Here is a 71,230-nt window from a genome sequence, read left to right on the forward strand (position 1 = left end):
GTCCATTTGGGGAGTGAACCAGTGGATGGAAGACCTCTCTCTCTGCTTCTGCCTCTCTGTAACTCTACCTTTCAAATAAATAAATAAAATCTTTAAAAAAAAATAGAGTAGGTGGGCTTGGCTGGGCAGAGCGAGGATGGGGTGTGTCAGCCAACTGCAGGGGCAGTGAGGTCACAGGCGAAGGGGAGCGAGCGTGGGGGAAGGGACCAGGACAGGAGGAAGCCAGACCAGGGGAGGGGGAAGGGGGCTGGGCGGGACAGGGGTCAGAAGGCTCTCCCGGGGGCCCCACCACTTCCTGCCTGCCTCTGCCCTCTCCCCGCCGCCCCCACACTCTGCTCCAGCCAGCGCATCTCCTCCCACGCCTCAAGCACACCCCACCCCTGCTGTTTGCACTTGCCCTTCCCAGAATGCTCTCCCCGATGCGTGATGCGTTCCTGCCCTTTCCCCTCAGTCTCTGCCCTGATGGCATCACCTGCGCAAACGACCTGGCCACTCCCTCGGCCTCCTCTGCGCTAACACTTGGCTATCTCCAGCTCATGGCCCTCTGGTAGTTTAGCCTTTTGTGAATAGAAAGGAAACATCTTTCCCTCCCTTCCTGATCCTTCCACAATTTGGAAGTTCCCACTCAGTATTCCTTATTTTAATGACAATATAGTGATTTGTATAAGTTCAGTAACAATGTGTCTTCCTTGTAGCAGGAAACAAATGGAAAAAATTGATTACATATAACCATAGTTTTGTCTGGAATGTCAGATTTCAGGATGGTTCATAGACTCAAATATAACCAGTTTTAAGGAACTACGGTTGACTGTATGGAGCCAGTGTTTATAAAGCCCTTTTGGGAAAAGTGGCTTGGTGCCTGACTCATGGGTTCCCACTGAGAAAGAGAGGTCATTTCCTTAGGAAATAAGAAGAGGGGAATTCAGTTAAATCTGCAGGTACTGTGGGTGAAGTCTGGTGGTGAGATTGTAGAGGAAATACGGCCGCAACCAGAGACAAAGAAAGAAGAGTGGACCCCCCCCCCCACAACACACACACACACACATTGAAAAGTTCGTGCTCAAAATTAACTAGTGAAACAGCTGCCCACTGTGATCTTGTCTAGGGAGGGAAGATGTCCTAGCTTCTGCTTCTGGAACTCCAGGCATAAATCTGTCCTACAAATCCACTCCAGGTATCTCTTTTACAAACACACCAGACCCACTGTCCATTGGAAGTGTGGTCCTAAGTTACGTAGGCTGCAATTTAAATCCACGAATTCTGTAACAGCTCAGGTGTGATGCTGATCAACCTATAAATACTGTAAGAAACTCGGGATTGTCGCTCAGTTCTCAGGAAATGATTCCAGCTGAGCCCGCTGGCGTTCATAAACTGCCTTGGTCCTCCACCATCTCTGGTACCTGTTTGAAGAAGGGAGTTTTCCCACCCCAGGTTTCTGCAACGAGATGAGATCTTTTGGCTTGGCTTCCTGGCCTTGAGAGGCTTTTACAAGTACAATGTCACACTGCTTATGAAACTTCAAGCAAAGCAAACTTGAAAAGACCTGTGTAGTCAATTTTCATTCTTGATGGCCCCATGTAAAGAATCAGGCCAAAGCTAATAAGACAAATTTCATAAAAAAAAAGAATCATCTTACTTTGTAAGGAAGAAAGACCACAGCGAGATGTTTTATGTTTCAGCAGACTCGAATAGCGCGGGGCTGGACATCTGGCGTAGTGGTGAAGACACGGTTTGGGATGCCTGCCTCGCTGTCTCTGTGCCTGGGTTTGAGTCCTGCCTCTGCTCTAAGCTCCAACAGCTTGCTAGCGTGCACCCTGGGAGGCACTTGGTGATAACTCAGCTAGGTGGGTCCCTGCCACCTACACCTTTGAAACAACATGAGAATTGAAACAACATGAAAACACCATGAGGATTTCAAGGCTGAGCTGAGCAGTAAAACTGCACTGGAAGAGGCAAGTGGGGAGACTGGCCAATGTGACTGGACATCTGTGTCTGCTAAATGGAGTTTCTCAAAGGCAGGATCTGCCCTCCCGCAGAGACTGGGAGAGAGGAGCCCTATCTTTCTTCACTGTTACATTTTAAAGACTGCTTGGTGTCCCATAAAAATATACAGCTTCTATGGGTCAGTTAAAAATAAATTTTTTTAAAAAAAAAATATGTGTTTCTCAGGGACCTAAGGCCCAACCCTTTGAAAATGTAATTGCTCACTGAAGCATTTTTATGATAAGTGATGAAAATAATTGTCAAAGAATACTAAATATCTATTGATGCGGCATGGATTTGTCAATTCATTGTTTTCCTGGTCTTTGGGTGGCTGAGTAATTTTCAATTACATGCTGAATTGTTTGATATCTGTAAATGCTTACAGCAACAGATGTAAAATAAATTAACAACCTAATTTTGCACCTTATAAGACAGCGCTGGCCCTGAAAATAGATGTTTATAAAATAATTCCTCAAAAAGTTAAAAATAGATCTAATGTACGATCCAGCAAAATGTAGCTACTTCAGTGGGTACACCCAAAGAATGGAGAGTGGGGGCTCAAGCAGGCACTCATGTACCCACGTTCACAGCAGCCAAGGGGTAGAAACCACCCAGTGTCCACCTGTGGATGAGGGGGAGGCCAAATGCACAAGAAGCATACATGGAATATCATTTTCCTTTAAAAGGAAGGGAACTGAGACGCACAGCACAACATGGGTGCACCTTGACGACATTACGCTAAGTGCCATCGGCTACTTAGAGGAGATACTGGAAGAGTCAAATTCCTAGAAATCAAGTGGAGCGCTGGTTGCCGGGAGCTGGTGGGAGGGTGGGGTGAGGAGTTAATGCAGAGAGGGTGCAGACGGAGGAGTCCTGGAGGTGGGTGGCAGTGTCGGCAGGCATGAAAGCACTAAGTGACCCTGAAATGCACACTGAAGACTGACAGAGACAGTAAATGTACGTAACATCTACGTGACCACATTTTTAAAAACCCAGACACTTGGGGCAGAACTTGTTGAACCTCCTGTTGGAACTGGCTTTGGGGGGGGAGAAGAGGGTGCTGCCTGCCTCCTACCTGGGAGCTGCAGTGACAGGCTCCAGCGTCTCCAGTAGGTCAGGCATAAAATGGAGAAGTGAGACGGCTAGATGGAGGCGGGGTTGGGTTCCTCAGGCAGGTGAATCAGAGAAAATAACGAGTGTGCCCTGTGTTGTTAACCAGCAACTGCTTCCAGGCCAGACAAAGAAAGAATGAAGTCAAGATGGCTAGGGGCTAGGTGCTGGCAGTGCTCGGGAACAATGGTGGGTCAGAGCTGCCAAGGGTGCTTGATGGGGTGGAGAAGAGGCTGGGGGGAGGGTTGAGGGCGTGACACAGTAGGAACTGCAGGAAGTTGTGGCCAGGCAGGGAGATGTTAAGGTTCAAGGTTTCTTGGTAAGGCAGATTCGGCAGGTGGCAAGGTTTGCGGTGTAGGTGGCTGAAGGGTGGGGAAAGCAAAGGACTGGAGGTCAAGAAACTCAGGGGAGGAAGCTGAAGCCGCTTGTCCAAGTTCACTCAGTGAGCCATGGGAGAGACTGGAATCGAAGCCGACTCCGAATCCAGAAAGGAGCTGGATGACATGGGGCACCAAGAGGGATGTTGGAGAGGGACTGGCACGGCAGCTGCCAGGATCGCCCAGAGAGGGGTGCTTTACAAACAGGGCTTGCAAAGGAATCCGGGGTGCGAGAAGGGTGCCGACCTTGCAGCTACGTGATTCACTCCCTGTTTTTTTTTTTTTTTTTTTTTTTCTTTTGACAGGCAGAGTTAGAGAGAGAGACAGAAAGAAAGGTCTTCCTTCCGTTGGTTCACCCCCCAAATGGCCACCATGGTTGGCGTGCTACGCCGATCTGAAGCCAGGAGCCAGGCACTTCCTTCTGGTCTCCATTTTGGGTGCAGGGCTCAAGCACTTGGGCCATCCTCCACTGCACTCCCGGGCCACAGCAGACAGCTGGACAGGAAGAAGAGCAACCGGGACTAGAACCCGGGGTGCCGGCGCCACAGGCGGAGGATTAGCCTAGTGAGCCACACTGGCCCACGCCCTGGCTTTTATGGGCATCTCTGTGCATTGCCCCTGCTGCTGGGGATGTTGACAGAGAAGAAGCAGGTGCTGCCCACAAACTCACAGTGCAGTGGGGAGGCAGGCCCAGGAGCAGCCGCAAAGCAGAGTGAGAGCCACTGTTGGGATGTGCAGCCCTGGAGCGGCCCTGGGCAGCGGTGGTGAGGTGAGGGGCGTGGCTAAGGTCCCCTGAGTGATGTTCAGCAGGTGGATTGGATGACAGCCCAGACAGGGGGTGAAAGGACACCGCGGAGGGCCTGGTGTTCTCAGGGCCCTTTGCAGGGCTGGGGAGGGGGGCAGCGCAGGGACCATGGGTCAAAGGCAAGGCTCCCGCCAGGTTGCTTCTGCACGTTAGCCTGAGTGTCATCCATGGGAGGCAGGGACAGAGAGTGATCTGCTTTCCAGAAAATGTGGAAAAGCAAATGACAAGGACCCAGTGACTACAGCTCTGGAAGGCGCAGCGCTGGCCTGGCACTCACACAAACAGGCTCAGCAAGGAGGTTGTGTTCCTGTTCTTTTTCAGGAAGTTTTCTAGATCATGACCAGCACATCACTGCTACATGAAAATGTGGTTACCGAGAAACGGGAACAAGCTTAGGGCCCCCAGCGTCACATTTTCCTGGCTGGAAAGAAGTCACAAGAAAACAATGGGGCCAGTCGCACCGTTTGTGCTCAGGGGACTTCCTGACACGGAGAGCTGCATGTGCCAGGGAGGACAAGGGGACCACACAGGCCAACAGACTCTCCGGGAAGCAGCAGGTGCGGCCACAGCCACACCCAGGCCTGCCTGAGAGAGGGCCAGAGACTCAGGGAGGCTGAAGGCTGGTGAGGACAGGACCCAAGGAAAAGCTCAGTTTGGGTCTGGGTAATGAGATGACAGGGAAACACGTGAATGCGTACAGACTTTGGCTGGAACATTGGAGCACTGACGTTTGTTGTATTCCTGGTTTTGATCACTGATCCACTGTCCTTGTTCTTAGAAAATACACACAGTGGCAGGTGGCAAGGTGTTAAGGGTTGGCATCTGCAACTTTTAAATGCTTCAGGAGAACAGTAATATGCACATCTAAATTTTTGCTTGTTTACATTATTTGAGACACCCATGGGTGGGAGTACCCAATCACTTTAGCCATCACCTGACGCCCCCCAGGGTCTACAATAGCAGGAAGCAAGAATTGGGGGCAGAGTCAGGATGTGAACCCAAGGACTCTGATATGAGATGTGTCTTAGCCAACAGATCAAACTCCAGCACCACCTGCAGCAGAACCACCACTGGGTCCATCCAGAGTCGTCAGTTAGAACATTTTTGGGCTATTTGAAGCCTTTAAGTTTTAGGGAGATTTCTAAAAAGCAGTGTTTCAATTGATAATCAAAACATACCCTAAACTGATCAGGATAAAGAAGCCTAATTAACCAGGCCCTGTAGCAGCTATTTAATGTTTGGCTTTTATTCCCCCCACCAAGAGTCAGGATGCCTCTGATCACTGTTCCCTTGTCTACAGCTTCCTTGCTGGGGGCCCAGGACCCCAGGGAGACCCCTTAGCCCCATGGCTTCATATCCCAAATGGAGGAACTGAGGCTCAAAGAAGGAAAATTACCTGCCCAGGTCGCAAAGCTTGAGCTAGAGCTGGAGGAGTTCCACCCTTCTGAAATCAGTCTTTCCCCTTTGCACTGTTCTGGTTAGAAATCTCAGCCTTTGCGGGTGGCTTCCTGTGTACAGGGCTTGCCCTGTGCATTCCTTCTTTGAAAGCAGCCTCTCTTGGTCAGGCCCATAGTCAAGGTCTCCCTTCCAAGTGCTGGGGGAGGGGAAGCCGGGCTGTGAGAAGGTGACGTGGGGGCCTAAGGCCATACAGCAAAGTGGAGCTGGCACTGGAGTTTAAGGCCAAACAAGAGGAACCTGGTGTTAACGATGCCCTCCCCTGCCTTGCTCTACGTTACAGGATTGGCCTCAGAATTCCAGATTGCGTTTTACCCTCATGGTACGCCTGTGGATAAGTGAGTCTACTGTTTTGAGATCAAACAGGAAAACAGACTCATTACCGATTGTCAGCACATACAAGCACACTGGTTAGAAAGATGAGGTACAGTGTAGAAGTTTAACTGATGACTCAAGTTTAATATCATTCGCTCCCAAGTGAGAGCCTAAGAAAAGGATTCTTCCTACTTGTGAGTTGGACACAGAGCACATTTCAAAGAGAGAGAGCGAATCTCTCCCACTCTGCTGGAGGTATTGAAACAGGCCAAAGGGCAGATCTAGCGAATAGATTGGAGTCCCACCCTTGGCCAAGAGTGGATACACACTCAGAGTGGCCAGTCTGCTTCTACAGAAAAGCCAGAAATTTGGATTTAAAAACAACATTTATCTTAAAAGCAGAGAGAGAGAGAGAGAGAGAGAGAGAGAGAGAGAGAGATCTTCCATCCCTGGTTCACTACCCAAATGCTTGCAATGACTAGGGCTGGGCCAGGCTGACACCAGGACCGAGGAACTTGATCAGGGTCCCCCATGTGCATGGCAGGACCCACCTACTTGAGCCATCATTTGTTGCCTTCCAGGATGTACATGAGTAAGAGGCTGGAATCGAGGGCAGAGCTGGGACTTGAACCCAGGCCCCCCTATATGGGGTGCGAGCATCCCAAGCAGCCTCGTAGCTGCTGGGCCAGACACCCAGGGAGTCTGGTTTTGTTTGAAACCTCTTGGTTACTACACGCTCACACTTAAGAGAATCTTCAAGGAGCCCTGAGCTGCTCTCAGACACCAGAAACACTGTATATCCAGAGCCCAACTGACTGCTACACCCCTACACCCAAGTTGGGCTCACAGTCTCAGCAGATGACAATGACCTCATCTAAACTGTCAGCATCAGGCACCCGGGAGTGATTGCTCACACCCATCTAATGGCACAGTCTTGCTAACTCTCCCTCCTGGGTACTGTCCCCCTGACTTTGTCTTCAATGCCACTTCTCTGAGTGGGTCACTATCATGCAGGACCACAACCCCCTCCTAACATAAACAGCCCCCCCCATCTTTTATCTAAACCTCTCCTAATCTTTTCTTCTTCCAGAATGATCTCTCCAGAATTCCAAACTAGGGGCAATCATTTAGCCTACAGCTGCGATGCCCCCATCCCGCACTGGGGGGCTTGGGTTGGAGTCCTGGCTCTGGCTCCCTCTTCCAGCCTCCTGTTCATGCAGATCCTGGGAGGCAGTCGTGATGGCTGCAGTAACTGAGCTCTTGTCACCCACGTCAGGGACCTGGATTGAGCTCCTAGCTCTGGGCTCCGGCCCTGGCTATTGTGGGCATTCGAGGAGTGAACCAATGGACGGCAGTGTTCTCTCTTTCTCTGCCTCTCAGGTAAATACAAAATAACAGTGGATTAAATTCAAAGACGATCGTGCTGTCCTCCGGTTTGACTTGTTTGCTGGTTGAGTTGGGGCCAAGTGCTCAGTGTGGTTTGAAAGCTTCCAGAGGTCTGGTGCCTGCTGATGGCTCCGGTCTCCTCCAGCTCCCTGCTCGGCACCCACCCTGTGCCGTGCCCCCATCTCTGTGGGCTCCTCTCAGTTCCTGAAACCAGCCAAGTGCTCTCTCACTTCCAGCTCTGTGCATCTTCTCCTCCTTCTGCCTGACATGCCCTCCCCCCGCCCCATTCACTGCCCCCTCTCTCTGTGCCTCGTGGTAGAGTTCACCTGTCTAAGAGGCCTTCACCAGGGTCCCCAACACCTGCCAGCCAGTGTCTCATCCCTTTTGAAAGAAAAGACAACAGCCACATTGATACATAATTCCAATATCATGTCATTCCCCCACCTAGAATGCAAAATGCAAAGGTTGCTAGTGTATTGAGTTGTGTCATCATGACCATAATTTTAGAACATTCTCATCACCCCAGAAACGAGCCCCTTGCACGTTTACAGTCACTCCCCATTTTCCAGCAGTCGCCCTCCACTGTGACCCCGGCACTGGGCAGCCCCTGATTCCCTTTCTGGCCCTTTAGCTTGGCTTATTCTGGACGTGAACACGGATGGCATCGTGAAATGTGTGGTCCTCACGACTGGCTTCTTTCACTTAGTATTTCCGAGGTTCCTCCACGTTGTGGCACATCTCAGGACTTCATTCATTTTTTTAGCTGCCGAATAATATTCTATCCGATAGCAACACCACATTGTGTCTATTCATTCATCAGTTGATGGGTATTTGGTTACTTCCATTTTTTTGGTTATTGTGAATGATGCGGGTATGAATTCTTATGACAATATTTTTGTGAGGACATGCATTTTCGCTTCTCTTGGGCATATATGCAGAAATAAAATTGCTAAGTCATACGTTAACTCCCTGCTCAAGCTTTTGAGGAACTGCCGGATTGGTTTCCAAAGTGGCTGCACCATTTCACATTCTTAAAAGCAGTAGAGGAGGGCGCCAATGTCTTCCTATTCTTTCCAAAACTTGTGATGGTCATTTAAAAACTTTAAGATTTATTTTTTTTTAAGTCAGATGGAGAGGGAGAGGGAGAGGGAGAGGGAGAGAGGGAGAGAGGGAGAGAGAGAATATCTTCCATCCACTGGTTCATTCACCAGATGGTTGCAAGGGCTAGTGCTGGGCCAGGCCAAAGCCAGGAGCCAGGAGCTTCTTCTGTGTCTCCCAAGTGGGTGCAGGGGCCCAAGTACCTGAGCCACCTTCTGCTGATTTTCCCAGGTGCATTAGTAGAGAGCTGGGTCAGAAGTGGAGCAGCTGGCACACAAACCGATGCCCACATGGGATGCTGGTGGCGCAGACAGCAGTTTTACCCACTACACCACAAAGTCAGCCCCTGTGACGGCCTCTTTAAAAGTATCTTTTTATTTGAGAGGCAGAGAGACACAGGGAGAGAGAGTCAGACAGATTAAGAGACAGAGCTCCCATCTACTGGTTCATCCCCCCAAACACTTGAAATGGCTGCGGCTGGGTCAGTTTGAAGCTAGGAGCCAGGTCTCCCACAGAGATGGTAGGGATCCAGTCACTTGAGCATCAGCTGCTGCCTCTTGGGGTGGACATTAGTAATAAGTTGGAATCAGGAGCCATCAGGGCTGGAACCCAGGTATTCTTACATGAGACGTCGGCATCCCAAGTGGCATCTTAACTCTAGGCTTTCTAGCTCTGATTATAGCCATCCTAGGGGTGTGAGGTTGTGCCTTGTTGTGGTTTTGATTTGTATTTCCTTGCTGGCTAAGCATCTTTTCATCTATATATGTTCTTTAGAAAAATATTTAGTCAGACCATTTATTTATTTTCAAATTGGGAAGATCATCTTTCAAAAAAATTTTTAAAAACACTTTATTTATGGAAGAGAGAGAAAGAGAGCAAGCGAGCGAGCGAGCGAGCTTTTTGCTGGCTCCACTTGCCAAAAGTACACAATGTCTTGGGCTGCGATGGGTGGCAGGAACCCAAGTACTGGGGCCATCGCCGCTGCCTCCCAGGGTCTGCGTTAGCAGGAAGCTGGAGTCAGGAGCCGGAGCTCCGCATGAAATTCAGGTGCTCTGATACGGGATGCAGACGTCTCACTCTGTGTCCTGGCTGCTAGGCTAAGTGCCTGCCTCAGTTTATCTTTTCCTTCTGACTTGTAACAGTTCTTCATACAGTCTAGCTAGGAGTCTTCTATCAGACATGCTATGTGATTGTCTTGTCGGTTGTACCATGGGATCCTTTGATGCCTAAATGTTTTTAATATGGAAAAAAATTCAATTTTTCTACTCTATTCTTTTATGGGGCAGCATTTTTTAAAGATTTTTTTAATTTATTTGATAGGTAGAGTTATGGACAGTGAGAGAGAGACAGAGAGAAAGGTCTTCCATCCATTGGTTCACCCCCCCAAATGGCTGCATCGGCCAGCGCTGTGCCGATGCAAAGCCTGGAGCCAGGTGCCTCTTCCTGGTCTCCCATGTGGACACAGGGGCCCAAGAACCTGGGCCATCCTCCACTGCTTTCCCGGGCCACAGCAGAGAGCTGGACTGGAAGAGGAGCAACCAGGACCAGAACCAGTGCCCATATGGGATGCTGGCGTCGCAGGTGGAGGATCAACCTAGTGAGTCAAGGCGCCGGCCCCTATGGCTTGCATTTTTTATGTCACATATTAGAAGCTTAGGCAAGCCAAGCCTTTTGGGGCTGTAATTTCATTTACTTCTTAAAAACAAAGATGGCCAGCACATCAGGTCGGTATAGGTTACTGTAAGGGTCAAATGGGGCTGTGGCTTTCAGCGTTGTCTTCCACTTACTGAGCACGCTGCATGGTGGGTCCCTGGGAAGGGAGAGCAGCTGGTGTGCAGAGCACGACCACCTGTGTTTCCCCAGGTCACCCCCTCCCTTGCTGCTGCACAGGGGCATCTGCAGACCCTTCCCCGGAGCTGGTCCCAGCACTAATACCTGCTGGGCTGTTTCTCTGCTGAATGGTGGAGGGGCACCAGGGCCTCCTGGGGAGTGGCTGCTGACCCTCCCCCTTGTCATGAACCACAGACTCAGCACACACCAGCCCCCAAGAACTCGGCCAGATACCTTGAAGGACAAAGGCAGCAAGAAACTGCGGTTCCTGCAAGCACTGGGCTTCGAGGAGGAGACAAAGTGTGTATACAAGCACATAAACTCACATATATCCTTTTGATGTGTGCTAACGCATCAGCATACACGCCACAGAATCATACACATGGGAGCTGGTTACATGGGGTTAAGCTGTCTGTTGTGACGCCAGCATCCCATATCAAGTGCCAGTTCAAGTCCTGACTGCTCCGCTTCTGATCCAGCTTCCTGTTAATGTGCCTGGGAAGGCAGCAGATGATGGTGCAAGTTCTTGGCCCTGCCACCTATGTTGGAGACCTGGAGAGAGTTGCAGACTTCTGGCTTCACCCTGGCCCAGCCCCAGCCCCAGCTGTTGCAGCCATTTGGGGAGTGAACAAGTGAATGGAAGGTCTCTCTTTTTCTCTCTCTCTCTCTTCCTTTCTCCCCTAGTCTCTCGCCTTTCAAATAAATATATAAATCTTTTAAAAACCATGCACAAATATACATCATATATGCACAGATAGTGATACAAAAGCGCACTCACACACTTTCACACGTGCATTGACACTCACATACAAGTACATACTTAGAAACACTCATCACACAACTATGCAGACACACATTCACACCACACACTCACTCACACAAAAATACACACTCATCTGTATACTCACTCACACAAAATGCTACACAACCATACAAGAACTTCCACTCATTCACTCACATGAACACCTACTCACACAAAACATACACCTGTACACACCTCCATGTACTCTCATACACACATACTAGGCGATATGTGTTAATGGGTACAAATATCTGAGGAAGATAAAAATATTTGGTGATTCTTCAGTCCAGAAAATCGATGTTAATGTTTTAATTATATTTTTAAAGATTTATTTATTTATTTTTTGAGAGGTAGAGTCACAGCACAGGGAGAGGGAGAGACAAAGAGGAAGGTCTTCCATCCCTTGGTTCACTCCCCAAATGGCCATAATGGCCAGAGTTGGGCTAATCCGAAGCCAGGAGCTTCTTCCAGGTCTCCCATGAGGGTGCAGGGCCTCAAGGACTTGGGCCATCCTCCACTGCTTTCCCAGGTCATGGAAGATAGCTGGATCAGAAGTGGAGCAGCCAGGACATGAACCTCTGCCCATATGGGAGGCCAGCACAGCAGGCAGAGGCTTAGCCTACTAGCCCACAGTGCAGGCCCCTGTTTTAATTCTTAAAACAATCTTACTGATGCTACTGTGGGACAAAGGGCAGCCGCCTTTATAATGGGGAAACCTGAGACTGAGAGTGGCTAACTCACTGTGAGGGTGTGAACCAGCCTGCCTGGCTGTGCCTTCCGTGTCTGCCAGGTCTGGGGCAGGCGCCCATAAGGGCTTGGGGAGAATACAAGCTGTTGCACTGGGGAATGGGGAAGAAAATAACGCTTCTACTCATATTTATTTAATAGAATACTTTTATCTTCATTTTGCTATCTTATCCTACCCATCAGGGCCTTACACAGAACGGATGTGCAACAATGAACAAATCGTCCTGTACAGGAGGCGCCCACTGAGAACTGCTGCTGACAGCGGCATGCAAGCCAGAGCACGGGGGACCTGTACCCTCTGCTGGGGGCGTGGCCTCTGCCCTCTCCACTGCTTTGGATTTTGCCCACACGAGCTTTTACTGCCTCGACTTCCTCTTTATGGAGGCCCTTCAGGATCTGAGAATGCAAACCCTCTTCCAAGGAAGAGCACACTTGGAAACACAGGGGAACAGAGAGCAGACAACAAAAGTAGGTGTTAGGAAGTCGTTCCAGATACCGCAGAGCATGCTGGGCTTGCTCTGAATGCCGATAGTGCCCTGGCTGCCCAGGAGAGCGCCTGCTTTCTATCTTTCTGAACAAGCCCTCCGCTGTTCCCTCTCTTGCACACCTGAGCACATGTATGAGGAGAATTCCAAAGCTTCATGGAAAATGGAAGGAAGAGAGAAGTCTATATTCAAGTCAAAAATTGAAGTCCATGCAGATGAGGGATCTTCAACAAGTTCATATAAATGTTTATGATGAAAAATCTACACTTGGATTTCAAGAAACTTACCATTTAATTCCATTTTCCATAAATGTTCTGAAGCCCCCTCATGTGGGAGCACACCCCGGGTTGCATGACCCACAATGCACCTCTGTGCCTACCACTTCTAAGCAGTGGTGCCTTGTGAACTTCGTGCTACTCTGACCTCTACAGCATTGATCATTGGCTTCCTCATGGAAGAGGAAATAGAGTTCATTTGCAACATATTTTCTAGCAAGTGTCACAGAATTGGTTCTTATTGACCTAGCTGTAAAATAGGTCATCTCCACTTATGAGCAGGTCACAGACCAGTGGTTTCCCCTGAGCTGCTACACAGCACAGCTTTTGCCAGCTGGCTCTCGAGACCGACTCCTGTTTTTTAGTATCAGTGTGTGAATTTACCTCGTTTCTTCTTAAATTTCTACTTGTTCATTCTTGTTCATTGACCCTGTCTGCTGTGACGCGTTTGTGCCTTCTCTTTTCTCGTTTACCTTGGCATTAGCACACCTAACCTATGTTTTCTTCCTCAAACTTGGCCGGCAGGCAATGCTACGTGGGGCATTATTTTGTCAACTATTATAGCTTAACTGCTTTAAGAGAACTGAAAATTAGACAGGCATTGTCTGGGCTTAGCAAACAAATGAACTCTACTTCCTTACCCTCTACCCCAAGCTTTGGAAGAATCAAAGTGATATTATGAATGAATTACCTCTGGATTAAGTTAACAGCCAGTTTTGGCATCTATACGATGATTAGCACACGGTGACTCCTGTAGCCCCTTGGCACACAGTAGCTGTTCAACTCTTTTAGATGCTAGGGGTTAGAAATAAAGGCTTGGCTTTGACCCTGGTCTTTTCCCAGATGCCCTTCTGTCTGTGGTATCTGTTGTCCAGTTAAGTCAGAGGTGGGATGCGCCAGAATGAAGGGTACATTGTCCTTCTGAATTCACGGAAAAAAGCAAGTTCTCAGTTGCTAGAGGAACCCAAAAAGGGCTGGATGCATTTTTTTGTTGGCCTGATTCAGAGGGAGTTCCTGCCCTGGGAATGACCTTCCACCAAATCTTTCAGCTTCCAAAGAGATCAAATGTGGAACTGAAAAATGATACGCAACCTGTTCTTGCAACATCTGTCTCAAGAGTTGTCAAGAAATTCTTGAAATAAATTTTAAAATATTAAAAATATTGCATATCATGGGGATGCCTTGGGTTCAAGTACCCAGGGAGAAAAGGGAGAAGTAGCAGCTTCTAACTTATGGATGACCAGCTGAGGACAGAAAGGTGACCACGCTGCGCATGTTAGTTCCCTGTGACTGTTCTAACAAATCAACCCCAGCCCAGTGGTTTACAACAACACACATTTATTCTCTTGTAGTTATGGAAGACGAAAGTCAAAAGAAACCTGAGGCAGCTAAAACAGAGGTGCTGGAGATCTGGCTCCTTCTGGAGATCCCAGTGGCAAAGCTGTTCTTGTTTTTTTCAATTGCTCTTGGTTGCCAGCAGTCCTTGGATTGTGGCTGTGTCCCTGTAATGTCTGCTTTTCTTGTCCCATCGCCTTTTCCTTTTCGGTGGCCACATCTCCCTCTCCCTTCCCCTAGATCCTTGTGATTGCATTTAAGGCCCCAGGATAACATCTCCTTCTCAGGGTTCTTGATTTCATCATACCTGAACACTCTCTCAGGCTATGTGAGCTAACAGGTTCCAGTGACAAGCACCTGGGTATTTGGGGGGAAACCATGACTCAGCCTACCACAAGGCCTTCACTTGGGCAGAAAACGAGTTCTTGTGGTTGCCTGTCTTCAGGCAGAGGGCAAGACCAGTTAGCACAGCAGTTGTGCCCTCAAGAGTCTACCACAGGGGCCAGGCGGGTCATACACATGGTTACAGACAACAGAGAGAGATGGGCCTCTGGCAATGCAGGGAGCGCAGCCTGCCCAAGTATAATGGTATTAACATTAAAACAACTCACAGCACCACTGGCCATCGACACATCAGCACACCAGCATCTCACGCTGCTTACTTCACACTTATTTGCTTTGTAGTTTTTACTGTTTTCACAGCTAGTCTACTGAATCACCCCAAAGGATCCAGGAGAGGAACTCCTCCAGAACCATCAGGCTGTGTTCCTTTTCATCGGGCGAGGACAGGGCTCCAAACAACACACAACTGTATACCCAGATGAAAGTAGAACTCTAATTCTAAATACAGCAAACAAGGTTTTCCTCTGAAAATACCTTAAATAATCATCCCTTCACTTGGTCACCCCAGTGAGTTCGTTATTTATCAGCCATAAATAACTCGAGTCTTGTTTGGCCAAGGTCGTATCAGACCATCTGCGAGGGAGTTCACCTGTCACAAAGCAAGTTCTGTGATGAGGTCCACAGGAAGAGGGAGCCGTGCCCTCATCTAAGACATGCACTAGTCCAAGAAGATATGCTGTTAAACACGAATACGTGTACATGCAACCCTGGCGTTTCAGTCCCTACCACCTGGCGGGAACAAATGTGCCCTGTGGACGTTCGAGTCCTCCGTGGGGCGACTCTGAGCCCCCGCCTGCTTCACAAAGAAGAACTAAGTCTTTTTCCAAGACTCATTTCCCGGGAGTTCTGGGACTTCCCAAGGAGGCTCCAAGCATCCCTCCCTCAGGGCCAGCTTTATGACATGTGCTCTCCCCGGAGCCCGGCGATGGTGGAAATTTGCAGGCCCCAGCGGTGTAAAAAGAACCCTGGTTTCTCAAGTGGAGCAGGTGGGGAGCTGGGGGTTGGGCATGAAAGTCGGCTTACTCATTCAACCGCTACTAGGTGGTATCCTTGACCCTTTCTGGGGTCACGGTTAAAAAAGAAAGCCAATGAACCCAAACTGCTCATTATAATTTGAATAAATTCTACAGACCTAAAGTACAATGCGGTGTTGATTGTTAATAATAACTGTGTGTTGTATTCTTGAAATTTCTAAGAGAGCAAATCTGCAGTATTCATCCTGGATACAGAAAACAAACCCGAGAAAAAGCAAAGAAATCTGAAGGAAATGTGGCTCTAGTTAATAATCACGTAGTTAATACTGCCTTATTAATTGTGACAAATGTACAGCGTTACTATTAGGTATGGGACCTCTTAGCACTAGCTTTGCAAGTTTTCTGTAAATCTGAAACTATTCTAGAAATCATTTAGAAAATTAAAGAAAGTCAGATCCCAGCGCGGGAGTGGTGTGTGTGCACTTTCCCAGGGGTATTTTCAGATGCAAGATCAACTGAATGATCCGTTTAGGTCACTGAGGCTGCTGTGCGGGTGGCACTTGGGTGGTTGCTTTGTCTGGCCACCAGCTGTGTAGGAGCCTGGAGGCAGGGGCGGTGCTCAGAAAGGCCAGGGCCATAGATCCTGGAAAAGAGGAAACCGAGAACTGAGCACCGGTGGCCAGCCCCAGTGGGGGACCAAGAGTCTGCAGCTTGATTCCTCGGGTCCTGCAGCCCGGCCTTTCTCCTGAAACACTTGCTCCACTCCCGGTATCCTTCAGAGCTCAACTTACAGGGCGCTTCCTCCAGGAAGCCCCCATCCCTTTCCTATCACAGCACTTAGCCCCTCACACTCTAATGGGCTGTTTGTCTGCTGCCCAGCTACCTCATGGAGGGCTACGCCTGGCTCACGGCTGTGTTCTCCAGTGTTAGTGCTTGGCACACTGCTATGTCCTCCATAGACAGACCCTCTTGGTTATGCTGCAATGATTCAACTTCTAGGAGGGGACCTCAAAAACAAAGTGCATGGGAAAATGGAATTGCAACATGCTTATTTTGGTGCGGATTTTGATATCTATGCACAATTTTTTCATCTTAGCAGGCTTTCATAAGGATATTTCTTGCCCACACTGTCTCACCAAGTTTCCTGGTGCCCTTTTAATCATTTAAAAAATTCATATGAGAGGCAGAGAGACAGACAGACCAAAGTTCCATTTGCTGGTTCACTCCCTATATGTTGTGGAGGCCAGGAACTTGATCCAGGTCTCCCACGTGGGTGACAGTGACCCAGTCACTTGAGCCATCGCTGCAGCCTCCCAAGGGCTGTCTCACCAGAGGCTGGAGTCAGGAGCCAGAGTGACACTGAATGGTGGGAGTTACTGTTTTGAGTCTTATTTATGATAGCCATTCTAGTAGATGGGAAATGGCATCTTATTGCACTTTTAATTTATAATTCCATCTCCCTAATGAGTAATGACATTGAGCATATTTTCCTACTTTGCTAGTCATTAATCTGTCTTCTTTGGTGAAACGTTTGTGTGCTTTTTGCCTATTTTGATTGAGTTGTTTTAATACTACTGAATTGTATGAATTCTGTAAATTCTCAATCCAAGTCTTTTATGACATTATGTGTTTTACAAATATTTTCTTCCATTCTATTTCTTGTCATTTCATTTTTTAATTGTGGCTTTTTTCCCAAAGATTTGAAAGGTAGAGTTACAGGGGGTAGGTTAGAGAGAGAGAAAGAGGGAGGAGGGGAGGGAGGGAGGGAGGGAGGGAGGGAGAGAGGGAGAGAGGGAGAGAGGGAGAGGGAGAGAGAGAGAGAGAGAGAGAGAGAGAGGGAGAGGGAGATAGAGATCTTTTATTTGCTGGTTCACTCCCCAAATGGCTGCAATAGCCAGGGCTGGGCTGAGCCAAAGCAGGGAGCCCAGAACTCCATCAAGGTCTCCCACATGGGTGCTGGGCCCATACAGGTGGCCATCCTCTGCTGCTTTCCCAGGCGCATTAGTGAGGAGCTGGATTGGAAAATGGAGCAGCCGGGACACAAGCTGCCACCCATGTGGGGTGCCAGCATCCTGGGCACTTAACCTGCTATACCACAACGCCCGCCCTAATGGTGCTTTCTGAAGGGTAAAGTTTTGAGTTTTGATGAGGTGCATTTTATCAATTTCTTAAATTTATGAACGATGCTTTTGGTGTTGTATAGAAGAAATCTTTGTCTACCTAAGTCCTGAAAGTTTACTAATGTAAAGATTTCTTCTAAAAGTGTGTGTCAGCTCTTGTATGAATCTATGACTCATTCCAAGTTCATTTTTGTGTATGGTGTGAGCGAGGGTCTGGCTGCACCTTTCTGATGTGCACAGATTATGAACTGTTCCTCTGTAATATTAATATTGCACTTATTGAGCATGCCCTGAACAGTAGGTCCTACAGAGTGTTTACCAACCTCTAACATAAGCCCTAATTTGTGGGGTCCCCCCCAACTTTCCTGTTATAAATATGCCAACCAGGTCTAATTTCAAGGAGCCAAGTTAATGCAACTTTTTACTGCGTTAGGAAGAGATCGCACACTCAGTATTTGTGAGAACTGCTACAAGCTGACTCTGGCAATCACTCAATCTCTTTAATCCTTTGGGGATTACTTTATTTTTCTGCTTGTTCCTCTTCTTTGCTCTCAATATACAAAAGATATGCACACACACACACACATAAATACAGGAACAGACCGTCTATTTTATTCACTGCCGTCAAAGCCTGCCGGTCCCTGGGGAGTCTCTTGCTCTCCTGGCACACAGCTGCTGGCAACATCCTTGCAGCCCATCACGCTGACTTGTGGGTCACCTCCCCTCCCTGCTTCCTGCTGAGGATGGAGAAAAGCAAATTTTGACAAAGAGGAGAAGTTCAAAGCTGTTTGCACTTCTGCAATTTCGCAAAGACACATATTCAAAAATTACTTCCCCCTCTTTTTTTTTTTTTTCTTCACCCTCTCAGGAATCAAGAACTCCTTCAGTGAATGCTAAGGGGGGGCAAAACCGCCGACTTGTCACGCACCACGGTGATGTCAAGTGTGAAAGGCCACAGCGTGTCTGCTTCCTGAAGGTGCCTTGGGCAGAGGGGTCATGCAAAGAAATAGCTAGAGTATGGCACTGATGCAAATAAAGGCGCCCCATCGTTCTTTTCAGAAAAATTCTGTGATCAAATCAAATCACATTTGGGGATGGCCTTGGAGCAGATGCTTTAAAAGTTTCATTTTATTTGAAAGGGAGAGATAGACAGAGACATAGACGAGATAGACATAAACATGACATAGAGATAGACGTAGTCATAGACATAGTCATAGAGCTAGAGGAAGAGATTCCACTCACTGGTTCACTCCCCTAATGCCCACAAAAGCCAGAGCTAGGACAGGCCAAAGCCAGGAGCCAGGATCTCCATCTGGGCCTCCGAAGTGGATGGCAGGGACCCATCACCACTCTCGCACAGGGTGCACATTGCTGGGAAGCTGGATTGGAAGCAGAGCAGCCAGGGGACCTGAACCAGGCACTCTGATACGGGCGGCAGGTGTTAACCCCCAGATCCAGAGGCTTGCAAGAAGTGTTATTCAGGCCTTGTTGGGAGCCCTGTGGCATCCACACAGCTTTCTCCATACTGCTACAGGTGGGAAGCGGCAGAGGCCTGGGGTTTTTGTGACCACCAGGGCGCTCAGGCGTCCACACATGGGCACCATGTCCATGGCGACAGCTGTCGCTGCTTGACAAGACCTTCAGTCCTGGTCTTCACTGCCCTCCTTATCTGAAGTACCCTATCATAGCAGCAGGAAAAGTGGGGCTTGGAGAGATGCAGAAGCGTTACCATGGCTCCCCGCTCGTAAACACCTCCAACGCCTGTGCTCCATGCCCTTGGGCGTCACCTCCTGAGCAGGAAACCCAAACTCTGCCTCTCTCAGGCCTCCCGCTCCAGCGCCAGGTCCCAGCCCCTGTGCCAGCACTCTGGCTCCCATGCACACTAACTTATATTCTCACCCAAAATGCATGACAGTGGCTTATTGTCACATCCTTAGCCACACTGGCTGTTTCAATGAATAAAATAAAATCTCTTGATCATTTTTAATAGGCAGAAGAAGTATTTTGACATTCCTTTGTTTACTATTATGATGTTTTTATGTTAATGGCTGTTGCATTTATTCTGTGACCTGTTTACATCTTTGTTTATTTTGTAAGATAATTGAGTACAGAGGGGTTTTACTGGTTTTCCCCCGACTTGTAGATTGATTCACATGTTAGGAGAGTTGACCCTTCAGCATCTTTGTCTTCATCTTTATTTTTGGTTGCGTGTTTATTTTTTGGTATGACATCCTTATAGTTCATGATTCCTAATGTGTTAGTATCAAAGCAGGTAGAATTCTCAGCCATTACAGTGTTTTCCGTTTTGGCAATTTGCTTAAAATGTCTCATCTGATTGATCGTCAAATAAATTTGAGATTTCTTCAATTAAGTGCCAAGAAAAAAATGCTTTGGGGATTGAACAAAAGGCATATGGTGATTTTGGGTTGGCCCACACCTCCCCCCCCCCCCCCCCCATTAAAGAGAACCAACCAACAGGACCAGCACTGTGATGTAGTAGTTAAGCCTCTGCCTGCGGCACCCACATTCCATATGGGCACCAGTTTGAGTCCTGGCTGCTCCACTTCTGATCCAGCTCCCTGCTAATGGTCTGGGAAAGCAATGAAAAATGGCCCAAGTGCTTGTGCCCCTGCACCCACGTAGGAGACCTGGATCGGCGCAGCTACGGCTGTTTTGCCACTTGGAGTGTGAATCAGCAGATGAAAACCCTCTCTCTGTCTTGCCTTCTCTGGATCTCTGCATTTCAAATATATAAATAAACCAAAAAAAAAAAAAAAAAGAATAAACTGATGAGTGTGACAGAGACAAAGGGACATCCCAAATAGCTTAACAGGCCTGACTGAATAGCACTAAGGACTTCTTAAAGGACAGTTGTAATCCAGACTAACTACCATGTACCATCCATAACACTTAGCATGCAGTCAAAAATAATTTACATGAAAAACTGGACAGGCCAGCGCCGTGGCTCAACAGGCTAATCCTCTGCCTAGTGGCGCCGGCACACCGGGTTCTAGTCCCGGTCGGGTTGCCGGATTCTATCCCGGTTGCCCCTCTTCCAGGCCAGCTCTCTGCTATGGCCCGGGAGTGCAGTGGAGGATGGCCCCAGTGCTTGGGCCCTGCACCCCATGGGAGACCAGAAAAAGCTCCTGGCTCCTGGCTTCGGATCGGCACAGCTCCAGCTGTCGCAGCCAACTGTAGAGTGAACCAGCGGATGGAAGACCTCTTTGCCTTTCCTTCTCTCTGTGTGAAACTCTGACTTTCAAATAAATAAACAAATCTTTTAAAAAAAATTCAGTAAGTTTCATGAACCTCAGGAATAAACACAAATAAAGGTGAAGGTGCTAAAAATGAAGGATAAAACAATATTGTAGGCAGCCAGAGGGAAAAAGTTACACATCTGGTAGGGAGTAAATGACACAAGTGACTGCTAACCTATCAGAAACAGCGGCACCGAGATGGCAGAATGACATCATGACGGGGGTGAAAGAATGTATGGTCAGCTCAGAATGCTCCGATTTGTTTTTTAAAAAGGTCTTTAAAGATGAGGGCTAAAATAAAGATATCTTCAAATAAATGAAATTGAATACTTTTTTTTGGCAACAGGCTGATATTCAAGATATACTAAAAGAAGCTGTTTGGGCTAAAACAAATTGACACCAGATAAAAGCTTGGGTGAATATCAAAGATGATCTTTTTTGCTTCTCTTAATGTCTTTGTTCAGAATTGTCTATTAAAAACAAAAATAATAACAAGATTGTCTTATGGGAGTTTCTATAATGTAGATAAAAATAGATTAAAAAGCAGTAATATCAGGCCGGCGCCGCGGCTCACTAGGCTAATCCTCCGCCTTGCGGCACCGGCACACAGGGTTCTAGTCCCGGTCGGGGCACCGATCCTGTCCCGGTTGCTCCTCTTCCAGGCCAGCTCTCTGCTGTGGCCAGGGAGTGCAGTGGAGGATGGCCCAAGTGCTTGGGCCCTGCACCCCATGGGGAGACCAGGAGAAGCACCTGGCTCCTGCCATCAGATCAGTGCGGTGCGCCAGCTGCAGCGCGCTACCGTGGCGGCCATTGGAGGGTGAACCAACTGCAAAAAGGAAGACCTTTCTCTCTGTCTCTCTCTCTCACTGTCCACTCTGCCTGTCAAAAATTTAAAAAAATAAAAAAATAAAAAAAGCAGTAATATCAGCATGAGAGGAAGTGCTTACATTTATATGAAATGGTAGGATATCCCTAGAGAAACTATGAAATAATAATAATTTAAAGAGGAAAAGCAAAAAGTCCATATGTGGACTGAAGTGGAATATTAGATATGCTTTGAATAACCAAAAGAAGTCAAGGAAAGAGTCAGAGAAAATAAAATACAAATAAGACAAATAGAAAACAAATTACAAGGCAGTATATAACCATTAACACCAATATTATATCAAATGTTAATGGACTAAATCAATTAATCAAAAGGCTCCAGCCCCCACCCAGGCCCAGGCTCCCGAGACACCGCATACCTCTCTGTCTTACTGAGCTGAGCACTCTACAAGAACATTCCCCATGCATCAGTGTCCCCAGGGCTCAAAGAGCCACTTGGACTGAGCAGATCTTTAGTCACCATGGCTGGGTTGAGCCGTGCAAGCAATGAAGGCGAAGTGGGTAGAGCCTGTGAGGGTGCATCCTGGCCACAGACTTTAGCACAGCCATCAAAATCAATGCTTTTGAATAATTTATTTTTGACTTGGGAAAATGATCAACAACACGCTAATTAAAAACAACACAACTATGAGTACAGTGGAGGTCCATCTTTGTTACAACTATAAATATGCACAGGATTAAAACGGACTCAAAGACGACACGTGCAGTAATGGACGGCGCCTGTAGGTGGAGGGATTATGGACGATGCTGGTCACTGAGGTGTTTTGCTTTGTGCTTTAAAGCTTTGTTAGAAACAATTGTTGTTGTTGGAAAAATTATTTTTAAAGACATACATGTGTGAGGGAAGGAGAAACAAAGATGGGATAAAGAAAGGTCGAGGACCTTGGGGAAAACAGCGACCTGAAAGTAAGGGTCCTCTCCACCTCAACGCCAAGATAGACAGCTCCCCCACTCCTGCAAGGACAGGTGTGTTCCTATAGACGGTCCCCCCACCCCAACCCCAAACACCACCGGCCTATGTAGCAGGCCACAGCTGGCTGACAGGGTCAAGGCAGCAGAGATCTGATCTTCAAAACGACAGGTTCCTCCCCTCCACAGTTATCCCAAGAGGCACAGCGGGTTATTCGGATGGTGTGTATCAGTCCACTACCTACACTGACTTCAGGGGACATAAAAATTCTCCCCTGGTGTTTAGTTCCACCACCAATAGCAGTTCCATGATACTATTTCCCATTCCACGCCAACTTCTTCCACACTGAGCTCTAAGCTCCCAGGGTTCCCAAGAGTCAAACAGTCGGGGTGAAGTGAGGGTGGGAGGAGACAGTTGTGGGCTACTGATCGGCTCCAGGACCCAGAGCGGCGTCAACTGCAGAAATCACTATTTCAAGTTCAAGGGTGGTAGAGGTAGGAGATGGGAATAGGAGCTCCAGTGGCTTGGTTCACAAATGCCAACACTCACCAATCGGAATCCCTGTTTGGGGCCAAGCCCTTTTGTCCCAGTCTCTGTAATGTGCTGCTTTGCTCACTCAAATCCTTGCCACCAGCGAGAAGTTCACAGAAAAGCTGAAGCCCCAAAGGCAATTCCGCTGAGGACACGTTGAAGCCCCTTTGGCTGCAGAGGGCTGCGGTTAGATCCCATGCCAGGCCTCAGGATCTACTGGGAGAACCCTTCTGCCTCCCCTCTCTGCCCATCACAGCGCGCCTGGCAGCTCATGGGTGCTGGGGCCTGGATCTGCCTCCAGGGGTCCGAGTCAGAACCCAGCAGACAGCTCGTGCTCCGCTGTGGAGGGAGATACGGAGCTGGCCCTCTCCAGCCTCTCCGTGGAGAGGAAGGGGAGCCATTTAGCCAGGTACGTGTGGAAGAGCTGGCGCAGGTACTTCTGGAACCTCTCCCCAACAAAGACGTAGATCACGGGGTTGACGCAGCAGTGAGTATAGGCGATCACCTCCGTCACTTGTATGGCCAGGTCCAGCTGCTTGCTCTGCTCACACTGATTGGTGAACAGGGAGTCTTGGAAAGCAGAGACCAACAGCGTCAGGTTATAGGGGGTCCAAAAGAGAAAGAAGATGAGCATGATGACAAAGATCAGCCGCACGGCCCTGGACTTCTTCTCATTCGGCCGTCTGAGCAGGATCCGGATAATTCCCGTGTAGCAGACCACCATGACCAGCAGGGGCAGAAGCAGCCCCAGGATGTTCAGTTTCAGAGCCTGGAACTGCTTCCACTGTCTCAGGCTTTCGTGCGGGAAGTGAAGGCTGCAGGTGTAATGCGTGAACTCCCACTGCGTCTTGGAAAAGCGGAAGCCCGGGATGGCAGCCAGGATGGTGAGGGCCCAGGTGACGATGCTGGTGATGATGCTGAAGCTGACGGTCCGGGCACGCAGGGCGAACACAGCGTGCACGATGGCCAGGTACCTGTCGATCGTGAGCAGGATGATGAAGAAGACCTCACTGTACAAGCCGACGTAATAAAGCCCGGAGAGGAGCTTGCACAGGACATCGCCGAAGACCCAGTCATCCTTTAGCCGGTAGTCGATCCAGAAGGGCAGCGTGAAGAGGAACAGCAGGTCGGAAATGGCCAGGTTGAGGAGGTAGATGCTGGTCATGCTCCGCAGCCTCTTGTATTTCATGAGTACCAAGACCACCAGGACGTTGCCAACCAGGCCAATGACAAACACCAGGGAGTACAAAGGGGGCAAGAGTTGGGCCCCAAAGGCCCTCACAGCCACCTTCTGGCATGGGGTCGTGTCCTCATAGTCATATTCTGTGGTCATATCATAGTCCGTGGTGGTGGCTGGCGTCTGCATCCTGGCCTCTCCTATGAGCAAAGGAAAACAGTGTCTGTGTTTACTTTGCTGGTAAAGGCAGTGGGTTCTTGGGGCTGCCGCCTGCAGTGCCGGCATCCCATATGGGCGCCGGTTTGAGTCCTGACTGCTCCTCTTCTGATCCAGCTCTCTGCTAATGGCATGGAAAGGCAGTAGATGGCCCAACTCCTTGGGTCCCTGCACCAGTGTGGGAGACCCAGAAGAAGCTCCTGGCTTTGGATTAGTCCAGCTCCAGCTTCCGGCTGTTGTGGCCATTTGGGGAGTGAACCAGCAGATGGAAGACTTCTCTCTCTCTCTGCCTCTCTGCCTCTCTGTAACTCTGCCTTTCAAATAAATCAATCTTTTTTTTTTTTTTTTTTTTTTTTTTAAGGCAGTGGGTTCTTGACAACACAGGTTACATCTTGTCAACCCCTTGACAAAGCTGAGTGCCTACTGTGGGCCAGGCCCTGGAGATGGAGTGGTGAGCGAGGGACACCCAGGTCCTCTCAGTCCCCATGGAAGCTACAGCCTAACAGGAGGGCCACGATAAACAACTGAGTGTACACAGCATTCATTCAGTCACTCGGGCACTGGTGTGGTTCAGGGGGTGGGAGAGCCCAGACAGGGTAGACCTTACCCAGCAATTCATAACCAAAGCACCTCCCCACGGCCAGGCCTCTTAGTGCATATGGAGGGTGTATGACTGTTCCCATTTTACAGGTAGTTCCACAGAGGTCTGGAGATGGTAGGAAATGCTCCTGAAGACACACACATGATGAGAGCAAGGGCTGGAGCTCAAACCTAGGTATGCCCAGCCCTGAAGCCACTCTGCTTTCCTGCTCCTAATCACAGAGCCATGGCTTTGCCCTGCGGAGCCCACAGGAGGTCTCCAGGAAGGAAAACAGTCCTGGCTGAGTAAGAACCCCCTACTACAGCCAGACCTCCATAGCTTTTAGGTTGAAAAAGGTCGTAGCCAGGGGAGACCCTGGGAGCACTGGGAAGTATGTGGGCATTTGGGGAGCAGCTGTCACAAGATCTGGGCCAAGGATGTCCCACAATGCAGAAATGAGTCTGTCCCAAGGCCAGTTGGGCCGCCACAGGGAGATCCTCAGAGGCCAACCCCATCGCTTGGTCAATGGGAACCTGGAAGGCACTGGAATGAATGGGCTCAGCCCTGCCCACTCCTCCAGGCACAGATAGGTCTCTGGGCGACTTTGCAGACCTCCCGGGAGAACCCGAAGACTTCAGAGGGCAGTGTGGGCCAGGAGAAGAGCGGTGACTTGGTGAGAAAGAGAAACCTGGAACTCAGGGGAGGGAGGACTCAGAACAGCCCTGCGCAGTGCTGTCTCACGGTCACCAGAGGAAAGCTAGATTTCTCCGAAATAAGCTCTTGGGTATTTTTACCCAGAACTGCCTGGAAACAAAACCAAAACCAAAGAGAACCACTGACACATTGCGATGTAGTGCAGCTTTGGAATCCATTCTAATGGCCTCCTAAGATGCCTCTCCCAAAGCAGGCACGGGCGTTGGTGTAGCCCAGCAGCTGTGTGAGCTCCGACGCTGGGCCTCCATCCCTCCTCTGCTGTGAGGCTCCCTGTGAGAACAGCGCTCCCCCTACCTGCACCCTGGCACTCACTGGGCCCTGAGTGAGTGTTGAGGGGCCTCCTACTCCACAATGGCCTGTCTCTGAGGCCTGGCATCGCCAACGTGTTCTAGACTACAATTCTACCCTAGTGATTGTCCCCATCTACCCCCGCACTGCCCTCGCTAGGTCTCCTTATAGATCATCTAGACCTGGTGGACAGTGACAATCCCTTCCTTGTGAAGGACATTTTGAATGGTTGGTCACAAGTTGACCTCCCGGAAGTAGAGTGTATAGGGGTGGTTAGCAGAGCCTAGGGAGGGTGTAGGGGAAGGGAGGGTGGAGAGAGGCTCTTGGCAGGTGCAGAGGTGCAGCTGGTTAGAATAACTTGCAGTGTCATTTAGCACAGTAGGATCATGATTGACAAGAATTAATGGAATGTATCAAAAACCTAGTAGGGAAGATTTTGAATGCTCCTAACACAAAGTAACAGTTGTTACATGTGAGGTGATGGTAATGCCCATTGCATCGATCTGACCATTACATCTGTATTGGAATGTCACACTGACCTTATAAATATGTAAGTTATTATGTGTCAATTAAAAAGATATTTAAAATAAATAAAAAGATAACTTCAATGAAGTTTTTGGTATGTTGTTACCCATCTGAATTGATTTGACCCAAATACCAATCAGTAAGGGAGGTGGCGCCTGCTTCCTAATTCCTGTCTTGAGCCTGAGTCTCCGCTGCTCTTCCTTCTACTCTTGAACTAACAAATGCTCACAGCTCCCAAAGTTCACATTTCTCCATGTCTTGGAAACTGAGGCCCATGGGAGGGGTTGGGCACCCTGGCTGGGAGGGGAGATGTTCTGGCTGGGTGGGAGGGGGCTCTCACATGTCCACCAACTCCATCCCTGCCGACTCGCTCCTCCATCTCGGGACTGGCCGCAGCCCGATCAGCCTGTGTGCGGAGAAACTCGGGCTGGCAGAAGCTGTGGTGCGAGCGAGGACGGGCTGCTCAGATCAGCGGTCAGCGCTTCTCGGTCAGCGCATAGCGAGGGAAGCACAAAGCACAGCAGGTGCAAAGCCAGAATGATGGCCAAGGCGCATGCGGGTGGAATCTACGTTGCCAGGGGCAACTCCTCTGTAGTGCCTCAGCTCCAGCTCCATCTGCTATTTGCCGAACTTGTCAGGCGCCATGCAATGAATGTCTCCAGGCTAAGTTGCTCCTAAAGGGAGATGCCCTGGTGTGGAGCCTTGGGAGAAAAATCAAGGGGCCATGTTGCCAACTGATCTGCCAGCTCTGCTGTCGTCTCCTGTGGAGGTCTGCCCCAAGGTCACCACACAGTGCTCAGCAGTAGCCCTGGATCCTGGCAGCACTAGTGTCTTCCAGCCAGGGTCTCGGGGCAGCCTGTGATGGCAGAAGACCGTGGCCAGTGGTATGCTGGCTTGCCCCTCTGGTTGGGAAGAGCCAGTTGTGTGCGTTTCTTCCCTGTTGCCCGTTCATCACGTTGCTAGCTTGAAATCAAATGCAGCGGAAGAATCTATACTACGGAAATGGGCCAATGTTGCAAACCAGGCATCTTTTCTCAGGCTAGCCCATTGTCACTCATTTACCAGCATGTCCCTGCCCAGGCCCCACAGCCCGAGTGCCCAGAGCTGTACTGCTACTTGGTATTGAACAAAAGGGTCTATGAATGGCACCTAGCCTGGTGGCAAACTTCTACAGGGTTTCCAGTTCTTCTTCAAACACCTGGACCCTCTGACACTCCCAGAGGAGGAGCTGCTGTAGGAAATATCTACAAGCGGCTGCCATGCCCACGCGGCCCCTCCCCACCTTCATAACCCAAGTCTGCCCTACGTCTTTGTTTTCGGGGAGTAGAACAGGTGCACTGGCTCGCTGCCTGGGACACCCACCTCCTCTAAAGACCACAGGAAGTTCTGATTACGAGGATCCCTGATTCTAATCTCCTTCACTGGTTCAGTATCAAATCATCCCGGCATCTGCCATGCCCTTTCTTATCACCGGTTCTGTCTTGACACAATTATTTCGTATGCCACACTTGGTCATTTGCCAAATAATTTCCACTTAACTAACTTGCACCAAAAGTGCCTCTCGTCTCTTCATATTGATTCTCATAATCAGTCAACAACAATCATTCAAGAGAATGTCCTGTTTAGCAAAAAACCACTTTACATCTGAGCCCCAGCCTTCCAAAGGTACCCATTCTCCATATTGCTAGACAATCAAATGGCCTTGCAGGTGCATCAGTGGGCTCCTTAGACATTTGCCTGATCCCCAAAGAATTTTCTCTCCCCTTTTAGGACCTCCCAACTGATTGCACGTCTTTAAACCAGATGGCCCTCAACAGTAAACGACAAGACAGAAAAGACAAGTGTCACTTACTCTAGTTCCAAAGGATTTTGTCCACAAAGTCTTTGTTTCTGGGGCTTTTTAGAGTCTTTAGGCATTCAGAGTTCAAGGTCCTGACCCAGTAGGAAATATTCAGCTTCCTGTTTGATAGTGGAGATTGACTCCGACTTTATAGTCTTTCAGAAAGACAAGAAGAGACGAAGTTCTTCTTTTTGTAGGGTTGGGTGCCCATGAATGGCCACAACGCCCACCAGTGGCCAGTTCCTGGAGGGCAAGTTCACGGCAAGGTTTTCTCTGCTTACTCTGCTTCGAGAACTTCGAGTGTTCTCCCTAGGGGCTCTGCCTTAAGGGAATCGGGGAGGGTGGGGCTGGGTGGAGTTGAGTGGGGTGAGGTGAGTGATGATGAGTGTTCCCAGCACTTGTGGAGCAATTCAAGGCCAGCCTGTGTCTGTGTGGGGTGGAGGCAGGGCATTTCTTGTGGTCAGTGAGTAGCTTTTTTTTTTTTTTTTAAGATTGCAGATGAAGCAATCTAAAGCAGAACGCTGAGTTTTGTTCCTCAAAACTGTGGGGCTGATCGTGGCCTGAGCAAGGCGGTAGCTTCACGTTGCTGTCCTCTACCTCCGCCAGCTCCAGCTGTTCACTGCTCTTGCCTCTGCTCCCCAGCCCCCTACAGGATGGTTTCCCCTCCAGGAACCACCAGCACGAATGGAACACGGGACTATGCGGTGGGTTTTGGCCCTTCTGTCTCATCCCCTGCTCCTATTTTATGCAATGGCCAAACATGAGCCAAGTTCCCATCTCAGATCTCCACTATGGCATAGGCGGATCATCCCACCCCACTGAGTCTTAGTTCCCACGCTGTCAAAGGAGAACACTGAGCCTTGGGCATCAGAGCGGGAGTATGAAGCCAACTTGTGAAAAAGCTCGGGTGCCTGGCACAAGGAAAGTTGCCCAATAAGTGATGCTGACCATGACTCTCCCCACCTACTCTGCCCCGGAACTGTGTCCTCTGTCAGCTGGGGACACTCCTGACCTCCCTCACAGGGTCACAGAACGCACAATGGAAATAGGCTTCGGAGATCTCACTCGTCCCTTCCCTTCATGGTTTGCTCATCTACAAAATGAAGATTTTAGACCAGGTTGCTCAGTAGGCAACTGCTGTCCCCAAATAAGTAAGTGGGGAGATGACACGGACCTGGCTACTTTGCTGGAAGATCAGTTTCCAGAGAGCAGAGGCTGTGGGGCCTGCCAATTCCTTGGCATGTCTCGGGGGGAGACATGGTCAGCATCTCTAATTCTTGACCAGCCTTCCAGCTGCGCCCTGGGTTTCTGTGGTACCCACATTGCAGAGCGCACCTGCCAAGCAATAGACTTGTTCTTCTAACAAACATCTGTTGAACATTCACCATGTGGTAGGCAGTGCAATAGGCACTGACCCAAAGAGGCAGACACCATTCTGGGAGAGCTCACAGCTTTGCAAGGCTTGTACGCAATTCGGCAGGCACCGTCATAAGGAACAATTTTTATAGTGGTCTGGGAAGGACACTGGGCCAAAGGAAGGTGCACCTGGGGTGGGCGGGTGTGCTCTGGAGTGCTAGAGTACTCTCAGAGCAGCGATTTTCAAAGGGAGGTTCCCACCTCAGCGACATCAGCTTTCCCAGGTGCTGCCAGTGATGCCAATTCCTGGGTCCATCCCAGACCTAGCAACTCAGAAATTCCAGCGATGAGGCCTAATCGTCCTTGTTTCAACAAGACCCCAGCGTGCTTATGTTGAGGAAACAGACTGAGCTTTTCTCTGGACCTCTGACCAAGTCCCAGGTGATCTTTGTGCAGGAGAAGGGAGTTGGACCAGATGTGAGCTAGGAAGACTTGTTGAGCTTGAGGCCTTAAGAGGCTACTGAGGCAGCTCTGTCTCTCCTCCCTAAACCCAGACTCAGGGGGAGGTAACCCCCAGGCACGCACACACAAGTACACACACATGCAGACACACTCCTCCACCTGAACACAGCACACGTGCACAGTGGAAAAGGAACAGAGAGATGAGAGAGAAACCGTTCATTTCTCCTATGATCCCTCGGCTCCTATCACCAAAGGAATCAACGGTTCACTCAAAGCTGCCATTTTGTCCTTGACCCAGACAGTGGCTCTCTTCCTTGGAGAGAAGGGGACGATGTGGGAAGTTCTGATTGCCCCCAAGAAGCTGCAATGGAAACCTCACACTTGGCTGGGCCCTGTCCTGGGACAGCCTCCCACCTCTGCCCTGGTGTCAATGCCAGGAGATCCTGCCAGAGGCGACTTTGGTGGACTGTCTTCAACACCTGCAGAGTCCATTGTCCCTGGCTGTCATTTGGACCAACCTCATCCACATCAACAGCGGAACTTCACCTTTTGGCCATAAATTCTCCTCAAATCAACAAAGTTGGGGATTTTGGGGCCAGTGGCTATTGGGAAAGAATTTTTTTTTAATTTTACTTATTTAATTAACTTATTTGAAAGACACAGAGACAGAAATTGAGAGAAATATCCTAACTATGGGTTCACTCCTCAGATTCCTGCAACAGCTGGGACTGGGCCAGGATGAAGCCGAGAGCTTGGAGCTCAATCCGAGTCTCCCGCATGGGTGGCAGGGACCCAGCTGCTGCAGCCCTCAGCACTGCCTCTCAAGGAGCATGTTAGTAGGAAGCCGCAATCAGGAGAGGAGCAGGGACTGGACGGTTGGCACTCCAATGTGGGATGTGCCTGTCCCAAGCAGTGGCTTAGCCACTGCACCAAAAGCCCATCCCAGAAAACTATTAATCAAGCCAATCAAGTAGAACAGTCTCCAGCCCGTCACTGTCACTCTACAAGGGTGAGCAAGGTCTGAGGCCGAGAAGGGGAGGATCCCAGAGTGGGAAGGAGATAGCCTCTGAGAAAGCTGCTTCCGCATGCCTCATGTCAAGATCCCCGGGGATCCTGCCACCTGCACCCCAACCCAGACATTCTGATTTGCTGGTCTGGGGTGCAGCCTAGAACTTTAATATGCAAAAAGCTTTGAGGAAGTAAAACCACCGGCCCAGAGCAGTGGTTCTCAACCTTGAGTATGCTCCCAGTCTACAGAGGGTATTTACGACCAGACCTCTGGGACTTGTCTCCCAAGATGTGTACTGAGGATGAGACCTAAGGATTTGCATTTCTAATAAGTCTTGAGAACACTGATCTACAGGACTCCCTGAGATGTAATTCGTTCCCTTTTTTAAGTTCACAAAACCCAAAGTGAAAAGTTAAGCCCACTTATCCCTAGCCCTATTCCCAGTTTCCCTCTCAAGAAACAAAAACAGATAGCTGACTCTTGTGTCTCTTTAAAAACACACATGCAATTTTTTAAACACAAATGAGCACATTTGAGAAAAATCACCTTCCACATTGCTTTCATAAAAGTGTTGGCCTCATTTGAAAAAAACCACTCTGTGCTGTTTATCCGAGAGGCCGAGAGCTCTCTCCCACTGGTCCACTCCTCAAACTCCTGCAACAGCTGGGCTGGGCCATGTGGAAGCTGGCAGTAGGGAATTCAATCCCATCTCCTGCATGGGTGGCAGGGCACCAACAACTGAACCTGTCACCAACCAGCCCCCAGGGTGAGCATTAGCAGGAAACTGGAGGCTGGGGCTGGGCCCCAGGAACTCCAATACGGGACAGGAGCACCCTAACCAGTGTCTTCACTGTAGGCTAAATGCCCGCTCTCCATTGCTTTTGACACTGGATGTTACAGCCAAGAGATTTTTCTCAACCAGCACACAGGAATGGGCTTTTCGGTGGTGGCTGCAGCCTCCTGACGTCGTATGAATACACAGACTCCTCCTCGTCTCCTCACTGCCCCTCCACCTTACCCCCTTGCCCCATTCCTCCTACCTTGTCTAATGTCCTTCCACAGCCTGTCTTTCTACCACCCCCCTCACTCTATTTCTTCTTTCCTCGTCATCAGCTCTCTTTTTCTCCTTAATCTCTGCCTCTCCTTGCCTGTCTGCCCCCCAGGCTCTCCAACACTCCCCAGCATTCTACAGATTCCAAGCTAACCCACCAAAGGGGCTAGAACACAACAGTTCTTGGTCCCTTCTCTATTCTCTGCTGCTCAATTGTCCCACTGTGCTGGAGGCACTTCCTCTCAGATTCCTCTCATCCTCCATGCATCATCTAAGAGGCCACTTCCTCTCTGAAGCCTGGCAAGCAACCCACACCTCTCTCTCATTGCTCAAAACTGAGGGGCTTAAAATCATGACATCAGGGCACTGGATTCTGTCCCGGTTGCTCCTCTTCCAGTCCAACTCTCTGCTGTGGCCCAGGAAGGCAGTGGAGGATGGCCCAAGTGCTTGGGCCCTGCACCCCATGGGAGACCAGGAGGAACCACCTGGCTCCTGGCTTCAGGTCGGCGCAGCGTGCCGGCCATGGCGGTCATTTGGGGAGTGAACCAACGGAAGGAAGACCTTTCTCTCTGTCTAAACTCTGCCTGTCAAAAAAATAAATGACATCATTTCTACAATTCTGTGGTTAGCTGCATGGTCTGAGCTGGTTGTATTCCCATGTCTGGCGTTGTCCCAGGTTCACCTCTGCCACTCATGCCCCAACCGGCCAGACAGGCAACACTACACGGTGGTCTCAGGCCGATGTTCCAAGAGTAACAAGTAGAAGCTACAAAGCATCTTAGGTCATAACCTTGGAAGTCACACAATGTCACTTCGGCCTCATTTTGTTACTTGAAGCAAATCACAAAGCAAACAAGGCAGGAAATAGAAACTGCCCTTTGAGGAGGAGCTACAAGGGCATGATGGGACAGGCTTGTGTGCTAGGATAGGAAGAGTGTGGGGCCATATCCGACGTCTGCCACAGTGCGGATTTCCGCCAGGTCCACGGTGAGGGAATTCCTTGAATTCTTTTCCTCTGCTCCTGTGCAGTCCTCCACCCTCAGTGTCTCACTTCTAGGACGGTAACTCCTGGCCGTGTCACCAACGTCTGTAGCTCCTCAGCTCCATTCCCAGCATCCCAGCCACTGAGCACCTGCTGCCTTTACTGCTCCAGGAGGCAGCCATGACGGCTCAAGCAGTTAAATCCCTGTCTTCCATGTGGCAGACGTAGATTGAGTTCCTTGCTCCCGACTTCAGCCCCAGCCCAGATGTTAGGGCATTAGGAGAGACAGAAGACGCACTCTCTCGCGTACTCTCTCTCTCTCTACCCCCACCCCTCAGATGAATAATTATTTTTCAATCTATGGACCATCATGACAGCCCCTCTCTTACATGCACCCTCAGCTCTTTTCCTCTTTTGCAATCTTGTCATGGCCACTTACCGAAATCCCAATCCTGGTTAGATCTAGTTCTTCCTCTACACCCACGCAGTTGAAGATGGCTGGATCGTAGCTGGATCCTAGGAGTACATCCCATACTCCGTTCACCATCTCCACTGGGGATTCCACAAGACCCCTCCAGATCCTGCCCTTTCCCCAGCTCCCACTGTGGCCCTATTCATCCTCTCTGTGAGGTGATTGGCAGGCCCATCCTTCCCACGGCTTCCACGGAGCCCTGGAGGAAGGCTTGCCACAACCCTTTTGAGCCTGGCACATAACCTGCTTGCAAAACCTCTCATCTCTGTCTCCCCGAAATGCAATATAGGAAGAATTGAGTTCCTTCTCACTACATCCACCTGAGCCCCAGCCACCCAAGACCTGCTCATCCAAGACCACAGCCTATTTCAACACAGCAGCCACAGTGACTCTGAGAGGAATTTCAGCCAGGCTGCCTCCCGCCAGACCCTTCCATGGCCTCCAAGGTGGCTCACCCCCTCCTCCTCATTCCTTTTCTGACTGCCTCTCCTGAAATCTCCCGTTTGCCCACTCTGCTCCAGCCAAACTGGCCTCCAAGCTGGCCGTGAACACAGCAGGTGCACTTCCACCACAGGGCCTTTGCATTCTTTCTGCCTAGATGCCCCTCCCCACCTTCTTCCTTTCTGCATGTACTTATCCCTTATTTAAAAGAACATCTGTAACCACCTTGCCCACTTTACTTAGCATCACCTGATATAGTATCTGTTTTACATAGTCATTTCCCTACTGTTTTCTCCTGCAAGGCAGTGGCAGCTCCCTAAGGGCTGGAGCATTCTCTCTTCTGTTCACTGCTGCACCCCCATGTAGCAGGTGCTCCATAGCATCTTTGAGTGAATACATATCACGGGAAGTTCAGAGGTGGCATGGCTGCCAACCAGGTCCATTTGGCAACTCAGCAGCTGCAGCCCAGGCCCAGGTTCTTTGCATTTTTGGCTCTGACTTGCTCAGACCAACTTGGCTCAGGGCCACGAGAGGGCTGATGGTGTCACACCCTGGCATGATGACATCTACCAGAATAAAAGGGCCTCCTCCTCCTCTGGCCCATTTGTAAGGATACAGAAGCCTTGACTTTGTGTGTGAAGACAGCCACTTGGGAGGTGCTTCCTCTGCCCTAAGACCAGGGACACAGGCCAAGGGAGACAGAGTCTGGGTGACTTGGGGGAGCTTCTCTTTGCATGTGTGTGCCATGGGGAGGTGCTTGGCAGGAAGCAGACACTGGGGGGCAGGATTTGAGAAGCTATGAATGACAGAAGAACACTTGGTCCCCTCCCTCTCCAGCCTCCCCACCTCTCCAGTACGCCCACCTCTAGGGTATTTTCTCCTGGCTGAGAGCCCCAGGCACGGCCACCGAGGCTCCCAGGCTGGTGCCAAGGCTGTTCACTAGACCATTGTAGTTCTGTAAACCCAGCACCCCCAAGAACTGAGCAGGGCTCATCGTCGCGTGAACTTGGTGGGGAGGCAGACAGAAATGGAGAAAGTGATAATCATCCTTTGTGCCCACAAGCAGGCGGCAGGCAGTCAAGGGTGCATCCCCGCCCTCTCTCATAGGCAGTCTGAAAGCTTTAAGTGACACAGAGGCTCCCGCTGCCCTGGGAGGGTCCCCTTCTGCACCCCTCACGCAGCTCTCAGGTGCGTGTTCTGTCCAGCACCAGGCGGGTCGTGTTCATCAGGGAGCCCGCTGTGGGCACTCAGCATCAGGGTCGCTCCTAAGTCCCACTCCCAGGCCTATCAAGCCAGAGGGGCTGGAGCCAGAGTCTGCACTTTAACAAGCCCTCCAGGTGCTCCTAGTTGGTGCCAGAGTTGGAAAAATCATTGCCAGATCCTGGCAGGACCAGAAATGCAGACGCCCAGGCGCCCCTCCCTACACACACACCCGCTTACTGAATGGAAATCTGCATTTGCAAGAGGTCCCAGGGGCCTTATTTGCACCCTGCCTGGCCTAGAGCATCATGGTCTAGTGGGACAGAGGGTTCAAGAGACACACAGGGGACAGGGATTGGAGACAGAGCACCTGGCAAAGGCACCCACGCCCTATCAAGGACCAGCAAGGGGAGGGGCCTCTGCCAGAGGACTGCAGGGCTGGAGCCTGGTGGGTGGTGGGGCAGAACCCACTGCCCAGCACAGCCCAGCCCCTTTCAGGAATCCCTGTTGATTGGCTGGGGGATGTCCAAACTCCCCAGGGGCCACTTCTGCGATCTGAGGCTGGGTGGGGACATCCAGGGTCCTGGAGTCACACACCTGGCTTCAGCTCTGGTTCGGATGCAGAGTCGGGGAGGCCGTCCATGGTGGCCACACCTACCGACTGCTGGTGGTGGTGGAAACCGGAAGTCTGCCCACGGAGGGCTCTCGGTCAGCATCGGTCAGCACGTGAGGCGTGCTCTGCTTCTAGGGATTTCTCTCACACGTGTTCACCTGTGTGGCAGGAGATGCCGATCACGGGGTGCTTGCTGTGCTGTGAGTGACCGGTGGGTCATGGAGCACTGCGTGGGTTTACGCCGGGACACAAACGCCCCCTGGGCCAGAGTGCCAGTAGAAGAGCAAAGGCAGGCTCTGAGTGCAGGTGCGGCGCGGGGTGAACCCAGCAGCCTCCTGGGAGACCCTGCGTCTACAGCAGGAGGCACTGCGAGCGGCTAACATTTGTGGGACTGGGTGCCTGGGAGGGGGATGGGGAACGACTCAGGTTTTCATTGTATTTGTGGTGCCATTTGACTTCCGTAGAGGTGATCCTGGGAACAGGCAGGGAGTCAGGGGGAAATGAGTGGGAAGATTTTCCCTCAGTTCCTGTCTCCACCCAGCACCTTAGTCCCACCCCAACCCGAGCCAATTCAGACGCCTGCTTTCACCCCACGCACCTGTGTCTCCCTCAGGACTGGGGAGGAAGGACGCCTTGATGAACACCTGTAAGCTGAACTCCACGTGGTGGTGCCAGGGAGCTCCCAGAAAGCCTCGCACACTAAACCCGGCCCAGGCCCCGCCCACCCAGACTCCGCCTCCCTCAGGTATTCAAGGAGGACTCCACCACCCACCCACCCCCGCCCCATAAAGGGGCTACTGCACGTGGGAGCGACCATGCTCTTTTCCCCAGAGCAGCTCCCTGGCCCTCTCAGGGGAGCACCCCCTCGTGGGGATGCCCTCACTCACACCTGACTGTGTTCTAACTCCCCTACCTTTCTCTCACTTCTGTGCCTTGCTGATCCCTCTGCTTTAAATTCTCCACTCCCAACAGTGCAAAGACTTGGAATAAAAAACCAGGAAACCCATTCCTACAACAGTGGGAGCAGCGATTATCTATCTGGAATTCTCAGAATGAGATCCCAGGGCCTCTGAGGGTTCCCAACACCCATTCAAGGGGTCCCTACCATCACCCCTTCCCAACTGTGTGTGTGCGCGTGTGTGCTCGGCTTTCCTTCCCAGACTTCAGCCAGAGCAACACATCACACCAGGCTGGAGCGGAAGCAGTTAGAATCCGGCTGACTTTGGGAAGGAGGTTTGCCAAAAGGGAATAGGATGCCAGGCTTGTGACATTTTTCTCATTTTGGAAAATATCAGTATTTCCATGAGGATGTTATTTATGTCAGCATGTAACGGTAGTGGCCCTGCTCTGTGGCATGGCGGGGTAAAGCCGGTGCCTGCAATGTCGGCATCCCATACGGGCACTGGTTCGAGTCCCGGCTGCTCCACTTCTGATCCAGCTCTCTGCTATGGCCTGGGAAAGCAGCAGCAGATAGCTGCAGATAGCTCCTATATGGGCTCCTGCACCCATATGGGAGACTGAGAAAGAGCTCTGGCTCCTGGCTTCGGATCTGCCCAGCTCCAGCCATTGCGACCATTTAGGAAGTGAATCAGCGGATTGTCTCCCTGCCTCGGTGTGGGGCGCCGAACCCCCTGGTCCCGGGACCCGTCGAGCAGCGGGGAGCAGCCCTGGGCAGGCGTGGAGGCTGCCGGGCACCGCTGACCTGTGGCTGGGCAATGGTGGCAGGCAGGGGATCCCGCCTAGAAAGAGAGCAGGAGTTCCCTGTGGCTGGAGTTGGCTCCCCTTGGCTGTGGCGTGCTTGGGCGCTCCCCTGCCGCTGGCCATGTCCCCCTCCCTGCCCCAACCCTGCAGCCCTGGCACCTGCACTCCCACCGCCCCTCCCAGGGTCCCGTCTCCCAGAGAGCCCAGTGACCACGACCACCACCCGAAGGCAACGCCAGGGCACGGTTGGCCACCACTCAGAGTCCGGTGCCTTGTGCAACCCAACCCGCAGGCCCTGCGGCCACGTGCCACAGCCACAGAAGCCCTCCAGAGCGCAACGGAGGGACCCCACACCAAGCCACGCAGGCAATACAGGCACCCTCTCCCTCTGTCTCTTACACCAACGCCTACACGTCTCTCTCTCTCCGACTCTGCTTTTCAAATAAATAATTCTTTTAAAAACATGTAACCACTGAATTATTACTGTTAAATTGTATTACATGTTAAATTATCATTTCAAGTGGAGTACTGGTTGTTTTTAGGGTCTCCTTTTAGCTTCCAGGACAGGAAACATTAGTCATCAGCGTAAACAAAAACTCTTAGATGTCTTCCAGGGAACTTTGGAACTTGGAAATTCCTGAGACTGGAAGGCTTCAAGAACCAGTGATCTGGGCAGACCAATGAACTTAAGTTACTCCAAACACCTCGCTCCACCTGTTAGTACCAGTGACCTAGGGTAGTTGCTGGTTTTCCGCGTCTCACTTTTCTCACCCACAGACATTAAGAAAACATTCAGTCACAATCAATGCTGGTATGACGGCTCTCTAAACCCCATGGCGGACTCAGGCCGCCTGCCTCTGGCTCAGTTGGCAGCTTGAACCTGGCCGTGGGGAGACTGTCTACACCAGGGACGTACGTGGCTGGCTGTGAACACTCCCATCAGGCTGTGAGCCTTCCCAAAGCCGCTTGTTAAACACTTACCAGCACAGCACGCGGGGGCCTGAGTCCACGGGGGAGGCGTCTGCCTTTCTCTCGTCTCCAGTCTTCCAGGGCCAAGGGATCCGACAGTAACAACAAACTCGACTGTGGGCTTTATACAAGCTACATTCTCTTTCTCCTGCGTGTCTGCCTTCCCGAAACTACGTGGGACTCAACTCTGTCCCAGGCTAGATGAGGCGCACCTGCCCCCGCCAGCACACCTGCGCTGCGTGGAGGGCGGCCCCAGTGCACTCCTATTGGCTGGGCTCTGCTCGAAGACACAGAGGCTGAGACGGCAGACTAGGGCTTGCCGCCGAGGGGTCTTGTACTGCCATGCATTTCTGTATTCTGAGATTTCTAGTCCTGCTACTGTCTTCTTTTCCCTCTGTGGGACTTGTTGTTGTTGTTGTGGGGGTAGGCAGGGAAGTATTTTGTTGTTTTCTGTTTCCTTGATTTTTTTTGAGTGCCAACTGAAGTCATCAGAAGTCCGGTTAGAAAATTAAAGTTACAGTTTGTTCGCCGAGTCCTGTCTGTCTGTCTGTCTGTTGGCTATTCCTCAATCCCGAGTCTGGTTTCAGGTTTTATATTTAAAGGGTAAAATCATGCACAGAGGTGGGTTCCAACAATACAGACTTCTATGTGGTTTTCAATCACAATGAAAATCAGAACACCTGGCAGTAACTAGCAGCCGCGGTAACCTACAGTCCATACTTCACGTTATCCACATGCCAGGATGGGAAGACACTGGGATCGTTCATCCCTCCTCCTGCAACGGCCCCGAGACCAGGCTCACTCCTTAAGGCAACTTGCTCACATGCAGGCTGATCGAGGCCCCTGCAGTCTCCCTTCCACTCCCAAATCCACAGCAGACAGACCTCTCATTCACTGGTTCATTTCTAAGACACCCCTAAGGACCTCAGGCTGGGCCCAAAGTCAGGAGCAAGACCCCCACAAGCGTGGCAGGGACCCAAGCGCTTGAGCCATCACCTGCTGCCTCCCGGGGTCCTCATTAGCAGGAAGCTGGAGCCAGGGGTGCAGCCGGGACTCCAGCCCAGGCGCTCTGATGCGGGACGCAGGCACCAGCTGCCAGGCCACACACCTGCCCCTCCGGCCTTCATGGTTGAGGTCTGCTCTCCCCGAAGCACCACTGGCCATTGTCCTGCCATTGCAATGTGCGTTCAAATCCTCCAGCTGACAGTCCTGTGTCCCTTCACCCCTTGCAGACCTGACCCACCCAAGGCCACTGAGAACCACGCGGGTGGGCACGGGAAGGAAAGCTGTTCCCGGCCTGCCCAGCCCCTGTCCCCACCCCCTCTCCTCTCTGCTCTCCAGGCTCCCTTCTCACCCTCATTTCCCTTCAGGAGAACCCCTCTCTGATGCTCCCAGAAACACCTGCTCCCTGCAGGCTCTCTAAAGGGGCCGGAGTCCTGACAAAAGACGGGGCAGGGGCGCTACCGGGGGTTCCACGGGCTGGGCAAGTTTGAAACCCCTGTGGCCCCCTGCCCCTGGGCCTTTCCTTTCTGGGCTAAACGGAGTGCTGGGGAAGCCCTATTCCTGGGAGGAGACGCAAGGAGCCCGGTGTGGCCACCTGGGCTCTGAGCACAAGCAGATCTCTCCAAGTCAAAAAGCCTGTGTCCGACTCTCGATCTCGGAGCAGGAGACGGAAGAAACAGAGCTGCGGGCGGCGCTGCCACCACCATCCGTCGTCACCAACATGGCAGTGGCACCCTCCCTGAAATCCTAGAACAAGTCACCCCCAGCGTATTCCTGGGGGTGGGGGCAAGGCAGAGGTGGGGAGTGGAGTTTCATGGGTGTAGGTGAGCTTGCAGCCATGATGGACACGTGATGGACCCAGATTATAGTTTGGAGACGGGACATGGACAGGGGCTGGCAGGCAGCCCGGCTACAGTTTCTCTTATTTAACTTGCCTCGCTCTTGCTGCTGCCTGGCTTGAAGCCGCCAGTCAAGCGTCCCCGTGAAGGGCACCCCAGGTCTGGCAGAGCGCTCAGGGGCAGAGCCTCCAGGGCCCCCTACTCTTCTGGGCCCTGCCCCAGAGATCCATCGCCCCAGGGCCTGGCTCTAACCCCTGACCTCACAGGTGACCAGGGTTGCAGCCACTCATTCTGTCCAAGTAACAGCAGTGCCAGGATCTCCCAGCAGGCTGTGCGCCTCCTGCCCACCAGCCCTGCACTTGAACTTCATCAGACGCCAGTCGTGTGGTCTTGGGAAGTTGTTTTTACCCCTTGTCTGAGCCTCCGTTTTCCTGCCTATACAATAGGATTATTGTTGTAAGGCGTAGGTGGGGCTTACGGTGCACCTGGCACGTGGTAGGAGTTCAGCTGACCAGAGGGCTGTTGGCTATCTGCTCCATCTCCCCGAGCCTCCACCGAGCCGGTAACTATCTAGTAAGTTTCTCCTGTGTGCAACAACCTATGAAAAAACCCCCACTGCTGCAAAGTGGGAGGAGAGAGAGAGAATCTCAAGGAAGTGCCCTGAGAACATTCTTTCTAGGTCCAGTCCGTGTGAGCATTTCGGGCCTTGGTGCCTGGCTTTAAAGCTCTTTGATTCTGAGCTTATTTACGTACTATTGGATGTGATACTGTATTGTGTCGTGTCCCCTGTGTTACATCTTTTCTCTCCAGCTAGACTGTAAGCTTCTTGGAGGCTGAGCCCGTGCCTGGGTCTTTTGCACAAGTTTCCCACAGTGTAAGAAGTGGTGAGGAAGACTTGCCGACCACGTGTGTGTATGTGTGTGTGCGCGCCCATGGCTGGGTGCACTTGAATCCTTTATTCAGAGTGACATGGCCACATATCCACTGTTTACAGTTGCTGTCCCTTTCCAGCCTGCCTCAGTTTCAGAGGACAAGAACATCTTACCACTCCAGAGAGGGAGGTGGAGGACAAAGGGACAAAGGAGACAGACATTTCCTATTCCTTCTGTGGCCGGCCCAGAACTGGGGCAGTGGCAGTGGGCTGGCACCAGCCTGAGACCCAGGCAGAGCTACTGGAGGGCTGGAGAATGGTAAGTGACTCGAACAGGCTTAGGAAGGTGAAGTGCAGATGCATTTTCAAACAGAATCGCCATCAGGTATGGTCAGGAGGATGCCGAGAGCTAGGAGACTTCTCTTGAAAATAGGACCCAGGTATAACACACACTAACACTCTTTGCTAACACTCTTTGCCACTTTTTTTTTTTTTAAATAAGCAAAAGACTTGATCAGGCACTTCATAGCAAAGGATTTCCAAATAACCAACACACTTGTGAAAACTGCTCAGTATCTTGGATCATTTGAGAAAAGCAAATGAAACCCACAGTGAGGTAGCTGTAAAGACCACCAGGTTGGCTGAAGTAAAACAATAACTACGACAATAACAAACCCGGCAGTTGACAACACCGAGTGTTCATTCTTTGCACACTCATACACCTGCTGATGTAAGGATACATTGGTACAGCACTGGCGGTATGCAAAGCTAAACATGTGCTCTCCCTACTTCTAGGTAGATATCCAAAAGAAACAAGCACACGTAAACCTGGAAAATATGTTCAGGAATATTACTAGGGGCTGGCCCTGTGGCATAGTGGGTAAAGCCACCGCCTGCAGTGCCAGCATCCCCTATGGGCACCTGTTCCAGTCCCGGGTGCTCCATTTCTGATCCACGGCTCTGCTGGTGTGCCTAGGAAAGCAGCGGAAGATGGCCCAAGTGCTTGGGCCCCTGCACCCACATGGGAGATCCAGAAGAAGCTCCTGGCTCCTGGCTTCAGATCAGCTCAGCTCTGGCCATTGAGGCCATCTTGGGAGTGAACTAGTGGATGAAAGATCTCTCTGTCCAGCTCTAAATTGTGATACATTCATATTTTAGAATACTGTACAGCAAAATAAAATAAACTACTTCTGCTATATACCAAATGATCCCATTCATAATGAGTTCAAGAATGGCCAAAATTGGCACTGTCACTGTGGCACAAAGGGTTAAAGCCGCGGCCTGCAGCACCACATCCCATATGGGCACCGATTTGTGTCCTGGCTGCTCCACTTCCAATTCAGCTCCCTAACGTGGCTGGGAAAGCAGCGGAGGATGGCCCAAGTCCTTGGTCCCATGCACCTATGTGGGAAACCCAGAAGAAGCTCCCGGCTCCTGGTTTCAGAACAGCTCAGCTCCAGCCATTGCGACCATTTGGGGAGTGAATCAGTAGATGGAAGACCTCTCTTTCTCTCCTTCTGTCTGTAACTCCATCTTTCAAATAAATAAATCTTAAAAAACAAAAAGAGAATGGTCAAAATCAGCAGTGGTCGAAATAAAGGCGTAAGGAGGTCTGTGCGAGCGGCTGCTGCCTGGGAAGAAGCACGGGGGGACATTCCGAGGTCCCGGCAGTGCCATGACCGGCGTGGGTTACGTGGGTACGCACACATGAAAGCAGTTTGGTGTCAGTGCCCTTTAGGGATCTTATCGCATGCAGGCTGCAATTCAGTTTCAAATGTTTGGTTTTAGAGAAATGTCTCAGAAGTGTAACTGCTGGTTGTGCAGTAGGCCTGTTTAGTTTTGTAACAAACTGCCTTCCGCTTTTCTGGAGTGGCTGTGTTACTGTATGTCCCCACAGCAGCGTGTGGCTGATCCAGCTACTCTACATCTTTGCCAGAATTTTTTTTTTTTTACTACTTTTTATTTCAGTCATTCTGATAGGAATGTAACCACATCACAGGGAAGTTTTGACTTAGGCATCCCTAATGGTTAACAGCAGCGAACATCTCTGTGTGTGCCTCATTGTCACCTGTGTTCTTGTCAATGAAATGTCCATGGCTTGGCCTGTTTTTTGTTTTTTTAAGATTTTCATTCACTTATTTGAGAGGCAGAGAGAAAGGTTTTTCATCTACTAGTTCACAGCCCAAATGGCTGGAGCTGGGCCGATTGGACGCCAGGAGCCAGGAGCTTCTTCCAGGTTGCCCACATGATTGCACCGGTCCAAGGATCTGGGCCATCTGCTGCTGCTTTCCTGGGCCATAGCAGAGAACTGGATCAGAAGTGGAGCAGCCGGGATTTGAATTGGTGCCCATATGGGATGCAGTAGAGGCTGGGTCTCTTCTTTCCCTACTTGTGGTCCACACGGCCTTTCCAGTTTCCCGGTGCTAATCTTGTCTTTCTGCCCAGGTCTACACATCACACCTGTGCCCACCCCACTCTATCCCTTTGCCTTCTTTGTTCTCACTCAGATTTCAAACTGACCTCTTCAGCCAGCATCTCAGGAAGATTTTCCTCATGGCTCACCCTTCTTAGATTGTAGAGAATCTGACAATCATGAAATAATTTTCCCTATCTCCCAGGGATGGGTCTGGCCTCACTCTTGGATCTGCGGGGCAGGTGACCCACTGACCGTCTGTCCTGAGGTCCGAGTGGACAGAAGTCTCTTTTCCTGTCTTTGAATCACGTGACAGAATCTTGCTATTCCCCATGCTTGGGTGATCTTGAAATCTGATGCTGAAATTGTCTTAGCTCACTTGGAAAGGGAAAAGTTGCTGTAATGAATTTGTTCTGTCCAGGGGCTAGTGCTGTGGTGCAGTGGGTTAAAGTCCCGGTCTGCAGGTCCGGCATCCCATATGGGTGCCGGTTCGAGTCCAGGCTGCTCCACTTCTGATCCAGCTCTCTGCTACGACCTGGGAAAGCAGTAGAAGATGGCCCAAGTCCTTGGGCCCCCACACCTGCGTGGGAGACCTGAAGAAGCTCCTGGCTCCTGGCTTCGGATTGGTCCAGCTCTGGCCGTTGCAGTCCTTTGGGGAGTAAACCAGTGGATGGAAGACCTGTCTCTCTCTCTGGCTCTACCTCTCTCTGTAACTGACTTTAAAATAATAATAATAATAATAGTAAAGAATTTGTTCTGTCTGGTGTTAACAGCACAGGCTTAGGAAGCAATCCATTCTCTGCCATCTGTGTGACAGCTGTACAAACGTGGCCGGTCATTGACAGGGCTGGAATATAGTTTGTCCCTTCTGAAACTCATGTTGGAATTGAATCCGCTACCGCTAGGTACTGAGAGGGTAGAGACTTAACCTAACTGTGGGGGTGGGGGTGGGGGTGGGGGTGGGGGGCTGGGGGAGGTGATTAGGACTAAATCCTGTACTGCCCCAGGACAGCCAACGGAGGGCCATCCCCGTGAGCCAAAATAAATGCCTTTTCTCTCAGACTGATCCAGCCTGTGGTTATTAGACGGAAAACAGACTGAGAGAGTCCTTGGCTCTCCATGGCTTTCACCAGCACCTGTGAAACATCCGAATGTGGGATCAAACACTTGGCTTGTGGCCAACACACAGCAGTTATTCTCTCTGTAAATTTTTGTCGAAGCATTTACTTGAGAGAGAGCCACAGAGACGGAGCTCCCAGCCTCTGGTTCGATGCCCAAATATCTCCAACAACTAGGGCCAGGCTGCGAGAAGAACCAAGAACTCAATCCAGGTTTCCCACACGGGCGGCAGGGACCCAATGACTTGAGCCATTGCCGCTGCTTCCTGGGGTCTGTGTTTAGCAGGAAACTGGAGTCAGGAGCCAGAGGGGGCTGCAGAACACAGGCTGCAACAAGGGACACAGGTATCTCAGATGGCTGGGCCAAACTCCCACCCCAGGCAACAGCTCTTATCATGTTTTTGTTACTGTGTTGCTGTTATCAGTGGTGATCATGGTGTGTCAGCATCTCTTCCCTCTTCCTCCTTCTAGCTTGTTCTTCCCTGATCAACAACGAGCATCTGTGAGAGCCTCGGTGGCTTCTGGGAGCCCAGGGAGACATTTCCCACCCCTGTTGCATTTGTGTGTGGCCCCATCACCGAGTTCTCACAACAGACTGGAGACAGACGTGATCTGGCTGTTCCACGCAGGCCTCTAAGACCCCCTGTGGCCCTTCTTTCATGTTCTGCCCCTTCGCTCTGGGGGAGATGCAGCTGTAAACCTGGTGGCCCTGGACACCAGCTTCTGTGCTACCCGAATCCCAGTGTGAAAAGTGCCTGCAGTTCTCTGTGCTAGGTTTTCGGATTTTAGGGTTCGAAGGAGGTGCGGAGATGGCCGGCTAAAGCAGAACAGGTCTTTGCTGTAGGAAAGACAGCGTAGCGGAGTTTGTTGTGGGATCGTAACCTGCCTGGACAGCAGGCGGGGAGGCTGAAGCCAGGTCTCAGCCTCCAGACCTGACCGTGGGCAGTGGGCTTATTCATGCTGCTTCCTGGGGGAGCCCTGCAAACGTGCAGAACAGTCACCAGGACCCTGCTAAGGTGGGTAGGGAGCGCAGAGAGGCCCGGGGGCAGGGGGTAAAGTCTCTTATTTACGATGTGTTGTCTCAGCAGTTAGGAATGGGCCAGGCGAGGTGCCTGTAAGAGCCTAGTGCCAGGCAATTGCAGTTCCATCGTTTCTAGATGATCTACCAGCGCCTGGTTTCTCTGGGTCTGGGATTAGCTATTCATGTCTCAGCGGCCTAACAGGTCCTAACACTCAGAGGTACTACATGAGCAAGAAATAACATTCCTCTGTGTTTTAGACCAATCTGCGTTTTGGAGGTCAGGAAGTAGGACATCGAGGGAGGGAAGAACAGGGGTGTGGTCTCAGGTATTCCCCCGGGAGCCTTGCAGATCCCTGAGCCGAGCCCCAGAGCTGGTCCTGACTCAAATGGGAGCTGGAAGGATCCCACGGGCTCTGCGTGTTTGTGGACAAGTGGTCTCCAGGAACCCGGGGGGGGCAGCTGGTGTGGAGCCGCAGGTGCAGGCGGCGGGGGGAAGAGGCACACAGCAGCTGCGGGGGCCTCCGTTACACCCTCCTCTGGGAGGACTCGTGCTTGGCTGGAATGAAGTTGCTATGTGCAAGTTTCCTTGTCATTTTTAATGAAAGGTGCAGAATGAACATGGAAAACAAGCTTCTACGTCTTCGACATGGGCCCTGGAGCCAACAGAAACCCTCCAGCTTCTCCCCTGTCCAGTCTCCCACCCCAGGCCTTCCATAGTCCCCAGGCCACATCCAGACACTGGGGAGGGGGCTGGGCACTGGAAAACCAGATTGTGGGGGACATTTTCAGGTTGGGTAATCTTAGGCGTGTTTTTTTTACTAGCTTGCCCCAGTTCCTCTAGAATTAGTCAACACCTCCACGCTCCTCTTGCAGCGTCACTGGGTGATTTAGACAAGCCAGGGCACCGTCAAGCCCCTCGTAGAATCTGTGGCAGGACCACAGACTCATCTCCTTCACCGGCGCCCACAGTGGCTGCCTTCCCCGCCCTCTGGTCGCCAGCCCCCTGTCCAAGTCCCTAGCCTGAGTACATTAACCTCCTCTGATGAGCAGGGCTGACCCCTTTTCTCCAGCCCCATGCTGGCCGCTCTCTCTCTGCACAGCAGTGACCTCTGCACCTGCTCTTGTTTGCTCAAGGTTCGCACTGCTCAACACAGAGGCTTTTAAAGGTGTCCGCATTCACTCTCCAGGGTGGTGCACATCCACATCCCTTGTTAAACCCACACGTCCGCACCTGTCCAGCCTGCCGAGGTCCTTCTGGGTGTCCTTCCTGTCACTCTAGTTTCTAGAAGCCTCCAAAACACCTCACTATTTAGTTGTGAGCAAGAGAGAGACCAGATTTTCCCACATGATAAAAACTCTCTCTAGTTGCTATTTGGAGAGAGAGAGAGAACACACTTGCTTAAAGATCTATTATCCATTTATCTGTCAGTTACACAAGGTAAATGGTTCCTAGCCACCTACTAAATAATATCATAGATGTAAAAATTTCCTAACTGGGTGGATGTTGAGCTAAGCGGGTAGAACTTGTGCTAAGCAGGTAGATCTCGGCTGTGTTCTTATTACCAAATAATAATAAATGGAGAAGACAGAGGAAGCCTTTGATGGCGAAGGAGTTGCGGACCATGTTTACAGAGCCGATGGTGGTGAGCATTTCAGGGTAGATATTTATCTCCAAAGTGGTGTTTGCTACCTGTGTACAGTGTTTCATAGATCAAGTACACCTCAATAAAGTTGTTTACAAAGTCTGCTAAGGATCCATATATCTCTTGCTTGTCTTGTTCTATTTGCTCGATCCTATCTCGTGCCGCTTCTTGCTAACATTTCCAGTAGCTCACCACGCTGGGGAAGAGACCACGGAAAAGACCCCTTATTCACATGCATCATGTTATTCGAGTTTTTCCTATTTATTCAGAGGTTCAAAGTACTTGCATTCCTCCAGGGGTGCTTCCCACAGCCCGGCAAAAAGACCCTATTTTGTGCCTCATTTGGAAACCATTGCCCCATCATTTTGCTTCACTCACTGAGCGTGACACGAGATTTTCGTTGCTGACATAAAGGAATAAAGATGAGCAAAACGGAACACATAAAGCACTTATGTCAACCACTGCCCCACTGCAATCCCTTACAGGAATGACCTGAAGAAACCTGGGGTACGCTTCCAGACGAATTTGAATATGCAGGTTGTGTTCAGATGGATCCTCGAAAAGTGGATACCAAAAATCCCCCAAGGATTTTCGGAGGGGATGCTCCAGACCCTGGCTGAAGCAGGGAGTGAGTGAAGGGGGGCAGAAGCACCCTGGACCACCGTGCAGCCTGAGCGAGGGGTGGCACGGCCACTGCGGGTCCCTCAGCTGAAGCCGGCCGCAGCTGCCAGGATCAGGCCCGCCTTAGCATCCTTGCCACCGAACGAGTGACCTGGGCTAGCACAGGCCTGGGCTCCCTGTCCTTGGAGGTCATCCAGATGACTGCCCCGACAGGAGGTCTGCACCGCCCTAGCTTGCATTTTGGATCTGATGCTGGACTGGGTCTCCATGGCAAGGCCCAGGCTGATGCTCAACTCAGCTTGTCCATTATCTTGAAATCATGAGAAGTCCACAACCTCCCCAAATGGCATGGCTTCCACTCTCTCCCTCACAGACCAGGGCCCGCAGACCCTGCCCCCTCCAGCGCTGTTTCAGAGATGGGCGCAACAAAAGGAAGATTTGCCCTTCTCCCTGCTGCTCTGACAACTGTTTCCCTTCACTCCCTTAAGTGCCAAGGTCATGGCTAAACTTGAGCTCCCCTGCAAGAAAGCTCTGACACTCTCGAGGTTTGGAAGTTCCAAGGTACTCTTGTATGTGTAAGCTGACTTCTCTTTGTGCTTTGGTTATTTGGGAAATTTTTCCCCCAGAAATTGCTCTTCTTTAGTGCAATGTGACACTGAGAATCAGAAAGATTAGAGGGTATTAGTATTTTGCTTATTTTCATCAATATGATACTTATCATAGCCCCTGCTCTACCCCCCAAAAAGCTAACAGTGAAATGTCTAATGAAAAGAAAATGTTTAGGGTACATCTAAATGATGGAATTTAATATGTCCATTAAAATTGTATTTATGAGGATTTGTAGTTGAAGTGAAAAAAAATGTTTAAGTTTCAATGACATAAAAAGATGTACACATTTCTGTCCAAAATGACCACAATGGGGCAGGCAGGCAGTGTGGCCCAGCCGCCACTTACCACGTTGGCATCCCGGACCACAGGGCTGCTTCTAGTCACAGCTGCTCCCTGCTTCCGAGTCATCTGCCAGGTAACGTGCCTGGGAGACAGCAGATGATGGCCCAAATGTTTGGGTTCCTGCCACCCACATGGGACACCCAGATGGACCTCCCAGCCCCTGGCTTCAGCCTGGCCTTGAATTGGTTGTTATGGATTTGGGGAGTGAACCAGCAGAAGGAAGATAACACGTTCTTCCCTTGCTTTAAAGTAAGTGAAAATAAATACTTAAAATGGTATACATCTATGGTGTAGGACATGTTTCTGATGTATGTCTGCACTGTGGTTAAGTCAAGCTAATTAACACAGGCATTATCTCACCTATGTTTTGTGGTGAGCACACTTAGAACCTGCTCATTTTCAAATACACAATGTATCGCTGTTACCTGGCCTCCCCTTGGTGTAGACAGCTCTCTTGGACTCACTCCTCTTGTCTAACTGAAAATCTGTCTTCTTGCTATGCGTCACCTATTGTTCTGAGCACCCAACACACAGACCGCCTCCAGCCCACATCCCCTCAGTCCCCCAGCCCGACCAGAGCTCTGCCTCTGCCAGTCGGTCTCTCCGTGGAGCACAGACCCTGTGCTGTTTGTCTTTGTGCACCCAGTTCATTTCACTCCGCAGAACATCCTCCAGGGTTACCTATGCTACTGCAGGAGACAGGATTTCCTCTTATTTAAAGGTTGCATATCCTTTCTCTGTATAGAAACAGCAAGTCCATGACTTAGAATGGTCCTGTTGAGGATTTTTTTTTTAATGTTACAATGTTTAATGTGCAATAGTGATGGAATCTGATAGAAACCATCGTTGGAATTTTGAATTTTGACCTCTGGGTGATGCCAGACAGCAGCAGAGTGAACCTCATCCCCCAGCTGGCCTCATGGTCCCAGGGGAAACAATTGGCACCCATGGCATGGCTAAGCAGGCTAGAGGTATTAAATGCAGTTCTGACTTCATGATATTTTCAACTTACAGAGTTTAATGGGACGTAACCTCACATTAAGTAATAGAGCATCTTAGCTAACCACTATTTTTTTTATAACAGCAAGTGCCTGATTTTTATGTTCTTACTATGTTTGGAATTGAAAAAATAATTTCTAGGCAATTAAAGAAATCAAGATCTGTTAGACTTCCTAGTTAGTTAAATACACAGTTTCAGATTTTGTATTTCTATTTTTTTTTTTTTTTTGACAGGCAGAGTTAGACAGTGAGAGAGAGAGAGAGACAGAGAGAAAGGTCTTCCTTCCGTTGGTTCATTCCCCAAATGGCTGCTACGGCCAGCGCACCACGCTGATCCAAAGCCAGGAGCCAGGTGCTTCTCCTGGTCTCCCATGTAGGTGCAGGGCCCAAGCACTTGGACCATCCTCCACTGCACTCCCGGGCCACAGCAGAGAGCTGGCCTGGAAGAGGGGCATCCGGGACAGAATCCAGCGCCCCAACTGGGACTAGAACCTGGGGTGCCAGTGCCGCAGGCGGGGGATTAGCCTAGTGAGCCGTGGTGCCGGCCTATTTCTATTTTTTTAAATTATTTATTTATTTATTTATTTATTTATTTGAGAGGCACAGTTACAGACAGTGAGAGGGAAAGAGAGAGAGAAAGGTATTCCATCCACTGGTTCACTCCCCAAATGGCTGCAATGGCCAGGGCTGGGCTAATCTGAAGCCAGGAGCCAGGAGCTTCTTCAGGTCTCCCAGTGGGTGCAGAGGCCCAAGCACTTGGGCCATCTTGTGCCACTTTCACAGGCCATAGCAGAGAGCTGGATTCGAAGAGGAGCAGCCAGGACTCCAATTGGTGCTCATAGGGGATGCCAGCACTGCAGGGGGGTGGGGTGGGGGTGGGTGGGAGGGGGGTGTGGGGAGGGCTTAATCTACTACATCACAGCACTGGCCCCCCTTCTATTTCAACTTCATATTTCTGGAAAGCAAACTGCTTTTCTTAAAAGTTGCCCCGAGGGCTGCATTGTGGCATAGCAGGTAAAGCCACCACCTAAAACGCGAGCATCCAAATGGGCTCCTCTTTGAGTCCCAGCTGCTCTGCTTCTGATCCAGCTCCCTGCTACTGTGCCTGGGAAAGCAGAGGAAGATGGCCCAAGTGCTTGGGTCCCTGCACCCACGTGGGAGACCTGGAGGAAGCATCAAATGGAAGATGTCTCCCACTGTAACTCCCTCTCTCTCTGTAACTCATTCTTTCAAATAAATCAATAAATCTTTTTTAAAAAAGAAAGTTGGCTCAATATTTAACTGGTTGACGTTTTTTAGTTTTTCACTTGTAAATGAGTCACTTTTAATTGCAGTGCACTTTATAGACACTGCCTTATTTTCAGAGTGGCTTTTTCACTCTGTGTTCCCCTAGCAACACACGAAAGTTCCAGTTGCTCTGTGGCATCAGCAGCACTTGCTATGGTCAGTTCATAAACAAAATTATAGCCCCCTAATAAGTGTGCAGAGATATACTGCGGCACTTTCAATTTATACTTCCTTAGTGACAAAGGGTGTTGAGACTGTCCATGCGTCATTTGCCACCTACATATCTTTTTTTTGGGGGGGGGGCTTTTTTTTTTTCTAAATTTTTATTTATTTGAAACGCAGAGTTACAGAGAGGCAGAGGCAGAAAGAAAGAGAGACAGAGAGACAGAGAGACAGAGAGAGAGAGAGATTGGGGGGGGGGGTCTTTCACTTGCTGGTTCACTTCCCAGATAGCCACAATGGCCAGAGCTGCACCGATCCAAAGCCAGGAACCAGAAGCCTCTTCTGGGACTCCCATGTGGGTACAGAAGCCCAAGCACTTGGACCATCTTCCACTGCTTTCCCAGGCCATAGTAGAGAGCTGGATCGGAAGTGGAGCAGCCAGGACTCGAACTGGCGCCCATAGGGATGCTGGCACTGCAGGCAGTGGCTTTACCCGCTATGCCACAGCACTGGGCCCCGGGCTTATTTCTCAATGTTGAATCTAGAGCATTTGTTAGGAGAACTTACAAATTGTTGCAGTGGTCCCCATAATGAAAGGCAAGAGAAAGTTGTTCTCCCTCGAGATGCCCCTAAGAGGGTTAAATGAAGTTGGCTCAGGCCCAGGGTTAGTTTCCTTTAATGTTTTGGGCAATAACCCAAACACCTTTATCAGTGCCTGAGAAAGTGCAAGGCTGGGCTCCGTGTAAGCTTGCAGGCGTAAACACGAAGCTGATCGGGTCACGGAGTGGTCGAGGCACTTGGTACTTATCACTCAGGAAAGAGAAAGAGGGGAAACTGGGGAACCCCACACCCGCAGATGCACGCGATGGTGCAAGCGAATCTCCAACGCATGAGGCTGAGAAAAACGTTCGACACAGAGGAGGAGATACTGCAAGGTTCCATTCGTGTGAAACTCGACAGCAAGCCAAGCTGAATGAGGGGGACTCAAGGCAGACCTCAGCCTCAGGCTGCCTGGGGCTGGAACTGCGGCCTCACTGGCTACCGTGGGGCTCGCCAGGTTCTATCTTGTGTGACGGTAGTTAGGATTATCAACCCTCACCTGTGCTCTGCTTTAACAATGTTTTCCCCTGTAGATGATGAAATTTGGCACAGACAGGCTAAGTAACTCCTCTGCAGGACCTGTACGTGGCTGGGGTGGGGTCTGAGTCCAGGTGTCCAGGTCGGCCTGATGCTACCACGCAGGCGCACTCTGCTCCACTGGAGGTGAGCAACACAGTGTGGAACTGGGAAGAGTGGACTTTGAATGCGTGACTTTGAATGGGTCACCTGACCTCAGTTCCCCCATCCACATGTCGGGGATTCCCAGACCCCACTTCTCACGGTGGTGCGCTGTGTGGTTCCGGGGGGAAGCTGTCCACACAGGCGCAGTATGGGTGGCATCCCATGGCAGTGTCCTATGACAGCAGCTGTGGAGTGACAAGCGCCTGGCATGGGAAAAAGCTCGCAAGCACTGGTCTCAAATAAGATGGCCCCAGGACTGTGACAAGCCCTCAGTGGCTCCCAAATGCCCCCCGAATGTGCTCGAAGCTCCTCACCGCTTTGCGATCCAGCTAAGGCCAAGGGTGGATCCCATTTCCCCTGCTCTGCTCCACACTCTCTGAGTCTGCCAGGCCCAGGCCGTCCCTGAACTGAGATGTCATCAACCGCCTGTCGCCCCCTCATGGGACCTGGGAACGCAGCTCCCTGGATGAAGCGGCAGGTGAGGAAGGCAGCAGTGGTCCTGCAGGGTGCCACCGCTGCTGAAGGAGGTTCTGAGCGCCCTGCCCGGCTGGGGTTGGTGAAGCCCCTCGTGGCCCTATCTATCATCCACGTACCAGTTAATCTCCCTGGGTTCCTGGCTCCCGGCATTGGAACTCAAGCAAGCCTGCTCGCTAAACTCATTCCCGCCTGCCTCTGCACAGGAACCAAGTCCATGGCACCCCCCGATGGTCTGCAAACGTCCATCTCCTGCAAACCCTCCCTCCTCCCCTGTGGCCAAATCTCCACCCCCAGGCTCTTCCTCTCCCATGAAACCTCCCCCAGTCCCTTGAGACTCCACAGAATTGTATTCTGAACCCTGGAGACCTTGCGCACTCACTGAGAACTTAAGCCCATTCCACTGTTTCAGGCCACCCTGAATCTACGACAATGACAGGCTCAATCGGGCCAGCAGCAATGAATATCTACATGGTGCTGTCTGCAGGTGACACACTGGTCTCCACACAGCCCCAGCTCACTCACTCCTCACACAAATCCCACAGGCTCGGTGCTGCTTATCGTTTCGCAGCTCAGCAAGTGGAGGTGCACGGAGGTTAGGCAGCTTGGCCAAGGCTGTGTCACCCTTAGGTGACAAAGGTGGGTTTGGACGCAGCTTCTAGCAGCAGACGCCAGAGTATTACTGCTGCTCAAAGAAGCATTGTTTCAGCTGTGGATTTAGTGGTGAAATGTCTGTTCTGCTGTTATTTAACTACACTTGAAGAATGATCTGCTGTCTCCGATCGACAACAAGGTTAAAGACTTCAGATAAGAATGGATCCCCTCCCTCCCATTCATTCTCTCTTTTCCCCAGCCTCATTCTTTGTCCTCTATTTCTGTCTTTTCTTTATCATGAAGCATATAGCGCACTCCTACACAAGTTTGAGAAATACTTGGTGGGTTCAGTGTCATGTCCAGTTAGCCAGTTTATCAACAACAGCCAGGACCAGAGCTCTTCCTACCGATACTGGGGAATCATCCGCTGTGTTCCCAGCACCGTGCTGGGTCCCTGGGCATGCCTCAGTGCATACAGCAGGCACATGGCTCTGTCCTGAGAAGCCCGTGTCCTAGCGGCATTCCACCCACGTCTTCCATTTTCTCGAGTGTTCTACAGAGACTTTGCCCATGGCAACCAGCCATGGGATGTAGGTACGATATCCAGTTATAGATGAGAAAGCTGAGATCTAGTTGGTTCCAACGATCAGCCGTAGGTCCTGCAACTGTGGCTGTCATAACCAAAGCCCGCACCCAAATCTTGGGTTGTCTAAACCTTTGCAGCTACAACTTGTCCCCATCAAAGTCCCCCACTGGACACTGTAGAGTAGTTACATTACGCCCTAGTTGTCACCCTTCCCTCACAGGGAAATTGCAATTTCATCCCTCATTCTGCTTCCCTATTGGTCAAAACAGTGTGGATATGAAAATTATAATCACCCCTTACACACACACACACACACACCAAAAATGAGCAATGCCAAAGAAGTTAAGAACCTCTGAAAATACAAGAATCTTCCACAAGGTCATGGAAAATGCATACCATGAAAAAGGGATTTCCAAAATCTTTTGCCCTAGAATACATTAATCTTTTTTAAAACTATCATTTGAAAGGCAGAGAGACAAAGGGAAAGCCTGACAGCATACAGAGAGCTCCCACCCTCTGGTTGGTTCCCCAGCTGCTCACAACGGCTGGGGCTGGGTGGGGCCAAAGCCAGGAGCTGGAAACTGAACTCAAGTCTCCCGTGTGGATGGCAGAAATTCAACCGCTTGAACCACCACCACCTGTCGCCTCCAGGGTTTGCATTAGCTGCACATTGGAGTCAGGAGCCACGGCCAAAAATTGAAGCTGGGACTTTGGTGTGGCGAACACTAGGCTACAAGCTCAGCCCATGAAGTTATCTTTCATTTCGTTTTCCCACAGGCTTATCTCGAAGCTCCCTGGTAGCTGCTGAACATTATCAGCATTCTGATCCAGGGTTACTCAACTGGGTGTTCCGTGTGTGTTGTTAATAACAAAAAAGAAGAAGAACTGTCTCAAATTTAATATCTTTCTAGGAACTTGCAAAATCTGAACATCTGGCTTGTCCAAAACAGGAAGCCAGGTTGTTTACCACTTTACTGATGTTTGCGATCAGCCCGGACCTCCCTTCCAGGGGTGATGAGACACACGACACACGAAGGGCTTGACTCAACGAGCAGGGGACCACCTGCCTTCTGTTTGCTCTCATCCGGGAGGAAACGTACTGAAATGCAACAGAAGCCGTTGCTGTAAACGAGATTTGCAGGTACGTTGTCAGGTGTGTGGGGCAAGCGAGAGGGAGTGAGGGCTCTGGGTGGGCGCAAGCTCTCCTGGCTCAAGGAGAGGGAGATGAGAGACATACTGGGGCCAGAGTGGGAGAGGAAATTTTCTTCTTGCTTTCTGTAATTCTCTTCTCCTCCCTCCACCCCACACTCTGATGTGTTTGCTTGTTGCACTCACCCACCCTTGGCTCTCGATACGTCTTCAGTCAATATTACCTTATTACTTTCACAAATTCCTGACAATTGAGCCCATGACCATGCCAATTACACTTGGCAGCTGGTGTTAAGATTTGGACTTGTACCAAACAGTCAGTGAAAATAATTTGTGTTTATACGTGTGCATGCGTGTATCTGTGTAAATATGAGGGTGTTTCAAAAAGAGTGAGAAGTACACCCTGGTGTTATTAGACACTTTCTAGAAGCAGGATGCAAAGTGTACTGAGTCTTGGAAATATGATTTGTAGTAGAGACTGTGCTTTGGGTAATCTAAGGACATCATTTTTTTTTTTTTTTTGAAAACGTTTATTTGTCTGTTTTCATCTGCTTGAAAGGCAGAGCAAGAGTGGGGGAGAGAATGAGAGATCTCTTCCATCCTCTGGTTCACTCCCCAAATGCCCACAGAGCCAGGCTGGGCCAGGCCAAAATCAGGAGCCAGGAACCCCATCCAGGTCTCCCCTGTGGGCGACAGGGGTCCATGCACCTGGGCCATCAGCTAGCACCTCCCAGGATGCATCACCGGAAGCCGGGTTAGAGGTGCCAGGACACAAACCGACACTCTGATACGGAACGTGGCATCCCGAGTGGCAGCTTCACCACTGCACCATAATATCTACCCCAGAAAATAGTTTTTTTAATGCAGACAAAAAAATTTTTTGCTGTGTTATTTATAACAGGACATGCTGTAAATAATTTAAGCATATCAAAATAAAGCAATAATTAAATAACCATGAACGGCCATACAATATGTTGAAGTCATTCCAAATTATTCAAATAATTTCTAATCACATGGAACTAAGTGTGGGATCTAGAGTTTAAAGCGTCAGAATACAAAATGAGGGGTGGGCACTTGGCAGTTGAGTCAGCGGCTGAGACACCTCTTGGAAAACCCACATCAGCGAAATCCCGTATCAGAGTGCCTGGGTTTGAGTCCTGGCTCCACTTCAAATTCCAAATTCCTGCTAATGCACACCCTTTAAGGCGATAAGTAATGGCTCAAGTGCTTGGGTCCCTGTCACTCACATGGTACACCCACATTGCGTTCCATGCTCCTGGGTTTGGCCCACCTCTGGCTGCTATGGACATTCAAGGAGTGCACCAGTGGATGGGAAATCTCTGTCTGTCTTTCTCAGCCTTTCAAATAATAATAATAGTATTGATCATAATGGTAATAAAAGAATACACAATGCTATACAAGTATGCTATCAATTATAAAACACATAGTTGCTTTATAAAGTGAAATGACCCTCCCCTGGCACAGCTGGAGGTGGAAGTACCAGGGCCCAGGAGGACCCCACTCTGGACACAGTGACCACCCCCCATTGTTTTATTTGGACTGCACAGGCATGCTTTCCCTCTCTATACTCATCCTTTCAACTCAATAGCATGTCTGCTTCTATTCAAACCTAAAAAAAAACTTTATTAAAACATTGCATATAAGGGGTTGGCATTGTGGAGTAATGGGTTAAGCCACTATTGCAATTCTAGAATCCCATACCTGATTCTGCTTCCAGTCAAGCTTCCTGCTGATGTACCTGGCAAAGCTGTGGATGATGGCCCAAGTAGTTGGGCCCCTGGCACCTATGGTTTGGTTAAAACACACACACACACACTTGGCCAATAGATAAAGCAAAGTTACTTAAAATGAACTGGCCACAGGGGCCGGTGCCACGGCTCACTTGCTTAATCTTCCGCCTGCGGTGCCAGCATCCCATATGGGCACCAGTTCTAGTCCCAGTTGCTCCTCTTCCAGTCCAGCTCTCTGCTGTGGCCCGGAAGGGCAGTGGAGGATGGCCCAAGTGATTGGGCACCTACACCCACATGGGAGACCGGGAAGAAGCACCTGGCTCCTGGCTTCGGATCAGCATAGCTCTAGCCATGGCAGCCGTTTGGGGGTGATCCAGCAGAAGGAAGACCTTTCTTTTTGTCTCTCTAACTCTATCTGTCAAATAAAAAAAAAAATAACTGGCCACACTCCAAAAATGGATGTCGTCTTCATTCCAGTAACTAGTAAGGACGGTACTTCAAAAGTTCATGGAAAAATTTAATTAAAAGCTAAGCTTATTTTGGTGCAAAAAAATTGAAATCCATTTGTAAGAAGGGTCTTCAAAAGGTTCATGGAAATGAAGATATGGAAAAACCATGCATGGGTTTCAAAAAATTTTTGCTCCAAAACGACCATCTTTTAATTCCATTTTCTATGTCTTTCATAAATATATATATAATAATTATTATTATTAATGTGAGGCAGAGAGAGAGAGTGCTCTGATCTGCTGACCCACTCCCCAAATGCTCAAAGCAGGCGGGGCAGCTGAGCCGGGAGCTGGGATCTCAGTCCCGGCCTCCCATGCGGGTGACAAGACCCCAACTATGTGAGCCATCGCTGCTGCCTCTTACGGTGCTCATTAGCAGGAAGCTAGAATCAGGAACCAGAGGCAGGCACAGACTCCATGCACTGCGATACTCAACACTCACTCACCCCCGAATACTCTCCTATTAGTGACCGGCAACTGCGAACATCCGTGTGTCACCCTAAAATACACACTTCTGGTTGATCCCAACCCTCTTACAATCTGGTGCCTGAAACAGAACAAACTTATCTCTGATGCGAAATCTAAACAGTGCAAGGCAGAGGAAAACTATTCTGCCTCATGCTTCCATCCACTTCAGAAGCGTTTATGAAGCACCTGTTACCTGGCAGGCATCACATCACACCAGGCACGGTATTTTTATAAGATTTACTTATTTATTTGAGAGGCAGAGTTACAAACAGAGGGAGGGAGGGGAGGAGGGAGGGATTACATCTGGTCACCAAGGTGGAGTCTCAACAACTGAATATTCGTGACTTTCTAAGGAGACCAGAGGCACACGCACGTGTGCGCGCACACACACACACACACACAGCTCTGGTTTCACTCTCCAAATGGCTGCAATGGCCAGAGTTGGGCTGAACTGAAGCCAGGAGCTTCCTCCAGGTCTTCCACCTGGGTGCAAAGGCCCAAAGACTTGGGTCATCTGCTGTTGCTTTTCCAGGCACATTAGCAGGGAATTGGATTGGAAAGTGAGCAGCCAGGACTTGAACTGGAGCCGATGTGGGATGCCAGCTCCACAGGTGGCAACTTTATCTAATATGCCACACAACACCTGCTTCCCAGGTGCAAGTTTTGCACTGTTCGATTTGGTGGCTGCTATGGTTTGAATGTAGCTTGATCCCTACAAAACTCAAGCTGGGGTTCAGTTTCCATTGTGAGGCATTGAGAGGGTAGAGACTGACTATGGTGCTGAGAGGTGATGCCTTTGGGAGGAGCGTGGGATTACATAAGGTCACCAAGGTGGAGTCTCAATGACTGAATATTCGTGACTTTCTAAGGAGACCAGAGGCATGCACGCATGTGCACACACACATACACACACACACACTACTCTGCAGCACCTCTGGGTTCTGCCAGGTTTGGGCCTCTGGAACTGTGAGCAAAAACAGACCTTTCCTTAATAACTTATCCAGTCTGTAGTATTGTATTACTAGCAACATAAAACAGACTTAAGACATTAGCCAAGTGGCCACATGTGGCTGCTTAAACTTCAGCAAATGAGAAGTTCAGTTTCTCAGTCGCACTAACCATGCAGCAAGTGCTCAGTAGCTGTGTGGCTAGTGGCTGCCCTGTTAGACAACACAGATAACAACATTTCATCCTTACACAAGAGCTCCATTGCACTGTGCCACGCTCTGTGGAAGGAAATGAAGTGTGTGTGGGAGAGGGAGAGAGAAAGAGTGAGAGAGAGAGAGGGAGGCTGGGCTGGCTGCATGGATGGGAAGCAAGTTGAGTAGCTGGATGAAGAGGGAATTTAGATGGACAAATGGAAGGATGACTGTGGGGAGGTGAATGGGAGTCAGATGGGCAGATTGCCTTGGTTCTAGATGACCTACTGATATACCTTAAGACTAAATTGGCTCTTGTGGTTGCTGTGTCGTGATGTTGGCTTCTAAAGTTGTAATAAGATTGGTCTTGCCCGGTGCCGCGGCTCAATAGGCTAATCCTCTGCCTTGCGGTGCTGGCACACCGGGTTCTAGTCCCGGTCGGGGCACCGGATTCTGTCCCGGTTGCCGCTCTTCCAGTCCAGCTCTCTGCTGTGGCCCGGGAGTGCAGTGGAGGATGGCCCAAGTCCTTGGGCCCTGCACCCCATGGGAGACCAGGAGAAGCACCTGGCTCCTGGCTTTGGATCAGCGCGGTGCGCTGGCTGCAGCGGCCATTGGAGGGTGAACCAACGGAAAAGGAAGACCTTTCTCTGTGTGTGTGTGTGTCTCTCTCTCACTGTCCATTCTGCCTGTCAAAAAAATAAAAAAAAAATAAGACCACTTCATTCTACCCTAAGTTCTCCCTCTAACTGTACTTAAAGGACTTGGATAACTGTGTGACTCAGAGACAGAAAATGGATGCACAAAATTTAGGAGGGACTTTAAGTTGGCGACTTCAGTTATACATGGGAGAGCTTTAAGAAGCACTGAGGGCCAGGTCCCATCTCCAGAGATTCTGCTTTGATCATGCTGGGGGTGTGGCCTGGGCACTGGGACTGTTGTGAGCTCCCCGGTGACTCCATGGGCAGCCAGGGCTGAGAAGCGGTACCCTGGTCAGCGTTGCTCTCCTGGGGGAACCCCTCCTACTGGGTTCCTGCCGGGTAGTCACATTGGAAGTCCTCTAGCCACAGCCGGCTCCAGGCCTCCCAAGGTACCTGTCTCATTGGATAATGTGGTGGTTGAATGCACCATTAAGAACAGCCTCCTGTTGATTCTGTGCGAGTCACAACAATTCTGATTCTCGTGTACAGCCAGTGTCTTGCTCTCTCTCCACCCCTAAGTGTCTTTTCTCCAAAGTGGATATTCTGGCATCTTCAACTCATCTTTGTCAGGTAAGATTTCCTCTGTTTCTTTAATAATTTATTTATTTATTTACTTATTTGAAAAGCAGAGTTACAGAAAGAGAGGGGCAAAGGGAGAGAGAAAGAGAAAGAGAAAGAGAGAAAGAGAGAGAGAGAGAGAGAGAGAGAATATCTTCCATCTGCTGGTTCATTCCCCAAATGGCCACAATAGCCAGTCCTGAGCCAGACCAAAGCCAGGAGCCTGGAACTCTATCCGGGTCTCCCATGTGAGTGCAGGGTCCCAAGGACTTGGGTCATCATCCAGGATTTTCCCAGGCACAGTTGTAGGGAGCTGGATCAAAAGTGGAGCAGCCAGAACTCGAACTGGTGCCCATATGGAATGCCAGTGTCACAGGCAGAAGCCTAATCTGCTGTGCTGCACCACCGGCCCCAAGATTTCCTCGCGACTGCTTTTTGTTAACCAAAGTTTGCATTAAATGTGCTCTGGACGTTGTTGGGTCACGTTAGGGTGCTATGGAATGATCACTTTTCATAACCTGCATACAACACGTCTACTAATCTAGGTTAAACTAAGAACAAATTGAAGCAGATTAAATTAGATTTCCCGCAGAAGATTTTAAAATTAACCTCATCCCCTGCTAACTTTATGGCAGCCTAGTATCACAGGAATTTAAAACCTCCTTTACTGATTTATCTGAGAGGCAGAGACAGAAAGAGTCAGATCTGCCATCTGTTTGTTCACTTCCCAAATGCCCGGAGCAGCCAGGATCACGCTGGGCTGCAGCTGGGAGCCAGGAACCCAATGCAGGTCTCCTCGTGGGCGGCAGAACTCAGTTCTTTGAGCCATCACTGCTGCTTCCCAGGGTCTGCGTGATCAGGAAGTTGGAGTCAGAGGGTGGATCGCAGGCATCTTACCCATTCAGCAAAATGCCTGCCCCCATAGTGTTTCTTTTTAGGAGCATTGATGCTGGTGTGGGTAGCCTAAATGTTAACAGACAACTTCTTAAATGCCACATAGCGGGATGCCAGAAGGAGGCACTTCTACAGCAATCAACAGAGAAAATTTCCAAGATATATTGTAAAAGTGTAAAATGTCACCGGAAAATAGGTATTTCATACTCTGAGTTATGTACAAAGAAAACACATTTATGTATAAACCTGCACGCACAAACACCCAGCGGGATGAGCAGACTCCTCTGTGGGGAGGGGAGAGGGTAAAGGACACTTGATATTTGTCACAGAATCAGGTAAGGATAGAGTTTACTGTGCTTACAAAGGAACAGCTCTCAGGGAGACTTCCAACTGAAAGTGCTAAGAAGCTGCTCACCGGGGCCCGCGTTGTGGCGTAGTGGGTTAAGCCATCCCATATGGGTGCCAGTTTGAGTCCTGGCTGCTCCACTTCCAGTCCAGATCCCTGCTAATGCACCTGGGAAAGCAGCAGAGGATGGCCCTAGTCCTTGGGCCCCTGCACCCCCATGGGAGACCCAGACGAAGCTCCTGGTTCCTGGCTTCAGCCTGGTCCAGCCCTGGTCATTGTGGCTATTAGGGGAGTGGACGAGAGGATGGAAGACCTCTGAGTCACCTTCTCTCTGTAACTCTGCCTGTCAAATAAATAAAATAACTCTTAAAGAGGAAGAAAGAAGACGAAGAAACTGCTTGCAGCAGGTCTGGCACAGAATAAGAAATACAGTGACCTTTTCCGTGATTGGTTGTCACTGCACAGGGTTAGCGGAACTATGGGAGCTGCTTTGGCTATAGCTGGTTGGTTTAATTTGCTGAACTGTGCTGGCGAGGACAGAAAGATTATGTTTTGTGTTTCATTTATGATCAGAGCCAGCAAGCGTGTCAGGGAAAGCAAGACGGTTTCAGTTTAGGGTTTGTGGCTCTGGGCAGCTGGCTTTGGGCTAACCTAGGCTCTGTCGAAAGTGGGGCTTCTGATTTTTCTTCAACAATTCTCCATTTGTCCACTTGAACTGAGAGTGTGACCAGGCGTTTAGTACTCCTCTAAGGTACTACTGTTTGTCTTCTTCCTGGATACTCACAGGATGCAAACTACAATCTCATTGGGATATTTCTATAGGTCTTGGTCTTGTTCATGTCATTTTGTTGTTCAGTCCTCTGTCAGCTATGTGGCTGCTGACAAGTATCTAGGACCCTTAAGATAATACAATTCATGAGAGATATCACCAATATGACTAATAGGATAATTCCAAGAGTTTGAAGAGAGCCTAGACTTTACGAATGATCTAGATCAATTGATTGAATTTTTCCAATCTGATGAACTACTGGGACCTTATCTTATTTATTTATTTATTTATTTAGACAGGCAGAGTTAGACAGTGAGAGAGAGAGAGACAGAGAGAAAGGTCTTCCTTCCATTGCTTCACCCCCCCAAATGGCCGCTACAGCCGGCGCATAGCGCTGATCTGAAGCCAGGAGCCAGGTGCTTCCTCCTGGTCTCCCATGTGGGTGCAGAGCCCAAGCACTTGGGCCATCCTCCACTGCTTCCTGGACCACAGCAGAGAGCTGGACTGGAAGAGGAGCGACCAGGACAGAATCCGGCACCCCGACCAGGACTAGAACCCAGAGTACCGGCGCTGTAGGTGGAGGATTAGCCTAGTGAGCTGAGGTGCTGGCCAACAGACCTGATCTTTTAGGTCTCCAAGCTATGGGGCTACAATTCTTGAGTTAATGATACAGAAACAGCATCATTTTCAACGTGTCTGTTTCAGTTGGTTGTCCTGGTTAGCAGCCTGAGTGTCTCTGGTGATACCATTGGGTGTCGCGGTGAACTCTGCCTGGTCCATACAGAAACAGACACAAAGCGTGTCCACATACAAGCTGTCGGGATTTCTCTGCAGTTTATATCAAGTCATTCAACTTCTGCTTGCATGGCTGTAAAGTTAAGGACAATCCAAGTTCCAAGTTAGAAACCTCCATTTGTCCAGGCATTTTCCATGAATTCCTTGTAATTTTTGCATCATAGCTATTTGCAAAAGCTTTCAGGAAAGCATCAGAGTAAAACCATAACTGTCGGTGGATGACAAAAGATTTAAGGACCTGAGAATTCATGATAATGCAATTGAGAAGGAAATTTGGTTCTTTCTGTGATACAGACTTTAATTTCCTTTTAAAGCTTTATTTATTTATTTGAAAGAGTTACACAAAAAGAAGGAAAGGCAGAGAGAGAGAGAGGTCTTCCATCCCCTGGTTCACTTCTCAGTTGGCCGCAATGGCTGGAGGTGCTCTGATCCAAAGCCAGGAGCCAGGAGCTTCCTCCAGGTCTCCCACATGGGTGCAGGGGCCCAAGGACTTGGGCCATCTTCTGCTGCTTTCCCAGGCCATAGCAGAGAGCTGGATCAGAAGCAGAGCAGCCGGGACTTGAACCAATGCCCATATGGGATGCTGGCACTGCAGGTGGTGGCTTTGCCTGCTACACCATAGCACTGGCCTCAATGCAGACTTTTAAATAATAACTGGAATTATGACCGACAACATCATACCAGGACACATCAGATTTTTAGGAATTTCATACAATTACTTGATCTATGCTGAAAAATGAATATTTCTACCAGCCAGAGGCACTGTGTGGGTTGGTGACCCAAAGCACAAAACTGGAGACACAAACGGTGACACTGTCTCTATTTGAGGCATCGTTGGGAGTTTACTGAGCCTCACAGAGTTCATGCTAACTGGGAAGGGCTCTGGACTGCACTGAGGGAGGTGTCTGGGTGTGCGAAGAAATGTGTTCCACTTCTTTAAAGAGGGGAAGCTTTGGCTTATTGTAAACCCTTGGAGGTGGCCTTCTGACGTTCCCTCGGGACGTCTAAGCATAGTGCTCAGCCTGCAGGCTGAATGGCTGGGCTACAGCAAGAGAGGAGCAGAGGTTATCCCTCAACTTCAGAAGTAGCCAGACGCTTTGAGAACCTCAGAGTAGGAAAGAGAGGCGAACACGTGGGCGTGAGAGTTATCCACGGGGTCATCTGGAGGCCTCAGGGGCCGGATGTCCCCACTGCCCCCACGTCCACAGAGCAGTGTGTGCCATGGTCACAGAGGCCTCCTCAGTCTTCAGTTGGAGGTTGGCTGAGCCCCAGACCCTGAAAAGGCGGCTCCCATCCCCCACCCCAAGCCTGCGTCGTTGGATAAAGGATCTTCCAAAAGTCCCAGGAAAATGAGCATCATGAAAAACCGTGCGTGGATTTCAAAACGTTTTGCACAGAAATAAACATCTTCCGATTCCATTTGCCTACAAAGTCTTTGAATTCCCTTGCATGCCAACGCCACCCAAGACTGAAGAGGGAACCTAACTACTAACATTTCTAAACTTTAAAAACAAAATTCAACTGCTTTACCCAGGGTAGCACCAAGTTTTTCCTCGGGGGCTGCTGGCTATACTTTTCGGAACAAAAATACTGATCAACTCGCACAAATCAGTTGTTCCTCAATTCCTGTTTCCTCCTCAAAAGCTGAGAACGGTGGCAGCGGCCAGTGGGAGGTGTACCTGGAGAGACCCACAATACTCCAAGTGTCATCCGAGGGACCCACGTTTGACCAGTTTTCTTAAAATAGCCTCTCATTGCCTTTACTTCACTCCTGCTCCTACGAGCTTTAGAGAGGTTTCAAGTCGGAAACGGGAATCGTGTTACTTCATGTTACCACAGCAGAATACCAGAGACAAGCCACATATGAGGGAAGGAGTTCCATTTTGGCTCACGGGTTTGGATGTTCAAGTCCAAGATCAGGCAGCCCCACTGGTTCAGCATCTGGTGATGGCAACAGGGAACAGGTGCAGAGCAAAGATGGCACGGTGAACCAGGAAGCAAACTGTCTGCTGAGGGCACGCCCCCAGTGACCTAAGCACCTCCCACTCGGCCCCACCTCTACATAACTGGATTAAATTTCCACCCTCTCCATACCTTTAAGCTTTGACTTTGGAGGTCAAGTGTCTACATGAATCTGGGAACAATTTTTTATTCAAATGATAGCATGAGCTACAATACACTGTCTTATTTGATCTTCACAACAACCCAGGGTGATATCAGGATCTGTAGTTTGGAGAGTAGTAAGTGGGGCTCAGAGTTAAGGACTTGTCTGAGTCACACAGCTGGTGAGAAGGGCTAGGACTACTGCCCCTTCCCCATCTCTGCTCTCACTCTGACTACACAGAAACTCTGCTTTGGGGGTCTCTGTATTTTATGAAGTATTCTTCTAAGAAGCAAAGACAATTCCTTGCCGTGACCTCCCAACTATTGCATTGCTAAAGCTAATCTTAAGAAACGCTCATTGACTTACATGTTCATGTCCTCACACCTGTCCTACCTTCTTCAAAGGAGAAAGTCAGGAGAACCCCCTCCATGGAAGCAGTGCGTGGAGGATTAACCGTCCTTCACGGACTCCTACCTGGTCTGATTTTTCTTGTTCTCCACTGAAGTGTATAATCTTAGACACCATCCCGAAGACGCATGGTCTAAAAAACACCAAGTCTCATAACAAATCCCACTGACCCACCTCTCCTGTTGAACTCCTCTGTGAAAGAGAAACTCTTAAGAATTTGCTGACAGTGCATGGTTGGCTTACTCCATTACCAGGAGAAAGAAAAAGAAAGTAACTTAGGTTTCTGCTGCTTATACTGACAAGGACTATGATAGTTAATAATCATTATAATAGCTAAATCCTCAGACGTTTCATTGAAAAAAATCACTACATTTGAATCCAGTGATAAGATAGTTGGACGTAGGGAGACTTCAAGATGTAGCACAGATTTCCGTATTTACTTAGAATTTTGGGTTACTTGCTAAATTTCTTCAAGGCTCACTTTTGTTCATCATTATGGGGTCTTGGAGAGGCATAGTTATTAGTAGTCACAGTAATAACCATTGCTATTGTACTTAGCTTGCTTTTAAATATGTAAGGTAATGATTTTGAAAATCATATATAAACTTTAAAACATAAGATGCAAGATGCCACAACAGACAGAGTAATAATACCTATTATCATGTTATTCTTTTCATTCTCCTGCCTGTTTCTTCTTGTTTTGTATCTGTTCCTTCAAATGCTTGCAGAAGTCAGTGTCCCCATCTTGGCTTGCACCCCACAGTTCTGTGTCTCCCCCGGTGTGGGTCATGCTGGCTCTGAACACTTTAGCTCCTTCCTCACAAGCATTTTCCAATACGCCTTTTGAAGTCTATGCCAAAGGACCTCCCAAACGCACAGACTGCTTATCACATCCTTGTCGGGTAAGTGACCAAGTAGCTGGTGTGATCACCAAAGGTGATTATGCTTAGCTCAGGTTTGTTTTGCTTTGTTTTTTTTCTGCCATCACAGGACAAGTGAGATGGATACGCCAATGGATGGGTTCAAGACTGTGGTCCAAGGCTTGGGGACCACAACCTACGACTATTACTTGGCACTGCCATGTGAAAAAGTCAGGATCAAAGATCTAGGGGCCAAGTTCCTGCCTCCACTCTATTCCCTGGTGTTCATCGTTGGCCTCTTGGGCAACATCATGGTGGTGGTGATCCTCACGAAATACAAGAGGCTCAGAATTATGACCAACATCTACCTGTTCAACTTGGCGATTTCGGACTTGCTCTTTCTCTTCACTCTTCCATTCTGGATTCACTACGTTAGGTGGAATGAGTGGGTGTTTGACAGCCACATGTGCAAGCTCCTCTCGGGACTGTATGCCCTGGGCATGTACAGCGAGATCTTCTTCATCATCCTGCTGACGATGGACAGGTACCTGGCCATCGTCCACGCCGTGTTTGCCCTTCGAGCCCGGACAGTCACCTTTGGCATTATCACCAGCATCATCACCTGGGCCCTTGCAGGGCTGGCGGCCCTCCCCGAGTTTATCTTCCATGAGTTCCAAAGGGAGCCCGAGGAGGCTGTGTGCAGCCCCGTGTACCCAGAGGATGAGGAAGACGGCTGGAAGCGTTTCCACGCCCTGAGGATGAATATCCTGGGCCTCGCTCTGCCTCTGCTCATCATGACCATCTGCTACTCCGGAATCATTAAAACGCTGCTCAGGTGCCCCAACAAAACAAAGTACAAGGCCATCCGGCTCATTTTTGTCATCATGGTGGTCTTTTTCATTTTCTGGGCACCCTACAACCTGGTTCTTTTTCTTTCTGCTTTTCAAGCGATCTTCCTGGAGAGCAGCTGTGAGAGCAGCAAGCAGTTGGATCTGGCCAGGCAGGTGACAGAGGTGATCACCCACACCCACTGCTGTGTCAACCCCATCATCTATGCCTTCGTAGGCGAGAAATTCCAGAAGTACCTGCACCACTTTTTCCACCGGCACGTGGCCATCTACCTGGGCAAATACATCCCGTTCCTTCCTAGCGAGAAACTGGAAAGAGCCAGTTCCATCTCCCCGTCCTCAGGGGACCCAGAGCTCTCTGTGGTGTTTTAGATCAGATGCAGAAAATTGCCTAAAGAAGACGAGCCGGACGGGTGAAGCAAACACGAGACATCCACCACGCTGAGCCCTAGACCAATCCTTGGAAGCTTGGGTGTGACTGAGGCTCTTGAAGTTGTAACAATGCACACACAGACCCCATGGGGTCAGTACACACGTGCACCCAAAGTCATTACCAATGGCAACCTTGGAAAGCAGAGCTTTGCTTGATTCTCTGAAGAGTTGCACGCATTTTAATGCACCTGCACGTTAGTTATTGTTTGCAGCTATAAACAGCTAAAGCTTTTTATATTTTACATCTCAACTTCAGCCAGCATCCTTTTTGGGGGAGGATGTGAGTAAATATGCTCAAGCAACACAGCAGCATGCCACACCCATTTTAAATAGTCTTAATTGTCGATGGATTTGCTGTGACGCAAAGCCCTCTGACAGGTGCCCACTGCCACTCCAGCGCCCCATGGCACAGGAGGTCAGAATCCCTGGTACACAAGTCCCCACGGAATGGGAAGGGGAAGTGTTGGGCCCACGAGAACCCCACAGCTCTGGTTCAGCGGCCCTCAAACGTGCCATCAAAAGCATCTGGAGGGTACAGGAGACACAGGTGGCCGGGCCCCATCCCAGTCTCTGACTCAGCGGATCTGAAATGAGACCCAGAAATTTGCAAAACTAGTAGGGTCCCAGGTGACACCAAGGCCACTTGTCATCCTAGGACCACAGTTGGAAAAACTGCTCTGGCTGAAAGGCTTCTGGCGAGCACAGAGTTCCCCTTAAAATGAAGGATTTCACAAGGTCAGAGAGAAAAATGCCAAAGGCCTGCTCGGTCTAGACTCTAAGGACACTCACCACCCTAGGCAGCTTATAAGTGATGCCAGTCCACGCAAAACCAACGGGAACTTCCTGCTCATCATTTGGTTCAGTGGAGCTTTCCTTTTTTCTTTTTAAAGATCTATTTTGTTTATTTGAAAGGCAGAGTTACAGAGATAGCTCTTCTGTCCTCTGGTTCACTCCCCAAATGTCCACAACGGCCAGAGCTGGGCTGATCTGAGGCCAGGAGTCAGGAGCTTCATCCGGGTCTCCCACATGGGTGCAGGGGGCCCAAAGACTTGGGCCATCTTCCACTGCTTTCCCAGGCACATTAGTAGGGCGCCGGATCAGAAAAGGAGCAGCTGGGACTCGAACCAGTGCCCATATGGGATGCCAGCACTGCAGGCGGCATCTTAACCTGTTATGCCACAGGGCCAGCCCCTCCGCGGAGCTTTTCTTGACAGCATGTGTCTAATCCCTGCACCAGAAGCTGTGGGAGACAGAAAGGGTGTGAGCTTCACCCTTAGCAGAAAAAGATGCAGCTTCTGATCTAAACACATCCCTGAGACTGTAACACTAGCCCAGGTGCTCCCCCCTTCTCCTGCTCCTTGTGTTCAGCCTCCTCTAAGCTTCTACTGAACTCCTGCCACTCAGTACATCACGCGTGAAAGTGTGATGCGAGCCCTGCCAGCCATTCAGCCAACAGCAGACAGGACACACAGACACTGTTTGAGGTTAAGTGAAGGATGCAAAACTCCTAAGACACACACAATGCCCGCCCCCATGGAGCTGTTAGGCTAGAAGAGACGCAGATAGCTTCAGCGCAAAGAGGTAAACGTTCAACGCCATGCCTGTGTCAGGAAGGCAAAACCATTTCCAGCTGGAACCCAAGGGAGAAAGACTTCCTGGCGGAAGTGGCTTGTGAGCAGGTATGTGAAGGAGGGGCAGCATTTACAAAAGAGAGGATTTGGGAAAAGTCACCTGAAGCCTTGGGGATGCTCAGTCCAAAGGATCGAGGCACACACACTTGTGGAGTGTGGGCAGGGCCAACAGGTAGGGATGGGGCACCCAGCTCTGGCGAAGGCTCTTTGGCTCTGTTGGGAAGGCAAGGGGAGCTGTTGAAGACTTTGAAAAAGCAAGGGAGTGACACAAACGTCATGGCGTATTAGGAAGACAGATCCGGGGACACACTCAGCATGGAGTGGAGGCCACGGAACCAGGCAGAGAAGTAAGGTAGGGGGTGCAAGCCTGCGTGGAGGCCAGAAAAGATCAGTGGAAAGATCAAAGGACCCCAGGAGAATTAGATCAGGAGACAGCAAGTAGGAAGTATCGAAGTGCTGGGCTGATGTGTGGCTGATCATACACATCCAATGGCAATGTGGAGCGCGTCATATGTTGGAAACCAACACACACACACTCATGCACACTTTTCTTTGGACTTAGATATCCAGCCCATCTCCTAAAGGACAGCAGGAAGGGTTGTAGGAAGGGACGTGGGTGGTAGAACCGGGGAAGGCAAATGACCTGTTGTGCCCTTGGGATTTTGTTATTGATTGGAAACTTAAAGAAAACGTTAGAAAGAGATCTCTGTCTGAAGGGCAAGGTTCCTTCTGACATGCGACATAGGCATGCATCCCACCAGCCACCAGGACATGGAGGCGTCTTGCCATGAATGAACTCTGCAAGCTGCCACAAAGCATTTGGCCCTTTCTTCGCCCATGTAATGAAGAGGTTGGATTCAAGCATCTCTAAGCCATCTGGTAGCCCCAGTGGATTCTGATACTGCTAAAACATCAGGATCTGGAGGCTCAGAATCTCCAAAAGGGATTGTAAAAGGCAAGCAGAAGAGGAGTGAGGGACAATCTCACGGCATGACCTCCCCTCGGCTGGGGGGTCTGGGGCATTTCCCATCATCCCTTGTTCATTCGTCTGGTGGTTTTTGCTCATTCATTCAACTGCTGAGCCCCTACGATGTTCTCAGCGGAGGCAGCCACAGTGGACACGCCATGGACCCTGCCCTCGGGAGCTCACCATCACACCGTTTCCCCTCTGCCAGAGCTCAACGTCAGGTCTTAGGATGGAATTGCCAGTGCTTCGATCCAACCCATATGAGAAGAATTCCCACATTAAGACTAGCACGTGTTCTTCACTTCCAATCAAACACTCAGAGAAGGGTGTGCGTGCCCTTGGCCGTCCACCCCATCGTCCTCAGCCT

The 71,230-nt window shown here is 50.1% G+C and overlaps 2 protein-coding genes across 2 annotated transcripts; one reads left to right on the top strand and one right to left on the bottom strand.

Moving 5' to 3' along the window:
• Positions 1 to 23,325: 23,325 nt before the first annotated feature.
• Positions 23,326 to 28,493, bottom strand: LOC133766466 (C-C chemokine receptor type 1). The gene is made up of 2 exons (XM_062200140.1): positions 28,435 to 28,493; positions 23,326 to 24,459 (listed from the first exon to the last, which is right to left on the bottom strand). The coding sequence occupies exon 2, from the start codon at positions 24,446 to 24,448 to the stop codon at positions 23,393 to 23,395; it is 1,056 nt and encodes a 351-aa protein (XP_062056124.1). The 5' UTR covers positions 24,449 to 24,459; positions 28,435 to 28,493; the 3' UTR covers positions 23,326 to 23,392.
• Positions 28,494 to 67,125: 38,632 nt separating this feature from the next.
• On the top strand, positions 67,126 to 68,205 carry CCR3 (C-C motif chemokine receptor 3). The gene has a single exon (XM_062200141.1). The coding sequence runs from the start codon at positions 67,126 to 67,128 to the stop codon at positions 68,203 to 68,205; it is 1,080 nt and encodes a 359-aa protein (XP_062056125.1).
• The last annotated feature ends 3,025 nt before the right edge of the window (positions 68,206 to 71,230 follow it).

The sequence above is a fragment of the Lepus europaeus genome, chromosome 9 (genome assembly GCF_033115175.1).
Source record: "Lepus europaeus isolate LE1 chromosome 9, mLepTim1.pri, whole genome shotgun sequence".
NCBI classification, from domain to species: domain Eukaryota; kingdom Metazoa; phylum Chordata; class Mammalia; order Lagomorpha; family Leporidae; genus Lepus; species Lepus europaeus.

Excerpts from the sequence above, each read along its gene's own strand:
- LOC133766466 (XM_062200140.1), bottom strand. The coding sequence starts at position 24,448 with ATGCAGACGCCAGCCACCACCACGGACTATGATATGACCACAGAATAT.
- CCR3 (XM_062200141.1), top strand. The coding sequence starts at position 67,126 with ATGGATACGCCAATGGATGGGTTCAAGACTGTGGTCCAAGGCTTGGGG.